The sequence below is a fragment of the Coregonus clupeaformis genome, chromosome 28 (genome assembly GCF_020615455.1).
Source record: "Coregonus clupeaformis isolate EN_2021a chromosome 28, ASM2061545v1, whole genome shotgun sequence".
Taxonomy (NCBI): Eukaryota; Metazoa; Chordata; class Actinopteri; order Salmoniformes; family Salmonidae; genus Coregonus; species Coregonus clupeaformis.
This window is the reverse complement of record NC_059219.1, coordinates 20,586,661-20,658,249: the sequence shown is the minus strand read 5'-3', so window position 1 is coordinate 20,658,249 and position 71,589 is coordinate 20,586,661. Positions and strand designations below refer to the sequence as shown.

Here is a 71,589-nt window from a genome sequence, read left to right as displayed (position 1 = left end):
CAAGAGGAATATCCTCCCTAAAAATGCCCAACGTTGCTTCCACTCCTTCAAAAAGGAGGGCGCAGCTGGCGCATAGTGGGGGATTAATGAAGCTGTCCCTGGCGTGCTGTGTCCCTCAACCCACGAAACATATGTCGGGGGGTCGACAGCCGCCAAGGGGAACAGCGACATTGAGCTCTGAAAAGAGCTTTTGTTAAATACTTACCCTATGGATAAGCTTGGTGTGCTCATTTGTAGGACGACGTCGATGATCTGGAAAATCGACGGCGTTTCTTCGCCCTGAGTCTTCTCTTCGTCTCTTCTTGGCTTCTTCAGTCTAGTCCAGTCGCTGAAGAAAAAGGGAGGCTGATTGAGGGGAGGCACCCCCTCTTATAGGGACACCTGTACTCCTATTGGCTGTAGGTGTGTGCATAATTTTGTCTCAGGCTGCTGCTGCCTTAGGGCAGAGGGTAAACCATTAGGAGCAGAGCTCCCCTATGGGGCGGAGCTCCACGATATAGAACAAGAGAAACTGCTGAGGCACACAACCAAATTTCGAACCTGCACCTTGTGTATTCTACTATATTAACTCCCAACAGTAAGTTGAAACCCCCACTGAGTTTTTGGGTTGGGGGCCCCCTAGTGACCGGGGGCCCTAAACGACCGCTTACAGTATGTTGCTTATGCCTGGATTAATAAAGTGTCACGCCCTGACTCAGGGGACTCTTATATATTGAGTCAGGGTGTGAATGTTTCTATGTTAGTAGTTCTATGTTTTCTATCTAGTATGTGTAGATCTATGTTGACCGGTGTGGTTCCCAATCAGAGGCAGCTGTCGATCGTTGTCTCTGATTGGGGATCATACTTAGGCAGCCTATTGGCACTGTTTAGTTGTTGGATCTTGTTCCATGAGTAGGCTTGTTTTGTGTTCAGCCTTAGGACGTCACGTTTCGTTTGTTTGTTGTTTTGTAGTGTGTTTATTCGGTTAATAAACATGTATGCATTTCACGCTGCGCCTTGGTCTGACCCGTCATTGAACGAACGTGACATAAAGACACTACTAAACTATAAATAATACTATTTGTTCATATGAATAAAGGGGTGAAATAGTATTAATATTGAACCTGAAATAAATAATGAAATGAACATGAAGCAGGTTCTAGCAATATTTGTGTTATGTTCTTGACTCTTCAGAATAACTTTAGACTCACTCAGGAATGGAACGAGGCGGAGAAATTGTTTTAGATGCAATGAGTGCTTTACTGAAAAGTTGTGTGTCTAACATTACTTCAGGAAGTCTTCCCTAAACAACCCACTTCAATACCCATGATACTTAGTTTTATAACTAAGGCTACGGAAACCCACATAGCCTATAAGGAGGAAAACTCAATACTCTCCTTGTCAGTGTTGTCAACACTACTAAATTGGAAACCATACTGCTATCAAATATATATTACTCTAAAATGACTTGAAACAACTGCTACACTATGAATTAAACAATGGACAAATATTTCAAGTGGCTGCAGGTTTTTTGCTTCTTACATAATTGTGGAATTAACATTACATTAAGAATTTGAAAATAATGTTATTCTATGGATGTAATACCTTGGGGGGGTATGAAACAATGGGCATAGTTTGTGTAGTGCTAGTTCAAGAGTCTCTTGCTTTTCACTGCTTGTTATAATGTTCCATGGTTATGGTCCTTGTTCCACACCTATTGGCAGCCTTGGTAGTTTGCACAGAAGGATCCTCAGAAGTTTTGAAAGGATTAAAACAACCCTGTGTGAGGTGCTCAAGAACAGCCTTATTCAATATGGGATCCTACGTTAAAAAATGCAGACGGCGAAGACGACGAGGGGGAAGGAGACTATTAAGCAAGCAAAAGTATTTTGTGTGCACTGCCAATGAGAGCAGCACGACATGTCCACCCAAGTTGGATGATAAAGGACACTGGCCAGGTCTGCAGTCTGCTCCTCAGGCAGTTGGAAACACAGTGAGACCGCTGCACACAAGGCAAATCTGAAAACGTGGAGGGGATTTCAGTGCCCTGAGACCTCTATAGAGACTTGATACGGCTACTATTCCATCTACAGCTCCCTTTAATGACCAGTCTCTCACTAAAAAATCCCTCCTGCTGCATGACCACATAGTGGACAAGAAGCTTGACATCATGTGCCTAACTGAAACCTGGCATCAGCCTGGGGTCTACTCAGCCCTAATTGAGGCCTGCCCACCTGGTTACATGTACATGGAAAAAGCCTGCAGCACTGGCCGCGGCAGTGGCTTAACCATCATGCACCAAGCTGAACTGAAACTGTTCCCCCTGCCCCTGCCTGTACTGTGCTCTTTTGAATTTCTCGCCATAAAATCCAAACCCCCCTACTCCATGACTGTGCTTCTAGTTTATCGGCCTCCTAAGTCTAACCCATCCTTTATCCCTGAAATCTCTGATCTGCTCACATCACTCTGCTCCACCTCAACCAACATTCTAGGAGATTTCAATATCCACGTTGACTCTCCCTCATGTCACTCTGCTGCTGAGTTTCTGAGTTTGATTGACCTGAAGCAACTCGTTGATGACCCCACGCACACCCGTGGGCACATACTTGACCTGGTCATCACTGACTCCGCCCTCATCAACAACATGCAGGTCTATGACCTCGGTGTGTTTCCGGAACTGGAAAATATCGACCCTGCCAGCATGTCAGAGGACATCTTGAACCTGTCTCCTCCAGCTTTTTCGTCAGTGGATGAGATTAAACTTTGGAGTTTTACAACCAATCCCTGAGCAGTGTGCTTGACCTCCATGCCCCCATAAAAACATTCGCTTGCCGCATTCGCTCACTCAGCTCCATGGTTTACTCCAGAACTGAGAAACATGAAATCCACTGGACGCATCCTGGAGCAGCGTCTCAAAAACTTGGGACTTACTGTCCACAAACTGGCCTTTCCAGAGCATCAAAGGGCCTATTCCAAGGCACTGAAAGAGGCACAGTTGACATTCTACTCCAACCTCAATAATAAAAATCCTGTAAACTCAAAGCACCTGTTTTCTACCATAAACCATCATTTGAAACCTCAGTCCCAGTCCCCCATCGAGACAATGGAAGAGCAGTGTAACAGCTTCATTTCCTTTTTTATTTCACCATCACCACCTCAGCCTCTCTCCTGCTTCCTTGAAGTCACCCAGGGAGGTATTGAGAAAAATGTATTCACAATGAAAACCTTCTCCTGTACCTTGGATCCTATTCCAACCGCCCTGCTCAAATCATGCTCCTCTGCACTCAGCCCTCTAATAACCCTGATCGTTAATCACTCACTCCAATCTGGTGTCCCACCTGCATTTAAGACCTCTGTCATCAGCCCCTTCTAAAGAAGCCCACTCAATTACAGGTGAATATCCATCCTGCCCTTCCTCTCCAAGGTGTTGGAAAAAGTGGTTGCTGTACAGCTCCAAGACCATCTTAATCAGAACAACTTATCTGAGAAGTTCCAGTCAGGTTTCCGGCAGGCCCACAGCCCTGAAACAGCCCTACTCAGGGTCACCGACGACCTGCTGTTGGCGGCTGATGTAGGCTCTCCCTGTCGCCTGATCCTCCTGGAACGCCTCTGGGACACCATTGGGCTGTCTGGACCAGCTCTGAGCTGGTTTCACTCCTACCTCTCAGACAGGACTGAGTATGTGTTGCTAGGTGGGTCCAGGTCCCGGATCCACCACGTCACCTGCAGTGTTCCACAAGGAGCTGTTCTTGGACCCATCCTGTTCGTCCTGTACATGCTCCCCATCGGTCGTGTCATTACCCTGCGTGGAATCTCATTCCACTGCTATGCTGATGACACCCAGCTGTATGTAAAAACTGCCCCAAGTCCCTCTGATGCATGTGCCCGTCTGAACACCTGCCTTGAGGAGATAAGGGCATGGATGAAGCAAAACTTACTTCAACTGAACAGCAGCAAAACCGAGGCCCTACTTGTTGACAACCCCCACCAGGTCCAGCACTCACCAATAACACACCTCACCATTGAAGGACAGAACATCCCTCTCTCCCCCTCAGTTTCCAATCTGGGTGTAAATCTTGATTCCTCTCTGACCTTTGACAGCCACATCAAACAACTGTGTAAAGCGTCATTCTATCACCTCAAGAACATTGCCCAACTTCGTCCAACCCTCACTCAGTCTGATGCAGAGAAGCTCGTCCATGCCTTTATCTCCACAAGGCTGGACTTCTGCAACGCACTCTAGTGGTGGTGACTAAATGTCCTCTGTACAATTAATTTGTAACCAAACCAGTCTTTTCTTAACTTAAAGGACACGTATGCCTTGCAGCCTGTAGCGCTTTGACTGCATTTGAAAGTCTGGCCAGACCACACGCAAGGGAACAAATAGTATCTCCCAGCTTTGTCCTTGGGACATGCAGAATTGCATGTTTTAAATTATGCAGGTGAAACTTGCCCTTTGACCAATTCAGAAATATATTTATCTTTATCATCATCAGCTTAACGTCTTATGTTGAAGAGCTGTGCAGTTTTTGCAGCAGCGCACAGCAGGTCAGTCAGATGCACATCTTGAGCATGTTGATGATCTCACAAGGCAGACGATGGTCTGATTGGTTGATGGACTTGTTGGTCCAGGGAAAATATAATAAAGACTATACAGGAACGTGTCCTACTTGGTGAAATTAAGATGTGCTATGAGCATCAGCCTTAGCCAGCTGAATGTATGTGAACGGCTAACTGGCTAACCGGCTAGGCTACTACATCCCTACTAGTGAAACAGGTACAGGTGCAATGCAGGAGAGGTATGTAGCAAGCACAACCTCTAATATAGATACTAAGATCATAGGGAACGCTGCAAATGAGAAACTATAATACTCCATTTTGATTTGAGCTCTGACTTATCATTTTCACTCTGATCATTTTTGTTCACTGTCAAAACTCAAAGCTAGGGGGCATCCTGGGTGGAGCATTGGTCTAAGGCACTGCATCGCAGTGCTAGAGGCGTCACTACAGACCCGGGCTTGATCCCAGGCTGTGTCGCAGCCGGCTGCGACCGGGAGACCCCTGAGTCGGCACACAATTGGCCCAGCGTCGTCCGGGTTAGGGGAGGGTTTGGCCGGCCGGGATGTCCTTGTCCCATCACGCTCTAGCGACTCCTTGTGGCGGGCCGGGCGCATGCACGCTGACTTCGGTCGCCAGTTGTACGGTGGTTCCTCCGACACATTGGCGGCTGGCTTCCGGGTTAAGCGAGCAGTGTGTCAAGAAGCAGTGCGGCTTGGCAGGGTCGTTTTTGGAGGACACATGGCTCTCGACTTTCGCCTCTCCCGAGTCCGTACGGGAGTTGCAGCGATGGGACAAGACTGTAACTACCAATTGGATATCGCAAGTTTGGGGACAAAAAAAAGGGGTAAAAAATAAAAGTCAAAGCTATTATAAGAATAATACTTTATATCTTTATTGTCTGCCCTTCATCCTCCCTTCATTTTCTCTCTCTACCTTGAGTTTCACCCTCGCTTCCTGTCTCAAATCCCTCTCTATTCTTATCCCCCTCTCTGCATCTCTTTCAGAGAAGGTCTTATGCAATGGGAGAGTGGTGTGTTGTAAATGTAATCTGTACTAGATGACGTTCCTGTTTGTCATCGTGAGGCAGTGAGATAGAGAGAGAGGGAGGGAGGGAGAGGAAGGAGGGAGGGTTGAGAGTGAGAACTAGTTGAATTTTCAATCCTCTTAGTGTCTCGAACTGTCTCTACCATTCATCTCTTTCTCTCTCTCTCTCTCTCTCTCTCTCTCTCTCTCTCTCTCTCATTCTATGCCTTTCTCTGAACAAGGTGTGTATTTGCATATGATCACGACTGAAGGATTACCCTCCATCTATTACCTCACTGGGTACCCTGTTGTATTATAGTGACCTCTGTAGTAGCAATGGACACTGTAGCCTAAGGATTCTCTCTCTTTCTCTCTTCGTCTCTCCTTCTTTCTAAATCTCACTATGCCCTTTCTCTTAGCCCTCGTTCTCTCCTCCCCCTCTCTTTCACCCCGCTCTTTCTCTTTCTCTCTCCATCCCCCAGCTCCCTATACGCCCTCTCTATTCTTCATCTACTCTCTTCCCCCTTCTTCCTTTCTCTATTCCCCCATATTTCTTTCTCTCTCCCTCTTCGTCTCTCTCTCTCTCACTCTCTCTCTCTCTCTATCCCTCTCTCCTTCACTGTGTTTCTCTCCCTATACCCTCTCAATTTTTCAGCCCCCCTGCAAGGTCATTCCCAAGGACAGCCTGCTCCCAGGATCTCCTCTATGATTGGCTGCTGGGACTTAAAGGGCCAGCTCCCCGCTGAGCACATGGCCTGCCTTGAGCTCGCCTATGGTCAGCCACATCACTCCCAAGGCTGCTTATTGTACAAGGCTCAGGGCACAAATGCACACACAGTACACAAATGCACGAATGCACGCACACACACGCACACACACACACACACACACACACATACTGAACAGACACACACAGCCCTGTCATTCAAATCATGTCGAAGGCTCCTGATCATACATGGCATACCATCGCACACCCAGGACATTTGTCAGCAAAACACATATACAACACACACTCAATGCATGATAGTGTTAAGGACACACTACACACACTCAAAACAGACACCAAACACTGTCTTTACAATCACTAGGAGTATCACATCACCAGCTCAACAGACCTAGCATCAGAAAGCAAACTGCTCCACACAAACTATGGCAGATCACCTGCAAAATGGCTCCCAAACAGCCAGACCCAAATTATGTTGTCGTTTGCAGAGTCATTAGCAGAAAACATGGAAGTGAAACCCTGTAGATAGAGAAATGGAGAATCCAAATTGAATCCAGAATGTTGAGTTGGCTGAAATGAATCAGGGGTTTAGCCAGCTCATTTCTCTTGAGTAGAGGCCAAAAGTTCACTTAAAAGCCATTTCTCCATTATTCATGGTATAGCTATTAGCTAACACCACATACTGTATTTGGATCCAATTGACATTAAATCAAATCAGATGTATTTATAAAGCCCTTTTTATATCAGCAGATGTCACCAAGTGCTTATACAGAAAACCCAGCCTAAAACCCCAAACAGCAAGCAATGCAGATGTAGAAGCATGGTGGCTAGGAAAAACTCCCTAGAAAGGCAGGAACCTAAGAAGAAACCTAGAGAGGAACCAGGCTCTGAGGGGTGGCCAGTCCTCTTCTGACTGTGCCTGCTTATAGATGGATTAGCTGACAACGTCACAAAAACGATGTGAGCGCTTCCATGGGGAAGAAGTCAGCGTGTTATTGTGATTCTGGATGGCCAAATAGCTATCAACAATTACAAAAAGCTGCCATGTGGGGAATCGTAGGTCGCTAATTTCAGCTAGTTTTATCTTGTTCTTGATACCATGTCTTGTTTGGAAGTGTTTTGACTGATGTCACGTCTATACTAATATGACAAAAATTCACTAGCTAGTTAACCAACAACTATAACGATGTGTTGTGCCAATTTACTTATGTTTTCAATAAACATTGGAGACTAAATATAGCTTACATGTTGTCAACAATCTAAGCCAACCATGTCTGTTTTGCCCCATCTATAGGGTTGGTGGGTTTTCCGGAATGACTTAAGCCTAAATGGCCTGGGAGACATGAAAGTGGTTTGGTGTGCTAGCAGTTATAATCGACTTTGATCAGTAGTCTTAAAGCAAGATCATTCACAGTAGATAGGCAATAGGGATTCTATGAAAAACTGTTGCAGTGTGCATGACACTAGTTATAAATGGGACAAGGGATGATCCTCATGTGTAGATAGCAAATCTGTGCACTCAATGTTCTAGTAAATAGTAATATCAGTTTTTGGTATTTAACATGTAACACTTTTTTATATGACATACTGACAATTCAGTAGAAGTATACATTTTTAATATAAAGTGATACTATAGAATCTTGTCAATTCAAAAAATATTCAAATTGATGAATTTGATGACATTTATGATTTTTTCTTCAGTGTCTCAGTAGTGTCTCGAAGCTCATGTTTCAAACATGTATGACTCTGCACCAAAAGCAAACTAAGATTATTAAACACTGTTTGACAATGAAGATACTATACTGTACTAGTCAATTCACACTAAAGTCAGTTACGTGTAAGTATTGCAGGGATTGGAGTAGAGAATATAGGCAGGGAGTGGAGGCTAGCCGGGGTGAGTGAGTACTGCTGTTGTGCTGTCTTTGCTGCAGTGGTGGTTCTGAAAGGACAGCTACAGGAGAGAGGAAGAGGGAGAGGGGGAGGGGAAGAGATGGAAGAGCAGAGAGGGAGGTGGCGAGAGTTTAGCAGTAGGAGGGAGAGAGGGGGGTTAATGTTTGGAGCTGAATTTGTCTAAATGTGTCTTTTGAATACACCGACTAGTAGGCTACTGTTGCATGTGTTTGGAGCCATGCTCTCCCTGTGAGGCTTTAGCTCATTATTAATCCGATCGGCACTTTAGATCTCTACCCCCTCCCCTTTCGTCCCTCACTCCTTCCGTCTCACAAGAGGTCATCCCTCTGTCTTTTCCCTCACATGTTCGACACTCATCCTCCACCACTCCTCCTCTTTCCTCATCCCCTTTTTTTGGCCTTTGCCCTCTCTTGTGATACTTTCGTTCCATGGCAACATTATCCCTAATCAACTGTCCTATGTCACACTTTCCATGTTACTTCATCCCCTGTATAATTCTTCGTTCACTCCTCTATTTCCATCCTTTTCTGTCTACCCCTGCTGTTGGGTCTTTTACGCTCCTCCTCTCCATCTCTTAAAAATAATAGTAATAATAATAATCATTGTCAAAAGTACGTATAGATCCTTTCATACAAACAGTTCATTCATACAAACGCTTTACGTCCCATGTATTTGATTGGTCCATCCTTTTATCTCTGTCATCGCCTTCTCTCGTTCATTCCATCATTTGGCACAATCCTTTGTACCGTATGATCTCACTCCCTTCCTCTTTTTGTCCCTTCCTCCCCTCCCCCTGTTCTGGACGCTGTGAGTGGAACATAGATTATGTCAGACATTTATAAAACCCGGATTAACAAGGATCACCTTCACACACACACAAACGTACACACACACACACACACACACAAACAAACACACACACACACTCTCTTTCTCTCATCCTCACACTCTACCTCCCACATGCTCCATGACACTCACACATCCTCCTTGCCGGCTTCACACATAGAACATAAACACACACCCTGTCCCTGACCCTCACACACACTGAATCCCATATTGACCCTCACACATGCTCCATGACACTCCCAAATGCTCCATGACAGCATCTGCATCACACATTTCCGCCCATCCTGACTGTCGCATACTGACACTCTTTCTCTCCCTCCCTCTCTCCCTCTCTCTCTCTCTCTCTCTTTCTTTCTCTCTCTCTCTCTCTCTCTCTCTCTCTCTCTCTCTCTCTCTCTCTCTCTCTCTCTCTCTCTCTCTCTCTCTCTCTCTCTCTCTCTCTCTCTTTCTCTCCCTCCCTCTCTCTCTCCCTCTCTCTCTCTCTCTTTCTCTCATGCAGCCTGACTTAAACCATTGAACAGATTAACACATTTCTATAACCTTTCTTTAAAACATATTGATTCACGCATATATTCACACACATACTTTACCTTCTCTCACACATGCAATCACACAGCTACTACATTAAACAATGCAAGACTAACATTAGGGGGTATGTAGAGATACAGTAGGCTGACATTTGCATAACCTTTCCTTAAGACACAAACACATGCACATCACGACCACACATCACAACCACTCATCACAACCACTCCTGAGACTGAGCTACTTTTAGTAACAGTTTAACAATCAGACACTGACATTTAGGGCCGGCTCTAGCCTTTTGGGGGCCTTAAGCGAGATTTGGTTGTGGAGCCCCCCCACCAAGCGGAGAGAAAATATATGTTTTAACGTTAATTTCCTGCAATTCCACACATTTTGCCATGGGGCGGAGAGAACATTTTGCAATTTTATAACAGATTCCATGCAATTCTACTTAATATATACACATCAAAGGCTTGCATAATATCCAGCATCAGAGCATCAGAGAATGACATGATGGTGGGTTCCATATAATCTATCTCTCTCTCTGTCTCTCTATATTCTGTTCTCCATCTTGTTCAATCCCTCAATTTCTCTGACTCAGCAGTATGAATCGGAGACAAGGTCACCTGACTACTGTTGCTATGGAGACTGAGAATTTGGGGGATTTTCCCCCTCCACCTCCTCCCTCTACTGCAGGGCAGCGAGAGAGAGGGAGGAGGGGGGGATGGAGAGAGTGGGGGGAATGAGAGACACGGAAGCAGGATGGCAGAGGTTAAAGAAGGATACTGCTGTTGGCCATTTTGTTTGAAAGGAGCTTGAATAACTTTATTAGTAGCGTACATGCGATGACACAGTGCTATATTGCTGTATGGAATTGTAATGCACTGTACATCTCTTACCATCCCTACATTACATTGCCTAGGGAGGAAATGTGCTTTGATAGAGAAAGATATACAATTACTTTGATAATAATCATTATGATTTATTTTCATCATTTCAAACAGAGACAGTAATAGAGGTAATAAGGTAATAATAAACAATTTGAGACTGCATTGCTCTACACTGATATGTGGCCTATTTCATGTCATCTGTGTGCACCACTGCTCCCCCTGATTCAGAGGGGTTGGGTTAAATGTGGAAGACACATTTCAGTTGAACGTTTTCAGTTGTGCAACTGACTAGGTATCCCCTTTCCCTATCCCTCAATTGAGCCTAATTTGTGGAAATCAGGGGATATTTTATCTCCTCAAAAGCAGAGCTAGTCAATGCACTGAAAGCAGTATCACCACAAGGACATTCTGATACGACATAACAACAAAGGTTATTCCACTGGTAGTTACTCTGACATAGGGCCTATGTCATGTCAAGTGCGTCCCTCATCTAAAGATCAGTGTGAATGAATTGGGAAAACACCTTGTTAAGACGTATAATCTTCATTTAACCCTTGTCAAACCTACTTATGTATGGTTATTTTTCTCTCTGGTCATCCTTTCGGCCATCTTGTGAGGGGCAGTGGAGACAGCAGTGCTGTGCATCTCCTTGGAAGGTGAACCATGACTCTGTGCTTTCCCTTGTTCAGCCGTGAGGCTGCGTGCAGCCAGTGTACTGCAGCATTCATTCTCCACTTAATACATTTAGGGGGGAAACAACACAGGGAAACTCCGTGACCAAGTCCTGCAATGGCAACTCACTTACTTCTACATGTAGGCCAGATGTCTCTTTCTCTCTGTCAGTTCCTCTCTGTCTCTCTCCTTTCCCATGGCCTCACTCATTCACTCTCTCTCCATTTCTATCAACTTCATACTGCGTACTTCATAGTGCCACACCTCTGTCTGTCTGTTTGTCTCACTCTTTCTCTGAGAGAGAGAGAGAGAGAGAGAGAGAGAGAGAGAGAGAGAGAGAGAGAGAGAGAGAGAGAGAGAGAGAGAGAGAGAGAGAGAGAGAGAGAGAGAGAGAGAGAGAGAGAGAGAGAGAGAGAGAGAGAGAGAGAGAGAGAGAGAGAGAATGCTTTTTTACTTCAACAAGAAGAGGTAGATACATGGGTGTAGTCTGCCTGATAAGCAGACATACAACATCTGCAACAGACATGCAGATAGTGGCTTGCTTAACCCATTTGCAGTTGAACACCACTGATAATCTTGTTAGTTTAGTTGTTTGTTTTGAACTCTTCTCGTCCACCTCTGTCATCTCACACACACATACCATACAGTAAATAGGCTATTTCCATGTTCCTTAAAGTGTGAGACATACACTCTCATATGGAGAAAATCTGCTTGTTTGTGCAATGGGTGTGAGACCAGTCATAGCCTATCCATGCTTACTGTCTGATATCGGAATATTATTCTGGAATCTATTCTATTCTATGCTACCCGGCACAGCCAGAAGAGGGCTGGCCTGATTCCTCTCTAGGTTTCTTCCTAGGTTCCTGCCTTTCTAGGGAGTTTTTCCTAGCCACCGTGCTTCTACATCTGCATTGCTTGCTCTTTGGGGTTTTAGGCTGGGTTTCTGTATAAGCACTTTGTGACAATCTGCTGATGTCATTTGATTGATTGATTGATTGATCTTCTAGTTTACTGTCCAATAAGAACCTTAATTATAGGACCTAGGTCTATTATATTCTATCAGTGTAGCCTATTCTCTCCATTGTCTGCTATGTAATTGCAGGCCTAGGGGAGGCATTGAAGTGCACAGTGACCAACACGACCAGAAAGACAGGGGTGATTATCACATGCAATACAGCACACAATAACATCAATTTATAAAACATAAATGAGTTACATGAATACAAGACAACCACGAGAATAGTATCTAACCTTGTACGTCTATTTACACAAAATTTCGGCCTATGGGCTCAGGATGCTGCTGGCTAACGGCCTAGGAATTCTGCAGTAAAGAAGGAGGGGCATAATAGGCCTTCTATTGGCCAGTATTACGTACTTGTGAAGATTCGCTAGATTGCCTGTCATCAAATAGTCGCTCAGAATTCCAATTGGCCAATTCCGTGGTCCGTAGGCGGGTTTACCAGGTCCATGGTTTATCAGCTTTGCTACAATGGGGCGCTGCGATCCCTCACACCCACCGGCGCTTCTTCCATAGGCGGAGTGGTAGTGTGTAGAGAAGGGAGTACTGCGGCAGCCAACAGAACCGCGGAAGGAGATCAAATCCTAAAAAACCTGAGCAGTGCGGCTTCTTAGATTCACCGGTCTTTTACCGCAACTATCAGAGAGCAAGAGAAAGACCCGCATCCTCGCGTGATGCTCTGCTTGAGACCGCAACATTTCATTTGAAACACGTTTAGGTGGAGGGGGAAAAGACTGTAACCTTTTGGAGGTTAGAGACACAATCAGTTTATTTAATCATTTAATCCATTTATTTTATAGAAATTTGCTTGACTGACGTCTTTGTCAGTTCCTTTCATTTTTACCTGAATAACTGAATACAAATATTTCTTACGTTCTTAAAAGGCAATACCATTTTGATATAATTCCACCTGAGGGGCTGACACCTCTCAAGCTTTGCATCACCTGAGGAGAGAAGCCTGACTGCGCCAACATGGGGGTAAGCCCGGCGTCTACCAACTTTATAACTGCCTTATGATGCATGAAAGTTATCAAATGCCCTGAAAACTGTTTAAAACCCCAGATGCTGACGGGGAAGGGCACCATACTGCAGTGTCATGTTTTTTCTCCTCTGGAAATATTGGAGTGACATTGACTCCAATGCGGATTTTGTTAGGCTATATAGCCTACCGTCTCATAGACTGCGACAAATTGATGTGACGAGAAGGCTAGAGCAGGCACAAAACAGCTCTCTGTAATTTCTACTGCATTTGTAATGTTTCGACTTGACAATTTGCTGCTGTTTCTTTTGTTTCTCATAAAATATGAAACGAACAAGTTAGTGATAAAATATGACTGAATCGTCTCATTCAGAGGTTTGCCATATGCATTAATATAGGCTATTGGCTATATTAGGCGTGTCGTGACACTTTGTCTATAACCATGCCATTTTAAGCGGTTTATTCTGACAGCCGGCTCTCGTGAGAGAGAGAGCGAGAGAGAGAGCGAGAGAGAGACCACTGCGTATAGGCTTCACTTGGCATGTCACTGAGGGATTTCAATGAGACACAATGTTCTGTTATTCACCTGCCGTTATTATTAGCCTGTATTTGATGATTTTAGAATATGTGGCTGTGTATTCGAATGGGTGCATGATTACAGAATCCCCTTCCCCCTATTACCCATGTAAATTATCCTCGCACCATCGCGACCCAATTGTCTACTGCTTTAAATCTGCGATAGTGCATGTAACTACTTCTTCGCAGCAGTTGATGATAGACAGCTAGTGTGACATAGGAAAACCTACCCTAGTCTACCGGGCTACTGAGGATATTGCGTATATCTGTTTGCTATGCGATGCCTGAGCGTGCTGCAGCCTCGGTGACCAATGCGTCATAATGCGGTTACCAGGAATAAGCGGTTCACCAGCTTATTTCCCCTTTAATTTGTGACAACAGGGACTCGATAATCGTTGACAGTGAACACACAAGATAGATTAAAAAGATGTCCTATGAATGCTGGGTGATGATACATTTGGGACTGGATTTGTAAGTGAATAGAATGCACACGAAGTTCTGACTCCCTCACTGCGTCAAATGGGGGATGCAGCCCGGCGCTGGCTGATATTTTGGAACACATCACGTCTCAATAACAATGTCGATTGAAATAACACAATCAGATTAATATCTAACATTAGACTCAATATGTTCACTGTATTGTAAAGCCAATAATAATTTGACTGTGAACAGTTCTGTAGGAACCTTTTTAGGTGATGCTGCGACTGTCCGTGTGGGCTGTTGCGCAATTTCTGCTTCATCATTTATCTTGCGGTATGTGAGAGTTTAAGATTTAATCCCCGACTCGGTTCTGCGGGTTGAAATAATTTGATGACATAATGCCACAAAATCCCAGTGGCTGATGAAGCTGGATCGCCCACAGTTACCGAACGTTATTGAAAATACACGGACAGAGCAGGCACAAATGACATCATCATCTCCATCTATGACCTGGGTGGGCCTTGGAGGCATTTCTCCCGGTCGAAGTCTGCTGTGGAGTGGCGAGAAATGAAGCCGTCGTTGGTGATAGGCTATTCATGAGGATGCGAGAATCATCCGTAGCAACAGGCACTGCGTCAAATGGGATGGAGTGCAAAAAGTGCTTATACACGAACCACTTCCGTGGCAAAGTTAGATCAGCCAGTGTAGCCTATGTGTGAATGAGACGGGGGTTCGTCATCCGGCGCGCATATAAAAGACGTGTATGACCTCTGATGATAATTACATTTTCATATAATTGGAAGGCATATGTTCTTTACCTTAACCCATCTCACCCCTATCATTCTTTGACAACCTACAACACATTCTGCGAAGTCGCTTGACGCGCTGTGCCATGGCACTGCCAATTGTCCATCCCCAAGGCCGCGGGGGCTGCCACGTCAAAATGGGGGCGGTGCCTGTTGAGTGGAAATTCCCTTTAAAGAGCTGTGATTGGCGGACTCGGGGATTCACGCAGAAAGGGACGCTTTAGCAAGGGATGTAAGGAAGCAAGGCGAAGTGTCATGGGCACTGAAGACAGACAGCCTATTTAATTTGACACATCAATTGTGAGCTATTGAGGTTGCTGATGTGACAAATGTGTGTATAGTTGCTCTGGTAAGGTCAGTGATGGGGTAACTTAATGATGCAGAGAGAGAGAGAGAGAGAGGGGGAAGGGAGAGAGAGAGAGAAAGAGAGAGAGAACTGGGGGAGGAGAGGACAGCAAGTGAAGATGGCTGTACACGTTTCACCTTCAGACACGTGAGCGAGGTGAGAAAAGGAGGGGGAGGACAGAGGTAGGGAGGGAAGGTGGGTACAGGGCGAAGGAGGGAGGGGGATGAGATGAGTTGTGACTGATCTGCAGGTGTAGAGAGAGAGAGTGGGGGAGGACTGTATCCTGTTGCGGGATAATGACCTGAGCTCACATTACCATGGCTCCTGTTTCCCCTGCTTGCCTCTGTTCTTGGGGATTGGTTAGCACAGAGACAGGAAGCAGATGGGATGACAGGACAGGGGGGAGGGATAGATATTCCTCCCTATGGGATACATTGAGAGGTGAGGGGGGATATCAGAGAGTGCTCACTGGACAGGGACTGAGGAGCATGGGGTAGCTCTCCCTGATATCCCCCATCACCTCTCTCATTGAAGGGAAGAAAGGGAAGGGAAGGGATATACAGAATAAATGAAGGGCATATTGGTGTAGGTGGTGTGGGGATAAATCATTGCAGTGGCACAGAGGTAGAGAGCTGTATGCTTGGCGATCTCCTTAGACTGGCCTGGTGTGTACAGGACGGGTATAGGAAAGGGGAAGGGTGTAGATATTTGGGTAAGGCTTGCTTGGTCATGATGGGACAAGGGACACTCTTAGAAAAAAAAGTTCCAAAAGGGTTCTTCGACTCTCCCCATAGGAGAACCCTTTTTGGTTCCATGTAGAACCCTTTTTGGTTTCAGGTAGAACTGTTTTGAGTTCCATGTATAACCCTCTGTGGAAAGGGTACTACATGGAACCCAAAAGGGTTCTACCTGGAACCAAAAGGGTTCAACCTGGAACCAAAAAGGATTCTTCAAAGGGTTCTCCTATGGGAACAGCCGAAGAACCCCTTTAGGTTCTAGATAGCACCTTTTTTTCTAAGAGTGTAGGTATAGCTGTGGCCCAGCCCAGTTTGGTGCAGAGTGCTAGCTCACTCCCCTCCTCACTGCATCTGCAGTCATCCATGTGCTGCTGCTGAGTCTGGAGGGTTTGCGCAGTGCACTGTATGTCGACCGAGCCATCCTGGGCATCCTACTGTCAATAATCAATATACTAGTGGGATATTCATGAGGGTTCTGTCCTTAAAGAGTCATTTGGAAGGACATGGTTTGAATGTTTGACCTACTTTAAGGGTAGGGTAATAAGGTAGGGTACTAGGGTATTATGTAAGTATTTGGGGATTTTTTTTTTTATGTTGCATTATGGTTTATTTGAGTTTTGATGACTCCCTTACCCTTCAAAGCAGATTGGGTTCCTTACTAAGGTCATGAGTTCATCAAATAACATAAACATTTGATTGATTGTAATGCAAGATAGGGCAGCCTGGTTGGTTAACGTTGCTGCAATGTTCGGGAAATGTTAAGTGGGGGTTTGCAGAGTGAGAGACAGAGGAGTGTTGGGTTCCCTGCCAACACAGTCATTACTAATTCAGAGTATACTCCCAGCTTGTTTGTGTGTGTGTGTGTTTGTTTGTGTGCGCGTGCATATATTTCCCCCCCCTTCATTATCAACTATGTAAATTGCGCTGGCAAAATATTTGTTTGAATTTGTCTCAGTTGAAAATATACAGAAATTCTTAAATGTATTTATTTTTCTAAATTCTGCCCAAATTACGTTTCCTTTCACAGACCGTGTCACAGGTAGTACAGTACTTCAGAGGCCAGAAGACAAAACAGTTTTGATGGCCACGATTAAAAATAACTACTATTTTTATTTCTCAACTGGTAATTGAAGCGCACTTCCCATTCGCCATTCAAGTGCATATAGGCAACAGTATGCAGGCTTCAGCGCGTCACACTCCACTTTGCAATGAGCTGGAGGCAGTATGCATTTTGAAAACATATAATTAATAATAATAATTGATTGGATTTATTTAGCTATTTTCTACCAACTGAGGTACTCAAAGCGCTTTACATTGTAGGGGGAAACTCACCTCATCCACCACCATTGTGCAGCACCCACCTGGGTGATGCACAGCGACCATTTTGTGCCAGAACGCTCACCACACATCAACTATCAGATGGAGAGGTGAGGAGAGATATATGCCAATTATATATCACTCCTTCATAATATGAAGTAAAATGTTTGAAACCTAAACCATTTATTTCCTATTATGAGGCATGTCTTTCCTTGCTTCAAAGTAAAATCCGACCATAAAAACGTGGAGGCAATTATTTTATAAAGACTTCCATATGCCATTGAAACCAGTAGCCTATTTCTCTCATGTTTTATTGGTTTTCAAATCAACTTTCTTTCACTGTCCACTAGCCAAAGGAACAATCCTAATCATGTTATCAACCCATGCTAGTTGTTGCATCTTTAGATCTCCCCTCTTTCTAAATTTCGAATTGATATTTTAATCTCTGTCACATGAAACCGCTTGCATGTGTAGTGCACTTTTGACAACAGTGCTTTCCTGACAACAGTGTTTTCCTGACAACAGTGTTTTCCGCTAATTGCATTATGGAACGAACATTCGAGCGTTCTAATTTGTTTCATCACCCTCATTGCTTTTAAACGTTTTTTTTTATGTAGCCTAGTCCTACTGGTTGTATGAATTTGGGATCTATTGTCACCCCCAAATTGTCCCAGAGTCTCTTTGGAATAGGCAATTTTTTTCATGCACAGAACGACAAGCTGGCCAATAGAATAGGTTAACTTTTTTACTATGGGGGATATTAGATTGACATAGGCTAGTGATTTTGCTGTTTGTTACTCGTCTTGTTGGTTGAGGAAAAGTAAATGTGGCAGTTATTCAAACATCTTCAAAGTGCGCATCGGAATTCGATAAGGACGCATGCATTTGCATCCTCGAGTTGCATGTTCTGTTAAAATGAATAATCGTAATCTAAATGTGATTTCTTTCATTCTGAGCACCGTGAGTGGATGCCCTAATCAGGTATACACCCAATGCATATGGGTCTGTTAAATTTCTCAAATGTCCGTTAAATAAAAATGCTGCCGGTTAAATGTCCGGCGCCTCATTTTCCTAAAGGAAACCCTGACATACAATCCCAATGGGCGAGTGGTATACACACTGAGAGACAAGGACACATGCAGACTCTAAACTGGAGCACAGCTGCCTGCCAGGATGAACAGATCAGGGGATGGACAGATGGGCATGGGGGAGGGATGAAGGGATGAGGGTAGGGGAGGACAGGAGAGGTAATGCCATAAGATGGGATTTTGTTTTGTTGTTTTTTAGAAGGGAACACAAACGATTTCTCAGCGAGAGCTAAATTAGGATACAGGACGTTAGGTGTGTGTGTGTTCACATGCACATAGACACACATTGTGTAATTTCTTCTATAGGCAGAGGTCATGACCTCAGGGTCTGGCTGGAATTCCATACCTCTGAACATCAAAATAATTTAATTTAATTTAATATAACTTTATTTATATTCAGTGTTGTATACTTAAGTAAAAATACTTTAAAGTACTACTTAAGTCGTTTTTTGGGATATCTGTACTTTACTATACTGAACAAAAATATAAACGCAACATGCAACAATTTCAAAGATTTCAAAGATTTTACTGAGTTATAGTTCATATAAGGAAATCAGTCAAATGAAATAAATTCATTAGGCCCTAATCTATGGATTTCACATGACTGGGCAGGGGCGCAGCCATGGGTGACAATCAGAATGAGTTTTTCCCCACAAAAGGGCTTTATTACAGACAGAAATACTCTTCAGTTTCATCAGCTGTCCAGGTGGCTGGTCTCAGACGATCCCGCAGGTGAAGAAGCCGGATGTAGAGGTCCTAGGCTGGCATGGTTACACAATGTCTGCGGTTGTGAGGCCGTTTGGATGTACTGCCAAATTCTCTAAAACAACGTTGGAGGCGGCTTATGATAGAGAAATTAACATTACATTCTCTGGCAACAGCTCTGGTGGACATTCCTGCAGTCAGCATGTCAATTGTACACTCCCTCAAAACTTGAGACATCTGTGGCATTGTGTTGTGTGACAAAACTGCACATTTTAGAGTGGCCTTTTATTGTCCACAGCACAAGGTGCACCTGTGTAATGATCATGCTGTTTAATCAGCTTCTTGATATGCCACAGCTGTCAGGTAGATGGATTATCTTGGCAAAGGAGAAATGCTCACTAACAGGGATGTAAACAAATTTGTGCACAGAATTTGACAGAAATAAGCTTTTTGTGGATATGGAAAATCTCTGGGATCTTTTATTTCAGCTCATGAAACATGGGACCAACACTTTACATGTTGCATTTATATTTTTGTTCAGTATATTTATATTTTTGACAACTTTTACTTTTACTTCACTAAAGAAAATCATGTACTTTTTACTCCATACATTTCTCTGACACCCAAAAGTACTCATTACATTTTGAATGCTTAGCAGGACAGGAAAATGGTCCAATTCACATGCTTATCAAGAGAACATCCCTGGTCATCCCTACTGCCTTTGATCTGGCAGACTCACTAAACACACATGCTTCATTTGTAAATGATGTCTGAGTCTTGGAGTGTGCTCCTGGTTTTCCGTATATATATATATAAAATAAAATAAATGGCGCCATCTGATTTGATTAATATAGGGAATTTTAAATGATTTGTACTTACTTTTGATAGTTAGTATAGTATATTTGATCAATTACTAAGTATATTTGATCAATTACATTAACTTTTGATACTTAAGTATATTTAAATCCAAATACTTTTACTCAAAGGTATCTTTACTTTTACTCAAGTATGACAATTGGGTACTTTTCCACCACTGTTTATATATTTATTCAATTAAGAAAATTACCATTTGAGAAGAAGTTGAGAATCCAGAAATTAAAGTAACTGTCATTGTGACAAAAAGCAACACCAAATATTTTACAACCAAGATGTGTCTTGATATGAAAAAAATTTTCTGAAGGTCTTAATGCACTGATTTCCCATTTGGTTTTCACTCTTTAATATGGAGAAGAAACTCCCTATTGGAAGTTAGCTAGGGATAGTTACTGTATTTGGAGAACAATAAAAGTAGGCTAATCAAGACAAGAGCAATCAGTCTAGCTAATCCTACTAGCATTAGCCCCCGGGCCCAGCCCCCTACCCAGCCCCCTACCCCCAGGCCATGCTTCCTGTGGCTACGTAGCCCTATACCCCAGGGCTGCCGTGTTGGAACCAGATGTCCCTATCCCCACCAAGGTCGGACACTCCCATATAGTATACAGATCACACAAAGGCCTAGATCAGTGGTATTCAAACTTTTTCAGCAGGGATCAAATTTCTTCAGCCAGAATTTCTGGGGATGCCATTTTCTTCCCCAATAATTTCTTATGACTCCACCCAAATCTAATAACACATTCTGAAAATCGGTAGATTTAGATTTTACATCAACAAATCACATTTAATTAATTGCATTTTCATCTCTTATCAAAACGAAAAGAAACCAATAAATACATTTACTCAATCAAATTGTATTTTTCAAATGATCTTTCTCAAAAACGTTTTGTTGTCCCATATAATAATCTGTACTCTTAATTGTTTGTTCCAATTATTATTATTTGTATTATTATAATAACAATAATAATTTTGGCGATCCCACTACAGTTCCCCCGCGCGACCCTGACTTTGAATACCACTGGCATAGACAAAAATGCAAATAAGCACAGGCAAGCACACACACGTAAGCACACGAGAGGAGGCTGGTGGTAGGAGCTATAGGAGGACGGACTCATTGTAATGGATTGAATGAAACGAATGGAACGGTATCAAACAAATCAAATGTATAAAAAACACATTTGACGCCCGTCCTCCTGTAGCTCCTCCCACCAGCCTCTTCTGACGCACCCCCACCGCCCCACAGAAGCTTGCCACAGAGCACAGCAGAACGGTATCGACATTTAACTGTCATCATCACTACCCTCCGCCCCCAAACCTTCCCCATTGACTTAGCTAGGATCCCTTCACAGCAGCCAATCAACTAGTAATGTCACATGGTTCATGGCTGGCCTGATAGGCTTACAAGAGATACTCCAACTATATTGGGAGGAGAGTGTTGTACAGCCATGGTTACAGATACTGTCACTTATAAAGTGTTGTTATTCACCACACACAGGGCACAGTACATGAGTGTTCGTCTCCAATGGCACCCTATTCCATACATAGTGCACTATCAAAAGTACTTCACTACAATGGGAAAAGTATGGGTCTAAAGTAGTGCACTACATAGGGAATAGGGTGTCATTTGGGAACCAGTCATGGTAATGAGGTTTAAATAACTTCTTTCAGGAAGTGTGTAGTATCGAGCCATCTATCTACATTTACATTTACATTTTCGTCATTTAGCAGACGCTCTTATCCAGAGCGACTTACAAATTGGTGCATTCAACTTATGATAGCAAGTGGGACAACCACTTTGTCAATGCCATCTTTGTCAATGCAAGCGTTACACACAATCCAACTGTTTTCCTGCAATAGTTACAATTTCCCCTTAATAGGTTCCCTAAAACGGAAAACCAAATGCCACAACCTCTTCACCCCTCTTGTGAAACCCCTCACATCTCGTGCCCTTGTGCGTAACAGTAGGAGAGGCTGGGGTGCCACGCCTCATGCCCACGCAGGTCCATCACCGTTAGGGGGCATGCCCAAGCCTGTGTGCCCTAGACAGACAGACTGACATGCTCCTGAGGGATGGTATTGGCTACTGGGGTTCACTAAAGGGTGGAAGTGTTCAACATATGAAGCATGCCCCATGTTCACTTCACTTCAGAACGAATGAGTCTGATTAATAACAGAGAAACCATTACATATAGGCCATTGTCTGTTTTAATATCTCTCCTAGTCTCCTATTTTTTCCCTTCTCTGTTACTATTATTTTCTGCTCCCCCCCCCTCACTCTCTCGCTCTCTCGCTCTCTCTGTCTGCCGCAGTGCGTGTTCTCGCTCCGCAGACAGACTGTAGCCACCTCGGCTTATAGCTTCCGCATATAAGAAAGCATTTATTTCTTTCTTATAAAGATACACGCACACATACGTGTTGGCTATTTCCTAGAATGTGTACAGATTCTAGTTCCCAAGGCATCAGTTATTACTGAGTGATCAGATCACAGGATCCTACAGTACTAGAACACCGCCCACCACTAAGCCTCGGTCACCATGCCAACCTCCATGGTAATGTGACCTCCTAACGAGGCGCTTAGCTCCGGCAAATGGGACAAAACCAGAACAGAACATTAGAATCAGACAAACCACAGCAGCATGACATCACTAGAACATGATGAACTCTTGCTAGTTTATTTTCAAACATAGTGTACACACACCAAATGATGTTCTACTATCCTCTGGTAGTTTAGCACACTAGTAGGTTTAGCGATCTACTCCAAAGTGAATTTGGCTGTCTTCCTTGTTCCAGAGTCTGTCTTCTACTTGAAAATATTAGAACGTGTGGAGGAGATACAGTAATATATACTGTAGTATCTGTCTGTTTTAAGTCACTGACTCCAGTTCCTCCAGTCTGTGTCTGTCAGTAGGTCCGTCTGTCTTTCTTTGTCTGTCTGTGTGAGAGCTAGTGGGTGTAATTTCAGCCTGCAGTCTCTGTTTCTTCTCTGAAATAACATCATTGCGTGACATTTCCCCTCAACAACAAATGGTAGAAACAGACAGACAGGCAAGCAGCCAGACAGACAGACAGACGATGATAGATAGATAGATAGATGACATATACCATGTTGTATTGAACAATGAGGAACAAAACCACGCTCTCTAAATATTTTGCCTTGTAACCTTGGCGATAGTCGTGACCTCATAACCGCAATCAAGAATTCTTGCCACACAGCTGGGGGGGTTGTGGGTAAAAGGAGAAGCTTGGGTTGCCCCATGCGTGTCATGACAGATTGAGTGGCATTAGCCCACACACACGTGCCTGCACGCACGTTAACACCCCCACCACACACACACACACACAGTAAGGGGCCAACACCCACTCTCTGGGTCCGCACGTTGTAAGTTCGCGACCCTGCATTTACATTTACATTTTAGTCATTTAGCAGACGCTCTTATCCAGAGCGACTTACAGTTAGTGAATGCATACATTTTTCTGCAGGTAGGGTTGTTTGTTTTACAGTGTTATAGAACAATCTATTAGAGTGTGATCCCAGTCACGCTGTCACTCACTGATACACAGCCTGAGTCAACAGACAAAGAATAGTGGTCAATATCTAATTAGTGGTGGGAGAGAAGAGCTCTTCTCTCCCTCTCACCTCCCACTGCTGTCTCTCTTTCCATCTGCCCCATCCCTGACTTTCTCTTTTTTCATCAATCGCTCTCTGTCCATCCCTCTCTTTCAGTACAAACCTCATTGTGTTTTAATGTCCGTCTCACCTGTCTCCGCTCTTCCAGTGTTGGTGTGTGTGTGTGTGTGTAAGTTTGTGTACGTGTGTGTGTGTGTGTGTGATGAGCAGGTGTGCTGTCAGACCTAACAATGTACTGTAAATACATTTCTATGGCCCACTAGCTAGAAACTCCACACCTGTGTGTGCCTAGCCCAGACCTGTTAGCTTATCTATAGCATTGCTTGCAACCGGATAATTTAATTTGCATGTTATATTGAGGTACACACACACACATATACATGCACACACACACTCACATGCACACACATACGTACGCATGCACACACACACACAGGCAGGCAAATCTCAAAGGGCATGAATAGCAGTAGTTTTCCATCAGTCTCTCCTTTGTTCTGCGTTCGGTTCGCTAGGCCTGTCTGGTCTTGCTGCAGCGAGAGTTCACTCACATTCTCAGATAACGACATCCACATGTGCACGTGTGTGTGTGTGTGTTAAGGTGTGGGAAGGTTGATTTTGTACATGATTTTGTAGTCAAATTGGGTTTTGTTTGTGAGGAGTTGTGTTTGGTTGAATGTTTGAACCAATCTTTTCAGGGTTAGTTTGTGTTCAAGGGAGACTCTAGTGTGTTCCAGTATTACTTCTGTAAATCATGGGCAGTGTGGAGACCTGCAGTGCTCACTATAAATCCTTCTCAAACCTTTCTGGCCACAATGAACCACTAAGTTTGGTCTCTTTTACAAGTGGAAGATTCTATGCATCTGACATTTCTCAACTGCACTCGCATTAAGGCACTGGGACTTTCAGTGGCAAGTTTACTCACCCATTCATGACATTATACTTAGTCAGTCAAGTGTGTTTATCAGGGTGTGGGAGCCTAGGTAACATGTGTTGAGCTCGGTATAGGCTATTTATTTGGTTTGTGATGGACAGGGCAAAAAAATTTTTTTTATTGAATGTGTATTTACCCTTTATTATTCAGAATAAATTAACAGGGAAGGGCCAATCATATCCAAAGAGGGCCAGTGTAGGTGCAGGCTTTTGTTCCAACCAAGCAGTAACACAGCTGAAACCCTGTCAAACCATGGCATGGTGTAGCTATACAGCAGTAGACCAAGTTTGTTAGAGCATGTCATCTTGCCAATAGCCACCAGCTTCCCTGTGTTTCCTTGAACACTACACCTTACAGTCACTTGATGACAAAAGTGACTATATCATCAGAATGGATGAGAAAGTGTGAGCTACATGTTCTTAATTGAGGGTGAGGGGTGTGGTATTTTTATTTTATTTTTTTATTTCACCTTTATTTAACCAGGTAAACCAGTTGAGAACAAGTTCTCATTTACAACTGCGACCTGGCCAAGATATAGCAAAGCAGTGCGATAAAAACAACAACACAGAGTTACATATGGGGTAAAACAAAACAAAGTCAAAAATACAACAGAAATACATATATATACAGTGTAAGAGACAGACAGATTACCTTTTGGATGTCTTTTGGTCCTTTAACCCTTCTGGTCCTTTATTACATTACTGCAGCAAGGTCAGTTTCCTTGAGCGGCTTTTCCACTAGGACCCATAGAACCTCCTGGAAGCCATTTTGTCTCTCTCTCTCTCATTCTGTCAACTGAGGGACTCTGGTCAGGGGCTTCTGTATTGATTTGATTTGAGCACCAGTTAGTGTAAATCGGAAATTGAGCTAATGCAACACTTTGAGCTCACTAGAAGAGAGACATTTGTCTGTCTGTCTGTGTGTGTGTGTGTGTGTGTGTGTGCGTGCGTGCGTGCGTACGTGTGTGTGGGTCTGCAAAACTGTTTCATATTCAACACATCACAGTCACATTGATGTATCCAACCTAATTGAATTGATATGAACTTAATTAGAGAGGTTTTGAAGACTGAGATAATGCACTGTCTGCACTCTGTTTCTCTTTCATCGCCTCTGTGCCCCACCAGCTAGTGTGTGTGTTGTGTGTGTGTGTGTGTACCTGTGTGTGCGTGTGCGTGTTGTGTGTGTGTGTGTGTGGAGAACATACAGTAGTCTCTGGTGACAGACAGTTAACATAAATGACAAATGGAGCAGGTGGCCAGTGGATACAAACTGTGATAGCGGGTTCCGAGATGAGACAAACACTGCAGTAAAGCCAGACGGTCGTTTGATCCTTCTGTCTGTGATCTCTGTGAAGATCAAATGGGTATCAGAGAAAATAATGAAGTCCCTCTCCCCGTCTGTTGTGTCTGGTGCTTTAACCATGTTTCTATTGAAATAATAATGAAAGTATCCCCCCCTAATCCCTTCCCCCCTCTCTGACTGTCCCCCCCCGCCCAGTATGGGCGGTCGGACAGTTACCGCGTTGCTACCACACAGGATAAAGATGGCAAATCTTCTCCCAGCAAGAAGAACAAGAAGGGGAAGGACATGGATGAACTCAAGAAAGAAGTACCGATTGTAAGTGACTGGCACACAGTGGCACACACACTGCCCTGCTCAAGGGGTGCCCCATAACTATTATTGAAATACTAACATATGCCTCTCCATAAGTGTTAAAGTATGAATATTGGCCTGATCTAATAATGTGTAACTGGAACATACACTCTCTAAATAGTTTGGAGAAAGACCTTAAAGTGAATGATAATAATTATCCTAGTTTGTTTTAAATTAATTGTTATGATATTTATGGCACATTCTCAATGTTTCTCTGTTTCTCTCTCCCACACAAATACACATACATACACTCTATCACTCTATCTACCTATCTATCTATCTATCTATCTATCTATCTATCTATCTATCTATCTATCTATCTATCTATCTATCTATCTATCTATCTATCTATCTATCTATCTATCTATCTATCTATCTATCTATCTATCTATCTATCTATCTATCTATCTATCTATCTATCTATCTATCTATCTATCTATCTATCTATCTATCTATCTATCTATCTATCTCTCTCTCTCCCTCCCCCCCCCCTCCCTCCCTCCCTCCCTCTCTACCTTTCAGACGGAACACAAGATGTCCATAGAGGAATGTTGCAGGAAGTTCAACACCGACATTGTCCAGGTGAGTCCTCCTACTGTACTGTACCATAGAGATACTAGAGTCGTCGCCAATTCCTGCTGTATCACTAACAGAGCTGCTACTAGGCCACTAGATGGTGTTATTTTACTATTTTACATTCACTCATGCCACACGGTTGGTGTTTTTGAGTGGATCAGTTTGAGCAACATTTTAATGCATTCTAATACTTCTCAAGCTCCGTATAAAGCCTTAATTATCATCTTATAATGATCCTCACTAAGTTACAGCCTTTTTGAGTCAGTTGAAAATGTTCTACGTAAAGACATAACACATTTTAAGCCTCATTATAATGTTTTAAAGACTCATACATGCTTATAAGTAGTCATAAAGCATTATACCTGCAGGCTTAAAGTTTTACCCATATAATTACATATTAGATGTAATAGGATTTTTGTGGTGTTACCCCTAATTTCAACACACTCAGTTCTAGGTTTAACCCACCCCACCCTCTCCCCACCCAGGGTCTGACCAACGCCAAGGCGGCTGAGTTTCTGATCAGGGACGGTCCCAATTGCCTCACCCCTCCCCCGACCACCCCCGAGTGGATCAAGTTCTGTCGCCAGCTATTCGGTGGCTTCTCCATCCTGCTGTGGACCGGCGCCATCCTCTGTTTCCTGGCCTACGCTATCCAGGCCGCCACTGAGGACGAGCCGGCAGGAGACAATGTGAGCCACACACAAGCACATCCACACACACATACATGCACCCAAACACGAAACGTAAACACAGCCACAGAATAAGGGACAGTTAGAGCCACACACAGCTGAATCACACATACAGTTGAAGTCGGAAGTTTACATACACCTTAGCCAAATACATTTAAACTTAGTTTTTCACAATTCCTGACATTTAATCCTAGTAAAAAAATCCCTGTCTTAGGTCAGTTAGGATCACCACTTTATTTTAAGAATGTGAAATATCAGAATAATAGTAGAGAGAATGATTTATTTAAGCTTTCAGTTCTTTCATCACATTCCTAGTGGGTCAGAAGTTTACATACGCTCAATTAGTATTTGGTAGCATTGCCTTTAAATTGTTTAACTTGGGTCAAACGTTTCGGGTAGCCTTCCACAAGCTTCCCACGATAAGTTGGGTGAATTTTGGCCCATTCCTCCTGACAGACCTGGTGTAACTGAGTCAGGTTTGTAGGCCTCCTTGCTCGCACACGCTTTTTCAGTTCTGCCCACACATTTTCTATAGGATTGAGGTCAGGGCTTGTCAGAAGCTGATGTGGATGCGGTGTTGGAGTCAGGCGCAGGACACAGAAGCTTAGTCGAAAACGACTTTAATTGTCACAAAGACAAATACAAAATAACGGGCCTCAAAACACAGGAGGCAAGCGATTACGCAGACAGTGCGTAAAACACTAACAACTAGAAAACAATAACATACACCAGCGGACAGGCGGACAACAACACACAACTGCAAACAAAACCAAAGGAAACTTATAGGTGACATAATCAATACATAATACGAAACAGGTGCACCAACAAGACAAAACCAAACAAACATAGAGAACATCAAGCGGTAGCAGCTAGTACTCCGGGGACGATGAACGCCGAAGCCTGCCCGAACAAGGAGGAGGAGCAGTCTCGGCGGAATTCGTGACAGGGCTTTGTGATGGCCACTCCAATACCTTGACTTTGTTGTCCTTAAGCCATTTTGCCACAACTTTGGAAGTATGCTTGGGGTCATTGTCAATTTGGAAGACCCATTTGCGACCAAGCTTTAACTTCTTGACTGATGTCTTGAGATGTTGCTTCAATATATCCACATCATTTTCCTTCCTCATGATGCCATCAATTTTGTGAAGTACACCAGTCCCTCCTGCAGCAAAGCACCCCCACAGCATGATGCTGCCACCCCCGTGCTTCACGGTTGGGATGGGGTTCTCCGGCTTGCAAGCACCACCGTTTTCCTCCAAACATAACGATGGTCATTATGGCCAAACAGTTCTATTTTTGTTTTATCAGACCAGAGGACATTTCTCCAAAAAGTACGATCTTTGTCCCCATGTGCAGTTGCAAACCGTAGTCTGGCTTTTTTATGGCGGTTTTGGAGCAGTGGCTTCTTCCTTGCTGAGTGGCCTTTTAGGTTATGTCGATATAGGACTTGTTTTACTGTGGATATAGATACTTTTGTACCTGTTTCCTCCAGCATCTTCCCAAGGTCCTTTGCTGTTGTTCTGGGATTGATTTGCACTTTTCACACCAAAGTACGTTCATCTCTAGGAGACAGAACGCGTCTCCTTCCTGAGCGGTATGACAGCTGCGTGGTCCCATGGTGTTTATACTTGCGTACTGTTGTTTGTACAGATGAACGTGGTACCTTCAGGTGTTTGGAAATTGCTCCCAAGGATGAACCAGACTTGTGGAGGTCTAACATTTCTTTCTGAGGTCTTGGCTGATTTCTTTTGATTTTCCCATGATGTCAAGAAAAGAGGCACTGAGTTTGAAGGTAGGCCTTGAAATACATCCACAGGTACACCTCCAATTGACTCAAATGATGTCAATTAGCCTATCAGAAGCTTCTAAAGCCATGACATCATTTTCTGTTTAAAGTCACAGTCAACTTAGTGTATGTAAACTTCTGACCCACTGGAATTGTGATACAGTGAATTATAAGTGAAATAATCTGTCTGTAAACAATTGTTGGAAAAATGACTTGTGTCATGCACAAAGTAGATGTCCTAACTGACTTGCTAAAACTATAGTTTGTTAACAAGACATTTGTGGAGTGGTTGAAAAAACGAGTTTTAATGACTCCAACCTAAGTGTATGTAAACTTCCGACTTCAACTGTACCTAAATTTACCAAACCTCACACACACTGCCAGCAGTGCCAGTCCCTAACCTTAATTGTAAAATACACCCAAATGGCTAATGTACTTGGTCATTGCCACTTTTTTCTGTTTTTGCATGATCATCTAGCATAGTGACTACTACCACGGTGGTCTGTGTTCAGTTTGAAGCTAAATACTCCTAATATGCATTGACCTGCAATGTACACAGTATAACAATGGGCTTTCCTTTCTCTCTCTCTCTCTCCTCAGTTGTACCTGGGTATCGTGCTCTCTGTTGTCGTCGTGGTCACCGGCTGTTTCTCCTACTTCCAGGAGGCCAAGAGCTCCAAAATCATGGAGTCCTTCAAGAACATGGTGCCCCAGGTAAACATGTGTGTGTGTGTGTGTGTGTGTGTGGGGGGGGGGGTATATATATATGAATGTGGTGTGGACTATCTAACCCTCCCTCTGTGTTCTCCCTGTAGCAAGCGCTGGTGATCCGTGAGGGCGAGAAGATGACAATCAATGCTGAGGAGGTGGTGGCTGGAGACCTGGTGGAGGTGAAGGGAGGAGACAGGATCCCCGCCGACCTCAGAGTCGTCTCTGCTCACGGCTGCAAGGTACCATACACACACAATCACACTCGCACATAGTTCATATAACACACACTCACACAGCTACACATTTTATATATCAAATGTTCAACAAGTTCGCTGGGTTTTGTCCTTCTCTTATAGGTGGATAACTCCTCCCTGACTGGCGAATCAGAACCCCAGAGCAGGTCACCTGACTGTACCCATGACAACCCCCTGGAGACCCGCAACGTCGCTTTCTTCTCTACCAACTGCGTTGAAGGTAACCATAGAAACTGCTAACTCACAGACAGACAGACAGACACATCACCTGTTCTGTCCCTGACAATTCTCCTATCCTCTTCTCTCTATTCCTGCGTGTCAGACTCGACCTACCAAATTCAGTCAACAGGGTCCTACTGCAGTATTGGATGCTGCACCCCAGCAGCACTAAGGCTTGCTAGGCTTTTGACTGGTTCAACTAAGCTGATTCAAACGTAATATTATACCACAGAGCTGTTGTTGACACAGAAGTTCCCCACATACTAGCATAAAAGAGTTCCCACTTTACTTCTCTTCTCTCATGTCAACCTCTCTTTTACTGAATTAATATATGCCCTCTATTTCCCCCCTCTCTCTCTCCCTCTCTCTCTCTCAGGTACAGCGCGTGGCATCGTGGTGTGTACCGGCGACCGTACCGTCATGGGCCGTATCGCCACTCTCACCTCCGGTCTGGAGTCGGGCAAGACCCCCATCGCCAAAGAAATTGAGCACTTCATCCACCTGATCACAGGCGTGGCCGTGTTCCTGGGCATCACCTTCTTCATCCTGGCCGTCTGCCTGGGATACAGCTGGCTGGAGGCTGTCATCTTCCTCATTGGCATCATTGTGGCCAATGTCCCTGAGGGCCTGCTGGCTACTGTCACTGTGAGTGGCCCTGGCCCCCTCTCCGTCTGACCCTTCCTCTCTATTGCTGTTTGTCTCTGAATCCCATCTCTATTGAACCTCATACCTGACCTCTAGACTGTATATTCTAGTGGTCCTCCTCAGTTTAGTTGGTAGAGCATGGCGTTTGTAACGCAAGGATACTGGGTTCGATTCCTGGGACCACTCGTACGTAGAATCTATCCACTCATGGCTGTAAGTCGCTTTGGATAAAAGTGTCTGCTAAATATCATATATTATATAAATGAGATTCATTCTAGATCAACTAGACTGTAGATCTAGACCAATTAGACCAACTAGACAGCTAACTACACAGTTAATATAGACCTACTAGACATCGAATGAGACTAGATCCAGACCAACTATAACTTCGACAGAAATACATTATATATCTCTAGACCAATTAGACAGCTGAAGCAAGCACACACATTTTCTCCAGAAAATGTAGTACCAGTACCCTCCTTCATTCTGGTTCCTGGATAACCCCCGTCTTTCCCCTGTCACTGTGCTGTAGGTATGTCTGACTCTGACTGCCAAGCGTATGGCTAAGAAGAACTGCCTGGTCAAGAATCTGGAAGCTGTGGAGACCCTAGGCTCCACCTCCACCATCTGCTCCGACAAGACTGGCACCCTGACCCAGAACAGGATGACCGTGGCCCACATGTGGTTCGACAACCAGATCCACGAGGCTGACACCACAGAGGACCAGTCTGGTAAGAGGAGATCAGGAGGGTTAGGGTTGGAGTTAGTGTTAGATATAATGTTAGAGTTAGGGCTCAGACACACCAATAGCATTTTCTGGCCGAGAGTACTTAGCACCTCTGAACGTAATTTGCAAACCAAGTGCACACCGATTTTACATGTAGAACCGCGTGACAAATGTTGGCGTACTGAAAGATTGGCTGGCGAATGCTAGATCCACATTCAGTGTGATGTGAGCTGAATGTTAATGTTAGAGTTTGCGTTAGGGTTAGAGTTTGGGTTACAGTCAGGTTTAGAGACAGGTTTAAGTTTAGGAATCCCTCTTGATTTTAAGTAGTTCTATAACCTATGTATTCACATGGTAGTTACACAGACAAGTACAGTTTAATTACAGGTTAGTGATTGATATTGTTTTATCATCTCTAATCGGCCACCTCTCTCTCCAGGTGCCTCCTTTGACAAGACCTCAGCCTCATGGGCTGCCCTGGCTCGCGTCGCAGCTCTCTGCAACCGTGCCGTGTTCAAAGCTGGCCAGGACCAACTGCCCATCCTGAAGAGGGACACCGCTGGTGATGCCTCCGAGTCTGCCCTGCTCAAGTGTATCGAGCTGTCCTGTGGCTCTGTCAAACAAATAAGGGAGAAGAACAAGAAGGTGGCCGAGATCCCATTCAACTCCACCAACAAGTACCAGGTACGTAACACACATGTACATATACACACACACACACACACAACACAACACTCAAATGGATTGGTTTATAACACCCTGACCATGTCTGATCTCCCTCTCCCCCTTCTTCCCCCTATTTCTCGCTCTCTCCCTTCCATCCTCAACCACCCCCATAGCTCTCAGTTCACGAGACAGAGGATCCCAATGACAACCGCTACCTGCTGGTGATGAAGGGAGCCCCAGAGAGGATCCTGGACCGCTGCACCACCATCATCATCCAGGGCAAAGAGCAGCCCATGGACGAGGAGATGAAGGAATCCTTCCAGAACGCCTACATGGAGCTTGGAGGACTGGGAGAGAGAGTACTCGGTGAGACAGGGAGAATGAAAGAGGGAGAGGGGGGAGATAGAGTGAGAGGGATGTGGAGGGACGGATGAGAACAAGGAAGATAAATAAATGGGAAGAGTAAGAAATGGGCCTTCCAGAACACATAAGAGGAGTAGAGAGGGTTGTTAGAGCGAGGGGAGGGGGAGAGAGAGAAAGAGGCAGGATGAGGAGGGAAGGTCAGGATGTTGGTTCTTGGAGAATGGGTCAAATGCACAGTATCCAATGATGAATAGAAATAAGAACTGAAGGATTGACTGACTTAGTAGAGAATGAGTAGGAAAGGTAAATCAAGCTAACACCTCCTGTCACTCCCCAGGTTTCTGCCACCTGCTAATGCCAGAGGATCAGTACCCCAAGGGCTTTGCCTTCGACTGTGACGACGTCAACTTCACCACAGAGGGCCTGTGCTTCGTGGGCCTCATGTCCATGATTGACCCACCCCGTGCCGCTGTGCCCGACGCTGTGGGTAAATGCCGTTCGGCTGGCATCAAAGTCATCATGGTGACCGGTGATCATCCAATCACTGCCAAGGCCATCGCTAAGGGCGTGGGCATCATCTCCGAGGGCAACGAGACAGTGGAGGACATCGCCTCTCGCCTCAATATCCCCGTCAGCCAGGTTAACCCAAGGTGAGAAACATGAGACACATACACATACACACACAAGCACAGTACATAATTTTACAATGAAGGCGAGACCACATGGGATCTTGTTCTGCTCCTTCATTGTTCTTATACATTTTCACTCTCATGTCACTTTCGCCCTGTCTCTGTGGATCCAAGCTAACTATTTGAATATGTGTGTGTCTCAGGGACGCCAAGGCTTGTGTGATCCATGGTACAGACCTGAAGGAATTGTCTCAGGACCAGATGGATGACATCCTCAGAAACCACACTGAGATCGTGTTTGCCAGGACCTCCCCCCAGCAGAAACTCATCATCGTAGAGGGCTGCCAGCGACTGGTGAGACATACACACAGACAGAAACAGAAAGACACACACACACCACCTGAATCCATCACCCAATCAACAAAAGTGAACTTGCTTTCCACAACTACACTAACATAAGTCTGGAAACAGGGTTGGGGTTCATTCCATTTTCAGTTCGGGGAGATTGTTGACAATTTATTCATGCATTTAAATATACAAATTGAAAATAATGGGCAATTGGAAATGAATTGATTGAATTGAACAGGGAATTGACCACACATCACTTCCCCCTAGTTTTGGTACAATAGTGACTGTCTATGAGCCATGGTCAAAAGTACTACTAAAGTGCACTATAAAGGGAATAGGGTGCCATTTGGGACACAACCTAACTCTTTTGTCCCTCCCAGGGTGCCATCGTGGCTGTGACAGGTGACGGTGTGAATGACTCTCCTGCCCTGAAGAAGGCTGACATCGGCGTTGCCATGGGAATCTCCGGCTCTGACGTATCCAAGCAGGCCGCTGACATGATCCTGCTGGACGACAACTTTGCCTCCATCGTCACCGGAGTGGAAGAGGGTGAGAAATAGGGAGAGAGAGGAGAATCGATGGAAAGAGTAGAAGGGGGTGTGAGAGGGTGAGAGGGAGAAGTGGAAGAAAGGTAAAAGAGGGCAGAAAAGGAGAAAAGGGGAGGGACAGGTAATATGAGCCTGTATTCTTAAAGCATCTCAGAGTAGGTGCTGATCTCGAATCAGTTTTGACTTTTTAGATCAGAGTGAATAAGATCACATGAACAAGGGAGACCTGATCCTAGATCAGCCCGCCTACTCTGAGACACTTTATGAATAAGGGCGGGCCCTGATCCAACCTTGAGTGACCTTTGCTCAATTCTACAGAGGTTAGAGGTCAGAGTTCAGTTTGTGAACTCTATGTGTGTCCTCCTGTCTCCTTGCAGGTCGTCTGATCTTTGATAATCTGAAGAAGTCCATTGCCTACACCCTGACCAGTAACATCCCTGAGATCACACCCTTCCTCCTCTTCATCATTGTCAACATCCCCCTACCCCTGGGAACCATCACCATCCTCTGTATTGACCTGGGAACTGACATGGTAAGGCACACACACACACACATAACACACACACACGGCACACAGACACATGGCAGAGAGCTAAAGAAATACGATATTGTGCATCATTGAAAACATGTTCACATGGAAACTTGATATGCCCTATCTCACAAAGGAGCAATCAATCAAATATACATCAATGTGAAATATTTGGTTCTCATACAAACTCACACCCCAGGTGCCCGCCATCTCCCTGGCCTATGAGGCAGCCGAGAGTGACATCATGAAGCGTCAGCCCAGGAACCCCACCAGGGACAAGCTCGTGAACGAGAGGCTCATCAGCATCGCCTACGGACAAATCGGTGGGTTCCCATTAGCTCCCCCACCTGGTTGGGGGGATAAAGACAGTACATATGTAGCTGGACATGTTATCATAGCCCACAGCCAGATCAATGATCATTACTTGAAGTCCTTGAGCACTAGTCGTGAGGACATTGTGACAAATCTGGTCAGGCAGTAGTTGGGGCCTACTCTATGGACAGTATGGTTGATTAGTATTTTACCACCCTGTGGTAGAATCTGACAGACTGATGCTTATAGATCACAAATCTATGGTCAATGGTTTTTCCTTGTGGGATCCGGTAACATCATTTCCAGAGTGAACGTGTGTTAACGCTTTATGTCTATGTCTCTGTGTGAAGGTATGATCCAGGCTCTGGGAGGCTTCTTCTCCTACTTTGTGATCTTGGCTGAGAATGGCTTCCTACCCTCAATTCTTGTGGGCATCAGGCTCAACTGGGACGACCGCGCTTGCAACGACCTGGAAGATAGCTATGGCCAGCAATGGGTAGGTACACGCTACAATTCCGAGCCAAAATAAGTATTCAAATCATAGCGATACAGTAGATTACAAGTATATCTGCAAATTCATTGTTTACACTATTTCACCATATTTTATCAGTTTCTATAAATAAATATTCCCTGACCAAGATGGCCATCCTTTTAGTCACATTGCCGGGATGCCGATGTCCATTCTATTGTTCTATTTCATTCTATGATTCAAATACTGTGTCTCACTCCCTCTCTCCTCTCTGTGTGTAGACATATGAACAGAGGAAGATCGTGGAGTTCACCTGTCACACAGCCTTCTTCGTCAGTATCGTGGTGGTACAGTGGGCTGATGTCATTGTCTGCAAGACCAGGCGTAACTCTGTCTTCCAGCAGGGCATGAAGTGAGTCTGTCTGTCTGTCTGTCTGCCTGTCTGTTTCTGTGTCTCTTTTCCTGTCTGTCTGTCTGTCTGTCTGTTTCTGTCTCTCTTTTCCTGTCTGTCTGTCTGTCTGTCTGTCTGTCTGTCTGTCTGTCTGTCTGTCTGTCTGTCTGTCTGTCTGTCTGTCTGTCTGTCTGTCTGTCTGTCTGTCTGTCTGTCTGTCTGTCTGTCTGTCTGTCTGTCTGCCTGCCTGCCTGCCTGCCTGCCTGCCTGCCTGCCTGCCTGCCTGCCTGCCTGCCTGCCTGCCTGCCTGCCTGCCTGCCTGCCTGCCTGTCTGCCTGTCTGTCTGTCTGTCTGTCTGTCTGTCTGTCTGTCTGTCTCTACATTTGTTAATATACAGTATGCTTGGTCTCTATGTATATTACTCTCTCTCACCCTCTATCTCCTCGGCACTACTCTCCTCTTAGGAACAAGATCCTGATATTTGGCCTGTTTGAGGAGACAGCTCTGGCTGCCTTCCTGTCCTACACCCCAGGCATGGATGTGGCACTCAGGATGTTCCCCCTAAAGTGAGTGGAGTAAATCCAGAAATATACAGGAATACATCTACACATACTGTGGACATACACCTACACAAACAGATAGACATAGACATACACCTACACATTAGCATACACATACACCTAAATATAATACAGCTACATACACACATACTGTACATACACCTACACTGACAGCTTGTGGGGTCCTCTTATTGACCTTCTATCTGCCATGTTGTGAGGTTGTGTTTATTAACCTCTGCCCCCCTCCTCTCTCTCTCTCTCTCTCTCTCTCTCTCTCTCTCTCTCTCTCTCTCTCTCTCTCTCTCTCTCTCTCTCTCTCTCTCTCTCTCCTCCAGACCAAGCTGGTGGTTCTGTGCGGTCCCCTACAGTGTCCTCATCTTTGTGTATGATGAGATCCGAAAACTGCTCATCCGTAGGAACCCAGGAGGTAAATGGCTGTCTCTCTCTCTTTCTCTATGTATAACATTTAGGCCTGAATCCTAACATGAGATTTGCATTTGTAACTTCACGCAAATCTTTAATTGACACAAAAACAAGAAAACTCTCTAACGCCTCTCTTTCTCTTCCCCTCCCCTCTCCTCCTACAGGTTGGGTGGAAAGGGAGACATACTATTGAGCGATGGAAACCGTCTTTACTCACACCCCTACATCTTCCATTTGTTTCTCCCCCCTTCATTCCATCCCTGGCAAGACACGTCTTCAGATGCCCCACCCCGTAAAAGACAACAACCGCTTCAAAGCAATTTTCATCACAACAGCCCCAAAGATTAAAAACAGCAAAGCACCTTCACGACTTTCTACATCAACCTCCCTCCTCTCCATCTCCTATGATACTCTTTGCATGTGTTCTCTCACTGCTGTGTACATAAACCAATATATCTACCAAACGGCAGCTGCATATTGTGTATGTAGATTTGAATGAGCTATGATCTAAAGGGAGTGTCTACGCTCGGCAAAAAAGGGCCATACCGCTCCTTCCTGCTTCCTCCCTTCCCTTTCTTTCCCCCCTCTATCTCTATACCTCTGTTCCTCCCTCTCTTCCTCCTCCTGCAACCCTTTGCTTGTCCTCTGATCACACACAGATATACAGATCACAAGCGAGATCCCACAGCTGACACCAATCGAGCCGTCCCCTCTCGCCCTCTCCTGTCTCCAGGAGGAAGAGCGGATGTCTTTCTCACTCCGACCATTTCCTTTTTCTTCAACAGTGTTGTTGTTTTTTGATAATATGGGGTGGGGGTTCAATGGTTTTACTTGTTTTTTTATTTATATAAAGGGAGGGGGGTATGTGAGAGCTGCTTTCCCTCATTTAGGTATAACAAAGCACACCCCGCCATGGCGTCACCAGTCCCCCTTCCCTTCCTGTCTCTCACACCCTCCTCTCCCCGCTACTCCCTGTTTGTCTATGTTTGTGTGCACTGTGTGAACCATTGTCCTTGTTAAATACTACAGTACACCCCCAGTTGGAAAATACAACTCAATCTTTCTGTGTGTTCTAGGAAAACTATATAATTCTATACCGGTTTAAAGAAATAAAAATGATATGTTGAAAATAAAACATCTCAAGATATGCATTCAATGAAAAAGAACATCGGCTGCATTGTTGAACCCGTTATGGAAAAAGAGGAAAGATCACTCTGTTTCCTTTTTTTGTATGGTTTCCTTCTCTTTTTTGCCAGGTTTTCAGAAAGCCGATGCAAAAATTAAAAAGCGACAAGGTTTTCGGTTGTGTTTTATTATTAAAACATGTGAGACAGAAACTACGGCGTCCATATTCCTACTACCACTTCTGACGTGCCGGTGAAATGTGGTGTGATGATTTGGTGTGAGATTACAAGTCCATGTTCCTGGAGTCCGGTCCAGTCTAGGTGACCCAGTCCAGGTATTGAGTTCTGTGTGAATGTCTGTATTGGAGACCAGCAGAGGAACAGCCATTTCAGGCTGGGTCTTACTCAGAGGGCTGTGGGGGGTTGAGACTACAGAAAATAAAATAAAAACAGTAGTAGAACATGTGTGTGAAAGAAAATGAAACCAACACCAATAAAACATCTAGAACATTTAATACAACTTAGCACTGTCTGTGTGTCTTTATCTCTCCCTGCCTTTGACTCGCTGCACTGACTTTCAGCCTCCTTTCTCCCTGTTCTCTTATGTCAGTCTGATACTACATGGCCTGAATTTATGAAATCTTGTAGGATAAAACTGACCAGTAATTTCTATTTTTGTCTTCACCTGGACAACATTTGGCATTGTATATACACAATATCTATAAGAGAATAAGGGATTTCCAAGTGAATCTTTAGACCGGCGAGATCTACTGTATCTAGTGTTTTACTGTGTTCCAGTGTTGTAACTATAGTGTTGAGGTACAAATTGGCAGAGCGCTAGGATGCCATCTAGTGATGAGAATCACATCAGGTTACACTGCAAAATGTACAACTGATAGAAGACTGAGTTGGCAAGAGCCCAGGATAATGCAACAAACGGCCAAATCAAGTAAATGTTTCGGCTTTGATGTTGAAACCTACAAACAGTTGCAAACAGAAGAAAGGCAGGATATATGACCACGTGTGAAGCAGAAAAACAAAACACAATAATTCTACAAAGCTCCCTGGTCTAATGCTTCATGGGAAAAATCACACAGCATCGACAGTAGTCCATCTTGCCAGACAACTGATATTCCGCATTAGTGAAACAGATGAATACAATTTTCTGGGAGTAAAGAATATCATCATGTCATCAGCATTTTACATGTCTGAAGCTTTGTTAGTCTTGCTTTGTATTCTGTACCTACTGATAACAAGAGTAGAGACACAGTATGGGCCAGTTTCCCAGACTGAGATTAAGCCTAATCCTAGACTAAAAAAGCACTCTAGTTCTCCCCAAAACATAGTTTTTAATCCTGGAGTAGGATTAATCTGGGCTAAATTGCTGTGTTCAGTGGCTCAAATCTGCTATAGATATTACTGTAGGTAAAAAAACCCTGTCATGGGGGTATGACAGAGCCTGTGCCTGTACCGACACCTACCGATTTAAATACACTCCCTCCTCCCTCTGTTCCTCACACATATAAGGTTAGTCCGTAATAGCACCCTATTCCCTATATAGTGCACTACAGGGAATACAGCAGTTGCCATTTCTGATGCAGCTTTCCACAACAGGGATTGAAGGGGGGGGGGAATGTGAGAAAACGCTTAGCATTGATCGAGTTGACGAGGTAGGCGTAAAGGGGGTGGGGTAAATGCTATTCACAAAAGGTGTATAAACTGCGTTGATACTCTACATCACTGACACTCGCTCTCTCTCACACACACACACCCCTCCCCCTAAATTCCCACATCCATGCAGTGAGCTCACTGCAGTGTGACTCCTCTCTCCCCCTCAGCATAATAGAATATCGATCGCCCGGCTTTGCCGCAGTGTGCAGTATGCCAGTGAGTGAAGTGTGTGTGTGGATGGGAGAACCTCCAAAGTCATCTCCATGGCAACCTGTGCATGGGGTTGTCTTGATGAGCAGTGTACAGGGGTCATGTGCAAAGGGGGAAAAGAGGGGGGGCGGTGAGCACTGCGGTATCTGAAGAGTCAGACTGAGAGGGTGGGAAGGACAGGGAGGAGGACACGGAGAGAAAGAGAAAAGTAGGGGAAACGACATCCTCTTGGGGGGCGGTACATCCGGGACACAAAAGGGCCTACAAAGTATTGCAATTTTGGCACATATACTGTACATACAGAATATACATACAACCTTTAATACCCTTTAATGTAATGTTTTAAATCCCCACAAATAAATATTATGCGCAAAAGGGACCCAAATATTTCAGAGGTCATGCTTGGACTTGAGTCCTCACACACACAAAATCGGACGCAACACAATATCTTACAGGTAGGAGAGTTTATTGCACTTCCCAATTGTCATAAAAAATACCAAGAAATACCAAAAAGATAACATGACCTTTAAAAATAATATATTGACCTTTAAATGTCAAAGCCATAATGCAGAGCTAATAAATTATGAAAAGTTAACAATCAACACTGCACCACATGCCTGCATATGACTAAAAGTAGATTGAGTATGTACAATACAGAGTATGATTTAAACATAATGCTTGAACACCATTAGGTATCTGGAATATCCAATAAGCATTGCTTTAAAGTAAATGCAATTTGTCAAAAAAAAACATTACTTTAGTTTGGCTAAATACATTGTAAAGCTGCAAATGGCACTTCTTCCCCAGTCAGAGAGGTGTTGGCGATGTGATGCTATTTCCCTCATGCAGTTTAATAGTGCACAATGAGGACTTATTTAACATCAGCTATATAGGATAAAAACCAATCTGTCTTATTACTGTGGTGATGTTAAAGCTCTTTGTAACATGTCAGGTCTTGAGTTGACCGAGTTACATTTTTTATTATTAGATATCCACGAGGTAATATTAAACAGAAAGAACAGACATTAAACAAAAGGCTGACACTGACATTTCACGGGACGAAATTTGTATTAAACACAAATGAGAGGTATCACTAACATTTGGAAAAGGCCTACAGTATGAAGCAGGCATAGAGATGAAGTATGTGCTGAGGTATATGAACGGCTCAGTCACTCTTTGTGCGTATGACAGTCTATCCATATATTCTTCTAAATTGAGTATTATTATGGTCTTAAAGAGTTTTAGAGGGTCATAAACAGCAAATTACTTCAGATGCAAGGCAAGGTGCATTCTATGTTATATTATGAAAGGTCAAAGGTGAGTGTTGAGGGTTCACACATAGAGAATGATAGAGGCCTCTAGTGGCCAAAAGGCTGTTTTAGCATGAGCAGCACCATTGAGGGCTTCCACCATTTTAAAGTAGTCAAAGTGGTCAACTGGGTGGGGATTCCTGTGGGTTGTAGCCTCAAATGGCACTGCCCATGCTGTCACAGATGCTATAATGGCACAGATATAAAGATGAGTCCTCTATCTCTAACCCTTCACACAGGCTCCATGAAGAGCTCCTCCATTTCCGATCCTCCCTCCAGCTCTCGGAAGGCAGCGTGAGAGCCAATTACAAACATCGTCGCCCCTGAGTGACAAGAGAGACAGTCAATCAAATGGAAGAGATAGGAGAGGCTGGGGAAAAGGAGAGTACAAGCCTAGGTTACAGTTAGGGCTCCATCTTGAGAAGCCAAACACAATGGTTAAACGTAGCAAATGATACGAAAAACACATTCTAAACAAACATGTTACTGAATAAGGTTATCTGATCCTAAATGTACACATTGCTAGTTTAGGAAGCGTGGATGTTGCGAAGAAAGAAGGTGCCGTAGAGAACTATCTGTACAAGTAAATTGTTTTGCCCCAACAGTTAGCAAGCTACTGCTCCTACGACACTGCTTCCTGCCACCAAAAAGTATGAGGTGGCCCCAGTTATGTTTACATTTTGTGACGTATCCACTTTCATAGTTTGTTTTTAGCATATTAACGTTATTCACTATCATAATTGGTAGGAACGTGCATCTTTCCCTTTCAAGTCGATACGTATCTAGATACATGGGCTCCGATACGATACAGCAACAGTACGTTTTAATTTGAAACGATTCGGTTTGATTAGAGAATGAATTGAAGCGATACACTAACATTTGTTGCATAAACACATTCATTTTCCATTCTAAATTAAAACCTGCTGCTGATGGACCCCATGAGGGGGGTGGGTGGGTGGGGTGGTATGTGTGAATGATGTATGTCTATGGTGTAGACCCAAGGCTGCCCAACCCTCTTCCTGGAGATCTACTGTCCTGTAGGTTCTCAGTCCAACCCTAATTTAGCATATCTGATTCAGCTAGTTAAGGTGTTGTTGAGCAGCTAATAAGTAGAATCAGGTGTGTTAAATTAGGGTTGGACTGAAAACTCACAGGACGGTAGATCTCCAGGAAGAGGGTTGGGCAGCCCTGGTGTATACTATGTAGGCACCTGATCTGAGCCATAAGGGAGACTAGGCATCTACCACCCCACTATCAGATTAGTAACCCATATTCTCTGTACCCCCACCCTCACCATCATCCAATAACTCACTTGTAATTTTTGCAGATTAAGTGTTTGAGCTAGTAATGTATCAATATGTATTGTTTACAATTTAGCCATGACATAGCCAATGAATATACACTAAGTATACCAAACATTAGGAACATCATCCTAATATTGAGTTGCACCCCCCCGTTTTTCCCTCAGAACAGCCTCAATTCGTCAGGGCATGGACTCTACAAGGTGTCAAAAGCATTCCACAGGGATGCTGGCCCATGTTGACTCCAATGCTTCCCACAGTTGTGTCAGGTTGGCTGGATGTCCTTTGGGTGGTGGACCATTCTTGATACACATGGGAAACTGTTGAGCGTCAAAAACCCAGCAGTGTTGCAGTTCTTGACACAACTCTGTGCACCTGGCACCCCGTTTTATACCATACCCCGTTCAAAGGCTCTTCATTTTTTTGTCTTGTCCATTCACCCTGTGAATGGCACACATACACAAACTATGTCTCAATTGTCCCCATCTCAAAGTCTAATGGTTTTGACCGTTTGGAAGTTATTAAGTGAGCTTCTTTTCTCCTCCCGCTTTGGCCATGCAGTGCGCCTCGCAAAAGTGATTCCTTGCTATGAAACTATCAACTTCACCCTATATATGTAAAAATGACCATATACACTGATTGTTTAAAGCAAAACTAACAAAAACTATTGCTGATGGTGAACTTGAACAATCTAAATAAAATATATTGTAACCCCTGTTCAGCAGGTATAGCCAGATGAGTTGTGTCTCCGGTAGTTTACTTTTATTCTGGTAAAACACCATTTTCAACAGCGCATAGATAACAATCTAGCCCGTAGATGTGCAAGATCAGGAACAGGCCGCGTACCTCGCGTTGGTCAGCGCGCGAAGCTGGGCACAGTGCACAGTTTGACAAGGCTACTGATATTCCCTGAGATTGTTCAGCATGGAAAATTACTTGTAGATCAATGACTATCAACACAGTTACATGCTTATTAATTCGACACTGAAGGAGAGGACGCATCATTTGTCTCAAAATATGAAGAACTTTCAGAAGGTAGAAAGAACGTAATATGTGCAAAATATGTTAGTGAATCTGCAATTCGTAACGTTTGAATCGATTTTCTAACTGATTCAAACTACATTGGATCGATTTGGGGTCCGCGGACCGATGCAGTGGTATTTTAAACATTTGAATCGGGGACCGATGCATATCGGTGAATCGTTACATCCCTAATAATTGGTCTCCTTCAAAGAAAGATTAATTTGAAATATATTCCACAAAGTATATCTAGGCCTAAGTCTACAGTTATCCCAGGTCTGATGTGTACAGTAAAGAGTGAGATGGGGTTGTAACTTACCCAGGATCCAAAACACTGCAGCTCCTGCACCAGCCAACCAAAACACAGGGAAAGAGACAGCCCCCGCCAGACCCAATTGGTGAGGTCCGGTCACCTCTTTTCCTGTGGGAAAATTAAATCACTCAGATTTCAAGTACTATTCACCCAATTTATGGAGCAATTTCAGTGCCAACAGAAATTGTATTTGAATTCCATAATTTTGAATTTGAATATTGCATTTCGTTTTTAAATTCTATTCAAATTTAATTGAATATTCAATTAGAATATTTCCATTTCAATATGGTAGATAGTGCATTCATTGTCTGTGTATCAAGTTTACAAACTATTATTTCAAGTTGATCAGTTTCATATATTCAACTTCTAGGATGCATTCAGATTCAGTTTTCAAATTAAGTTCTCTAAATTCAGATTCAAAATCAGAGACAACATCCTGGTACTTTGCCAGGCAGGAAAGGTAGAGGAGAACAGATTGAATCAAACGCTCTCTGTGGTAAACAGAAGCTTCTGGTGGTTTCTGAAGCCAATGGGGCATTGTGATGAGGCAGCCTTAAACTGGCCTCATCACCATTTTAAAGGGTCTTAAAATGTATTTCATTAAGTTAATATTATCTCAAATGCTTAACTATATACATGTGTGGTTTGGATAATAGTCCATCAGCATGCATAGCTATCTACCAGTTTAGGTGTGCTCGACCTTAATTGTTTGCTACAGAGTTGGTTGCTCAGGTTTAAGTTACTGTAGGTGTGGTGAGTTAAATAATTAGCGTGTAGTTCACCCATGCTTTCAGTCTCCCTGAGTAGTAGTTCTAATCATGTTCTATTTCATGTAGCTCTGTCTTGTACATGACTAAATATGGTAATTTAAACTAATGAATGCAATTAACTTAAATAATGTGTTCCATAGTGTTACCTGGTCTAATTAACAAAGTAAAGTTATTCTAATTAAATGCTCATTCTCATTGGTTAATAAGTGTGGGCGGAGTTGAGGCGCAAAGGGATAAGTGCCGACCTTTTCTCTCAGCTCAGGGTTGAACACCATTTTACAATGTGCTCCACAGCAGTTTGTTGAGTCCTGTATGTACAGGCAGTTGATTTAGGCTGTTCTGGTATACTCTCTTTAGTCCCAGTAAGGCACGAGTTAGGCTCTCTTTAGATCTGGAAAAGGGTTAATGCCTTGTTATGCTGTTTAGCATTTAGGCCTAGTCTTCGCTGCAGTAGGAACCCTATTGAGGGGCTGAGCTTTAGACTCGCTGTCATCCGTCATTTTTGTGAGTTTTCGTATCCTGAATGGTGGGGATATGGACAACTGTTTGAGACAAGCCATGTATCCTGAAACCCTGCATCTGTAATAAATTCAAGTATTGTTTTTGTACAATCATAGGTCCTCCTCATTCCCACCTATCACCTCCCTTGGATACTCTGGGTCCGCTATTCTACAGGCATGTTGAATTTATTTCCTTTCTATGAATTTGGCTCTAGCGTTTGAACCGTTTTGGCCATAAGCTATTATGACCCCATTCCTGAAATCTTAGGAACATGAACGTGCCTTCTGTCCCCTCTATGATGATCACAGGCCGCGCAAGACATGTTAGAAGGGAATGCCACAAAAAGCACAATTTGGCAACCATAGGAATAGCCTTTCCACTCCCTATTTAATATTGCGCTTGAGACTGACTGGGTTCGAACCAGGTCTCCTGCACATCGCAAGCCCACTTTGCTAAAGCCTATAGGGATAAGTTCCAGAAATTCATGTAAACCGCTTGCTTAACGAGTACCACCTTTCCCTGATTCAGCTCATAACGAGACTCACTCAGGACCTCTGCCTAGCAAACATGTGACCGCCCTCCTGAAGCATTCCAACCCAATGCGTTATTTACTGAAAAAGGGGCTTCTTCAATTGTGACAGAAATGGTAATCTACCTTCATTAGATATATTTAGATTTCTAAACTATAAGTCCTACAAACACATGCTTAGTACTGTTAGAAAGGTATGAACTGTGGGATTCTGATACAGATGAACAACAACGTGACTATTACAGAGCAACAGCAGGCAAAGAAAAGCACAAACAATATATATATATATACACTGAACAAAAATATTGAACAACATGCAACAATCTTTTTGATTTTATTGAGCAACAGTTTATATAAGGAATTCAGTCAACTTTAATAAATAAATTAGGCCCTAATCTATGGATTTCACATGATTGGGAATACAGATATGCATCTGTTGGTCACAGATAACTATTTTTTTAAAGGTAGGGGCGTGGATCAGAAAATCAATCAGTATCTGGTGTGACCACCATTTGCCTCATGCAGCACGACACATATCCTTCACATAGAGTTGATCAGGCTGTTGATTGTGGCCTGTGGAATATTTTCCCACTCCTCTTCAATGGCTGTGCGAAGTTGCTGGATATTGGCGGGAACTGGAACACGTTGTCGTATACGTCGATCCAGAGCATCCCAATGCTCAATGGGTGACATGTCGGTCTGGTGAGTATGCAGGCCATGGAAGAACTGGGACATTTTCAGCTTCCAGGAATTGTGTACAGATCCTTACGACATGGGGCCGTGCATTATCATGCTGAAACATGAGGTGATTGCGGCGGATGAATGGCACAACAATGGGCCTCAGGATTTCGTCACAGTATCTCTGTGGATTCAAATTGCCATCGATAAAATGCAATTGTGTTCGTTGTCAGTAGCTTATGCCTGCCCATACCATAACCTCACAGCCACCATGGGGCACTCTGTTCACAACGTTGAGATCAGAAAACCACACAACGCCATTTACGCTGTCTGCCATCTGTCTGGTACAGTTGAAACCGGGATTCATATTATATTGGTGCTGTGATCTCTCAGTATGAGGTCAAAGTGGGGTTAAATGTAACCATGGTGGTTCGATGAACCACGCTCTTTTGATGAGTAACCTTGCTGGAGACATGTTAGCTTCCTGAACTCATCCCTATGGGCTTTAGCTAAGTGTGCTAACACAGTCTTGTGACATGCAGGAGGCCTGGTTCGAACCCAGTCAGCCATAAGAGCAAGATTAAATAGGGAGTGAAAAGGCTATCCTTAGAAGGGCTATGACCGGGCTATTAAACTATATTCTTATGGGGGACACATTTTTGTGACACTCCCTTCTAACGTCTCCTGCGCGGCCTGTGATCATCATATTGGGGAACAGAAGGCATGTACATGTTTCAGAGAGTCTAACCTTTCAGGAATGGGGTCATAATAGCGTATAGCTAAAACGGTTCAGACACTACAGCCAAATTCATAGGAAGACAATACATTAAAACATGCCACATTGGCTTCAGAAACTGCCAGAAGCTTCTGTTTACCATAGAGAGCGTTTGATTCAAACCTCTACCTTTCCTGGCTGGCAAAGTACCAGGATGTTGTCTCTGGTTTTGAATCTGAATTTAGAGAACTGAATCTGAATGCATCTGAGAAGTTGAATATATGAAACTTTGATCAACTTCAAAGCTTGTAAACTTGGTACACAGACAATGAATGCAATATCTACCATATTGAAACTGAATATATAAATATTGAATTTGAACAATCAATTCAATTTAAAACAATGCAATACTCATTAAAGTCAGTGTCAAATCATGAAATACAATAATTTGTTACAAATTTAAAAAATATTAAATTCAAATTCAATATCTTAATACAAAATGTACAATTATGGAATTCAAATAAAATGTATGTTGTTACTGAAATCGCTCCATATCAATCATCTTACAGATCCTGACTCCTTTACTCACCAAAGACGACCAATTTAGACTCCTGGGACTTGAGGTGGATGATGTAGAAGGCACCAAAAAACACTGCCAAAGCAATCAGCAGCATGGGAGAGCTGATACTGAGGTAAAGAGGGGGAGATTGGAAGAGGGAAAGAGTTATTCTTTGATAATCACAGATTCTAAATCAACTCAATCCAGCATAGATCTAGGCCTATTCGAACCACTGAGATTTTGAATTTGAAAATAAAATAGGCTGCTGGCAGCCGTCTATCTAGAAACAATATGTAATTACTGTGTTTTTATATTCACTGACTACCACAGTGTCTTTAAACTCCTGTCCCGCAGCTCTTACATGCAGTAGAGGATGAGGCCAAGGAAGATGAAGGTGTAGTTGCTGTTGTAGGTATCCAAGTTGCGCACCACCCTCTGGCACAGTTCGCCAAAGTTGCGGGGCTTGGTGAACTTCCTGTGATCCACGAAGCCAGCCCAGGGACGGATGGACGCACGGCGACGGTCAAACCACTCCTTGGCCACACCGGCCGAGAGGCCTTTGGGCAGCCACAGCCTGTGAGGCAAGGCAGAAAGCCAAGGTGGTAAACTAAACAAGAGGTATGGGGAGATGGAAAAAATGTATAGCATCAATCCAAGAGACTGATGACACAGAATGAACAACAACACACCATAGCCAGGCATAATACAGGGAAAGGACAAACTGACCCATCTAGCTCCTTTAGTGGTAGGCTAGATTAAGAAAAATATGAGACAAATTCAGATCACAATTGATTGTCCTACAGACACAATAATAGCCACAGAAGAATGACTACACATGAAATGAGGACTGTATATAAAATGTTTTTGGACCAAAACCCATCACCAACAATGGTCCCAGAGAGCTACATGGTGCTACAACTCATCAAGTTGAATCAGGTGTGATAGTGCTGGGCTGGAACAAAAGCTTGCCCGCCCTGTAGCTTTCCAGGACCAGGTTTAGTGACTGTTGGCACTAGACCAGGGCTCTCCAAACCTGTTCCTGGAGAGCCGTCCTGTAGGTTCACTCCAACCCTAATCCAGCTCACCTGATTCTAATATTTAGCTGGTTGACAAGCTGAATCAGAGAGGTTACAACTGGGGTTGGAGCAAAAACCTGCTGGTGGGTAGCTCTCCAGGAACAGGATTGGCGAGCACTGCACTAGACAGATTAACTAACAGATAGACAGAACTAGAAAAACAACAGCACACACTTTCCCATGACACCTCCGGCTCCAGCAGCATCAGCTGGCTCAGCGCTGAAGAGATCCCCTGCCTTGGAGTCCATATCTACAAGGCAGTTCTCACCCTTTGGGACACCAGATTTCATTAGAGTAACTGACGCCGAGGTAGGAAAGATGTAGGCTAAAATACAACATGGGACATAGCAGTGACAGAAAATAGACATAAAAGGTTAATGGCACTGTTTCACAAGTGACAACAAATCCTCTCACATAATGCAAAACTAGGCTTTCGATTGTTGTAACAAATTAATAACGCACAGTGACAAAGCTACAGACTGTAGGGAGAGTCTGGGGTTATGGAATGGAAAATGTTTGTCATCATGGATGGGCTTGCCCACAGACCGTTCAATTGCCACATCATTTAGCTAGATAGTTAAATTTAATATAAATGTCTGAATCACAGAAACTAACACACAAGTTGTTCACTGTCATTACTCGAAACCTTGAATATCTCCGTTTTAGACAACTTTTCTACACTAAATAACGATTCCTGTCGAAGAAGCTTTAACAGCCACATCACCATTCCTTCATGTCAATTATTGCTAAATTTAGCCACTATTCTAGCAACCCGCATTGTCTCAGCTCACTGCCATGGAATTGCATATGAATACGAATAGCTTTCGCTACATACAAAATAGTTACATAAATCATATAATTGAAGCCATACTCACAGTAGTTCAAAATGTTTACGGTGCTCAGAAATACTACTTACGCTGTGCTCAGCGGATGTGATGTGGAATAAAATTGAACGCAGGGTCTAACTTCCGGTATAATTTTTTCATGAATTTCAAAATAAAAGTCCAAAATAGGACAGAATACTTTTTAGTGTGAACTTCGTCAAGATCATGTATTGTTATTAATTTATTACTGGAAAAATAGTATAGCCATTTAACTGGAGTAGAAAATGAGATAAATACCTGATAGCTATTTATGAATTATGAGTTATCAATGAACATTATGTAACAGGAATGTCCAGGTGAACAAAAAGGAGAGCAATCGTTGATGAAGTCAAATCAAAATCAATCCGGTTTAATACAATTCAGGGAAACACCTCCAGAACAGAAGCATAGAAAATGTCTAAAGGTCCTTATATATTAATCGCACAGCACCGAATGTTCTGTAAACACAAGCCAGAGGCTTGTAGGAAGTCACATCAGCTGCTACAGAATCACAGTGTCACAGATACATTATCAGTGTGTCCTCAAATCCAGTCTTGCGTCAAACTTTAACCATAACATTCAACATTGGCAGACATTTGATACTGGCAGTTAAACATGTAAAAAATAATAACATCAGTAGTTAGTTACAATAGATAATTATATACTAACAGGCGCAAAACGACTTAATTAAATATAGACAGATACGTTACCAAAGGGAATGCATCTGTCTGTGTCTCCCCACACAATCATGTTTATTACAGTGGGAGAACAAGTATTTGATACACTGCCGATTTTGCAGGTTTTCCTACTTACAAAGCATGTAGAGGTCTGTAATTTTTATCATAGGTACACTCCAACTGCGAGAGACGGAATCTAAAACAAAAATCCAGAAAATCACATTGTATGATTTTTAAGTAATTAATTTGCATTTTATTGCATGACATAAGTATTTGATCACCTACCAACCAGTAAGAATTCCGGCTCTCACAGACCTGTTAGTTTTTCTTTAAGAAGCCCTCCTGTTCTCCACTCATTACCTGTATTTGAACTCGTAACCTGTATAAAAGACACCTGTCCACACACTCAATCAAACAGACTCCAACCTCTCCACAATGGCCAAGACCAGAGAGCTGTGTAAGGACATCAGGGATACAATTGCAGACCTGCACAAGGCTGGGATGGGCTACAGTACAATAGGCAAGCAGCTTGGTGAGAAGGCAACAACTGTTGGCGCAATTATTAGAAAATGGAAGAAGTTCAAGATGACGGTCAATCACCCTCGGTCTGGGGCTCCATGCAAGATCTCACCTCGTGGGGCATCAATGATCATGAGGAAGGTGAGGAATCAGCCCAGAACTACACGGCAGGACCTGGTCAATGACCTGAAGAGAGCTGGGACCACAGTCTCAAAGAAAACCATTAGTAACACACTACGCCGTCATGGATTAAAATCCTGCAGCGCACGCAAGGTCCCCCTGCTCAAGCCAGCACATGTCCAGGCCCGTCTGAAGTTTGCCAATGACCATCTGGATGATCCAGAGGAGGAATGGGAGAAGGTCATGTGGTCTGATGAGACAAAAATATAGCTTTTTGGTCTAAACTCCACTCGCCGTGTTGGGAGGGAGAAGAAGGATGAGTACAACCCCAAGAACACCATCCCAACCGTGAAGCATGGAGGTGGAAACATCATTCTTTGGGGATGCTTTTCTGCAAAGGGGACAGGACGACTGCACCGTATTGAGGGGAGGATGGATGGGGCCATGTATCGCGAGATCTTGGCCAACAACCTCCTTCCCTCAGTAAGAGCATTGAAGATGGGTCGTGGCTGGGTCAACCAGCATGACAACGACCCGAAACACACAGCCAGGGCAACTAAGGAGTGGCTCCGTAAGAAGCATCTCAAGGTCCTGGAGTGGCCTAGCCAGTCTCCAGACCTGAACCCAATAGAAAATCTTTGGAGGGAGCTGAAAGTCCGTATTGCCCAGCGACAGCCCCGAAACCTGAAGGATCTGGAGAAGGTCTGTATGGAGGAGTGGGCCAAAATCCCTGCTGCAGTGTGTGCAAACCTGGTCAAGACCTACAGGAAACGTATGATCTCTGTAATTGCAAACAAAGGTTTCTGTACCAAATATTAAGCTCTGCTTTTCTGATGTATCAAATACTTATGTCATACAATAAAATGCAAATTAATTACTTAAAAATCATACAATGTGATTTTCTGGATTTTTGTTTTAGATTCCGTCTCTCACAGTTGAAGTGTACCTATGATAAAAATTACTGACCCCTACATGCTTTGTAAGTAGGAAAACCTGCAAAATCGGCAGTGTATCAAATAATTGTTCTCCCCACTGTACATTTCAACAGTAAATCAAATACAGGGAAAGAATTACCCAAATAATTTCCCATTACAGCATATCTGCTATTTATTCTGTGCCACGTTCTGGATGTCTGAAAAATGTATGATATAAAAATATGATATTTAAGTTTCTGGTTGAAATAAGAACCACACATTTCAGATGGTAGCCCATGCACATTTAATAGTTCACCTGGAACATAGCATACTAATTATTTATACCTGTCAATACATATACAATGAAATAGACAAGTATTTGCGAGCAAATTGTCATCAAACTCAGAGGTATGACAATAGTTTTGGTATGAAAGGCATGAAGTAACAAACACTTTAAAAAGTAGGACAACATCACAACAGTGTTCAAAACAGATCTGATGTATTACTGGAGAACACATTTTACTTTCAAGACAAAAAATGCAACGTTTTGTTTTCAAGATACAGGACAGCAGCTCAAATGTGTGTCCTGTGTCATACTAATGAGCAGGGACTACTGCTGCTCAGAAATCTGATGTGCAATGTTCATGTGGACCTCTAACAATGTTCTGTAAGTTCAAGCTAGTCCGGTCATATCTTGTTGACCCAAGAGCCGGGTTCTTGGGGGTATGTACTAGACCCCATCTCCTCTTTCTGGTGGAAGTGACAATATGCCTCTCAATCCTGTCTGATGCCCTTCCCCCCGAAGGCCATGCCATGTTTTCTCCCTGTTGTGAATGTGCCTTCCTAGTCCAATTGAAGCACTTGCAGCAGGGATTGCATGTAAGCCTACAATTTTTCCTCAATGTGACTTGTTTGAAGCCTAGTTAACCTCTACGGGACAGTTGAGCTAACATGCGCTAATTTGATTAGCATGACTGTTGTAAGTAACAGCAAACTTTCCAGGACGTAGACATGTCTTATATGGGCAGAAAGCTTAAATTCTTGTTAATCTAACAGCACTGTCCAATTTACAGTAGCTATTACAGTGAGAAAAGACCATGCTATTGTTTGAGGAGAGTGCACAACAACAAAAAACGTATCACGGCAACTGGTTTGATACATTCACCTCTGAAGGTAAATAATGTACTTGCATTCAGTAATCTTGCTCTGATTTGTCATCCTAAGGGTCTCAGAGATAAAAATGTACCATAGTTCTGTTTGATAAAATCAATTTTTATATTCAAATGTAGGAATAGGGTTCTACAGTTTGAACCCCTGCTGTCTCTGGCTCCACACCCACCCCGCCCAGCCATCTAGATGTGTATAATTTTTGTATGTTCATTTATGTACTTGAAAATGTATCAATTGACCAATTCGGCACATTTGGGCAAACTTGATACAAAATAGTCCAGTATTGCAATGCTTCACTGGATCAATCTGAAACTTTGTGTGCACCCTGCTGCCATGCTCGCATCTGCTACAAGACTATGGTGCTTGCCTACGGAGCTGTGAGGGGAACGGCACCTCCGTACCTTCAGGCTCTGATCAGTCCCTACACCCAAACGAGGGCATTGCGTTCATCCACTTCTGGCCTGCTGGCCCCCCTACCTCTGCGGAAGCACAGTTCCCGCTCAGCCCAGTCAAAACTGTTCGCTGCTCTGGCACCCCAATGGTGGAAAAAGCTCCCTCACGACGCCAGGACAGCGGAGTCACTCACCACCTTCCGGAGACACTTGAAACCCCACCTCTTTAAGGAATACCTGGGATTGGATAAAGTAATCCTTCTACCCCCCCTTACCCCACCCCAAAGAAAGAAAGAAAAAAAACATATTGTAAAGTGGTTATCCCACTGGCTATAAGGTGAATGCACCAATTTGTAAGTCGCTCTGGATAAGAGCGTCTGCTAAATGACGTAAATGTAAATGTAATCTAGTGGCCAAAATCTAAATTGCGCCTAAACTGCAATATTATATTGTGGCCTTTCTCTTGTATTTCAAAGATGACGGAACAAAAAAATATATAGAAAACGCATGTTTTTTTTGGTATTATCTTTTACCAGATCTAATGTGTTATACTCCTACATTAATTTCACATTACCACAAACTTCAAAGTGTTTCCTTTCAAATGGTATCAAGAATATGCATCTACTTGCTTCAGGTCCTAAGCTACAGGCAGTTAGATTTGGGTATGTCATTTTAGGTGAAAATTGAAAAAAAGGGTCAGATTCTTAAGAGGTTCATGCACTTGTGATAAAGCATTTTCTATAGGACACTTGTATAGTCTCTCACCACTTTGTGTGAATCCTCATAAGCACTGTCAGATGAGCCAGATCACAGTTCTCTCCAGTGTAAACAAACTGTTGACATTTTGTTGTGCATGCTGAATTAAGATATTTTATACATTTTGTGCATTCTCATTATGCCTTGCCAAATGTCCACTGTGCAAAGGCTTTGCCACAGTCATGAAAGAGACGTGTTTCTCTTCTGTGTGGATTCTCAAGTTGGGTGGGTGTCAGTGCTGAGATATTTCTCACAAACACAGCAATTGGCCTATAAGATTTATTTCCTGTGGGTCTTCATGTGCATTTTAAGATTTCCATTCTGAGCAAATCCTTTGCCACAATAATCACAACAATATGGTTTCTCCCCTGTATGAATCCTCCTGTGCGCGCTCAGATTTGCAGTATTGCTGAAACATTTGCTACAATCATGGCAGCAGTATGGTTTCTCCCCTGTGTGAACTCTCATGTGTCCTGTATAATTTGATCTGGTGCTGAAACTTTTGCCACAAACAGAACAGAGATATGGCTTCTCCCCAGTATGTCTCCTCCTGTGCAAAACCAGATGTCCACTTTGAGTGAATCCTTGGCCACATTCCTGGCAGCAATATGGTTTCTCGCCGGTGTGAGTCCTTTTGTGTCCAATCAAATTGGCTGCATCGCTGAAACACCTGCCACAATCATCGCAGCGGTATGGTTTCTCTCCTGTGTGAACCCTCATGTGCTTTTTCAGCCTAAGCTTTGTGGTGAACATTTTACCACAAACATGACAAAACTCAGGCTCAGCTACGATGTGAGTTTGGAGGTGGTCTTTCATACTCTCTTTAGAATCTAGGTGCTTTCCACACACACCACAGAGACGTTCTTTATCCTCAATATGTGCATGACTTTGCACATGATTCAAAAAGGGACGCTTGTACCGAAAAGACCTCCCACAAACCTTACAAGAACATGGAGTACATTTCATGCCATTTGCACTGCTATAAGTTTGTTTTCTTTTTTGTTTTCTTGTAGTCTTTGGTTTGTGTGACTTTAAAACAGACTGCACTCCTTTGCTTTCCATCCCATTGACATGTTCACTATTTTTACTCTGAGCTGAAGAACAGGTTGGTTCTGATATTCTGTAGTCCTCTCCATCAGGTTCTGTTTTGATCTGTCCAGTTACAATGTTTGGTTGAGAGTCTCTCTCCCTATTTTCCTCACTTTGGATTTGCGAGGACTGAGTTGGGTCCTGATCATAATCACTTACACAGAAAGGATCAAATATGAACTCTCTGGTGTCAGACTCCAGCCACTGAAGTTGCTTTTTGAGTTCCTCCTGCTCCTTTTTTATCCTTATGGGCTCGCTGTCCACCTGTCCAAGACTAAGGCTCCAATCCTGCTCACAGGGCTGCTGCTCAGGGGGAACCTCCTCTTCCAATACAGTGAGCTGCTGGAGGTCTGGAGGGAGAGAAAGGGATGAAATGAGAAACTCAAGTCTACTAACCTTACAATGCAACGGACGTTAAAATTGATAAAAGGTCAAAAATGCAGTTCTGATAATTGTAACAGCTGCATACTCAACGCTTTTCAAATAAATACAAAACCATCAAATATTGACGGAATTATAGAACATCAACAAAAAGTCTAAAACTGATTTAAAAAACGTTAGGTTATGTGGCAAGTGAAATTACACCCTACAGAAACAGGGAAATAATGGCTGAAACGGGAGGAATCCTGATGGCGGGCATGCGCGTTGCCTCTTCAAGAATGTCTAGCCATAATGTTACTTTTGTGGACACTGACTCTCAAAATGAAATAACTAACACTGTCAATTTGTATTAAATATAGGTTGAATAATGTAAGAAACCTGCTCTTTGTAACTTTATCTCAGGTTTAATAACGATGTCAAGAATATTCTGTAGACGGTTGTTCTCCTCTTTCGAACGGGAAATCTCTTCCTGGTACTCCGCTATCGTTTTTTCAACTGCCCCAAATATCTCCTCAGCAGCCGCAGTTAACCGCTGGTTGAGAAACACTCTCAACAACTGTATTTTAGACATTTTTACAGAATGCTAGTGCTAGCTAGCTAACAATCAGTGACAACGCTCTTCTTTTACAACAACTTCGTTCATCAATGACTGATTTTCATGGAACTTCTGTGCCAAACGCTTGCGTAGTCTGCACCACGGCTTAACGCATTTTGCAATGTCGCTACCTACTGGAGTGGAGTGGACACGGTCAGTTCGGATTTCTATGAACATTCTCCATTTCATACATAGACGATAAGGAACATTCATTTCGCTCCTTATGTGTACCACTCAGGGTTGGACCAAGTCACTATTGTTCGAGTCACAAACAAGTCTCAAGTCACATGGTTCCGAATCTCAATATTTTATAATACCACACAAACTACCGAAATTACAGGCTAAGAATGTTCATCTTATCATATTTCTTCAATGCCAAATCAGTTTGTCTTGTTTGCAACGAAACTGTCCCTGTTTGCAAACAAATACATTTGAGACGTCATTAGGAATCTGAGCATGGTACTTTCAAAAGTTAGGCCTACCTTTCCACCATTAGACAGAGTAGGCCTACCGACGCAGAAAAATGTAAGCTTTAACTGCTGGCTACTCTTCTTCCATGGCTTAACCCAACGTGAGAAGGTCACAAGTATTTCCCTAAAAGCTGTCTGGGTTTAAACATATTCTATTGTACAGAAAGTGAATAGCTTAATCAATTAATTTAGTCTCCTAGGCTATAGAAGGTTGAATCTCAGCCTCAATGTCAAAGAAACTAAACAATGATATCATCATTTGCATCTGAGTCTTTCCCGGGTATTTTACAGCTTTCTTTTTAGCATCACTTTAAATAATCGGATCTGTTGTATTTTCTTCAAAATCTTAAAATAACAATGGGTAGGCCTGCGCAGTTATAGATCACTTTAAATAATTGGATATGTTTTTGTTTTTTTTCAACATTTTAAGCTAACAATGGGTAGGCCTGTGCTTTTTGGCATTTTCTTTAATTAAAGGTAGGCCTATGGCATACCCTCTCATACCCCCTCAATTCGAGTCCTGGTTTAAACTTAACAGCCCTTCAGAAATAAGAGTTAGGCTATTTAAAGAGTGCATAATGGATGGAGGAATTGGCCTACAAATCAATGATTATAGCAGCCTATAGCCTAATTTCTGTCAAACAGGTAGGCCTACCTCTTATTTCTTAAATATGAAGAAATAGGCTCCAACACAAAGCCCTCTTGTTGTTAGTAAAGTCTAACTAAAATGAAGACGATTGAAATGAATTACTAGAATGTGCCTACTTTCAGCAAAATGAGCACTCCATTTCCGATTGATTGTGCCACGGCTGCTGCTTCAAGCTTCAGCACCACAAAAGTTACTTGAATCGGGCTTATTGTGAGGTATTTTTCCACATTTTGTTACGTTACTGCCTTATTCTAAAATTTATTAAATACTTTTTTCCCTCATCAATCTAGACACAATACCCCATAATGACAAAGCAAAAACAGGTTTTTAGACAATTTTGCAAATTTATATAAAATAGAAAACAGAAATTCCTTATTTACATAAGTATTCAGACCCTTTGCTATGAGACTCGAAATTGGGCTCAGGTGCATCCTGTTTCCATTGATCATCCTTGAGATGTTTCTACAACTGGATTGGAGTCCACCTGTGGTAAATTCAATTGACTGGACATGATTTGGAAAGGCACACACCTGTCTATATAAGGTCCCACAGTTGACAGTGCATGTCAGAGCAAAAACCAAGCCATGAGGTTGAAGGAATTGTCCGTAGAGCTCCGAGACAGGATTGTGTTGAGGCACAGATCTGGGGAAGGGTACCAAATAATTTCTGCATTCTTAAATGGAAGAAGTTTGGAACCACCAAGACTCTTCCTAGGGCTGGCCGCCCAGCCAAACCTCGCAATCGGGGGAGAAGAGCCTTGGTTAGGGAGGTGACCAAGAACCCGATAGTCACTCTGACAGAGCTCCAGAGTTCCTTTGTGGAGATGGGAGAACCTTCCAGAAGAACAACCAGAAGAAGAAACAAGATTCTCTGGTCTGATGAAACCAAGGTTGAACTCTTTGGCCTGAATGCCAAGCGTCACATCTGGAGGAAACCTGGCACCATCCCTACGGTGAAGCATGGTGGTGGCAGCATCATGCTGTGAGGATGTTTTTCAGCGGCAGGGACTGGTAGACTAGTCAGGATCGAGGGAAAGATGAATGGAGCAAAGTACAGAGAGATCCTTGATGAAAACCTGCTCCAGAGCACTCAGGACCTCAGACTGGAGCGAAGGTTCACATTCCAACAGGACAACAACCCTAAACACACAGCCAAGATAACGCAGGAGTGGCTTCGGGACAAGTCTCTGAATGTCCTTGAGTGGCCCAGCCAGAGCCCGGACTTGAACCCATTCTAACATCTCTGGAGAGACCTGAAAATAGCTGTGCAGCGATGCTCCCCATCCAACCTGACAAAGCTTGAGAGGATCTGCAGAGAAGAATGGGAGAAACTCTCCAAATACAGGTGTGCCAAGCTTGTAGTGTCATACCCAAGAAGACTCGAGGCTGTAGTCACTGCCAAATGTGCTTCAACAAAGTATTGAGTTATCTGAATACTTATGTAAATGTGATATTTCCATTATTTATGTTTAATACATTTGCAAAAATGTCTAAAAACCTGTTTTTGCTTTGTCATTATGGGGTATTGTGTTTAGATTGATGAGGGGAACAAACAATTTAATCAATTTTAGAATAAGGCTGTAACATAACAAAATGTGGAAAAAGTCAAGGGGTCTGAATAATTTCTGAATGCACTGTAACTCTGATAAATACATCAAGGGCAAGAAACATATAGTTTTTTATTAAAATCCATTATATTTGTAGCAAGCTATCAAAGTTGACCTCTGGTCCTTCTCATTTTCGCGCTCTCCTCAAACTGAACAGAACATAGGCTATAGGCGCAGTGTGTAATGCAGCCTAGATTTATTTAGCTGTACAGCAGATCAGCAATCTCTTCGCTGGCTCAGTTGTTGTCAAACCTTTTGACCAGCGACCCCCCAAAAAGGAGTGGTTCAAAGCTTGCGACCCCCGCGCACGCAAATGCTCGCGCGCACAGGTGATGCATTTTCAAAACGCCAGATACAGAAATAAACTGCTTTTTATACCTGCATTTCGAGCTGAAAGTCATTCATGTTAGCAGTCAATACGAACTATGGATATCACGTCACATTTTCACTTCTCTGGAGCGGGGGTTGCAGGATCGGATGGAAGGAATGATCTGTCTGTCGCCTTTTTCTTCCTCACAAATATCCTCATTAATTCGCCAGAATATGTCACATTTTCATCCCATAAGTATTTAAGGTAGTGCAATGTTACAGCTATCTTTAGACATATAGCCAGTACCACCACTGAGGTATGTAATTATAACCCGACCAAACTAGGCCTATCTGAAATATAAAAATGATCAATGAAATCACCAGGTAGCCTATTGTTCTGGCAAAGATGCGTCTGTAGCAGATTGCTAAACTGAATTTTATATGGATAATTTTAACGTCGGTAGGCTACTCTGTTTTTGCCAGGCAGAAAATTAAACAAGTGCTTTCTGGTCACTAATCTGGATATGTGCGCCCGCTTTTGCGCGCCAATGCTGATGACTGGTTTGGTCAACAGTCAAGACACGCAATGTTTTGGTTCTGAAACACAGATTATAATAATTTGGTGCAATGTTAGTGACCAGATCGAATAAGAAAAGGCATAAATATAAAATACAAATGTGTATGCATTGTTTATCAGTGGTGTAAAGTACTTAGATAAAAATACTTTAAAGTACTACTTAAGTCGTTTTTTGGGGTATCTGTACTTTACTTTACTATTTATATTTTTTGCCAACTTTTACATCACTACATTCCTAAAGAAAATAATGTACTTTTTACTCCATACATTTTCACTGACACCCAAAAGTACTCGTTACATTTTGACAGGAAAATGGTCCAATTCACACATTTATTAAGAGAATATCCCTGGTCATCCCTACTGCCTCTGATCTGGCGGACTCACTAAACACAAATGCTTTGTTTGTAAATTATGGCCCTGGCTATCTGTCAATTTAAAAAAAACAAAAAAAATTGTGCCATCTGGTTTGCTTAATATAAGGAAGTTGAAATGATTTATACTTTTACTTTTACTTTTGATACTTAAGTACATTTTAGCAATTTCATTTACTTTTGATACTTAAGTATATTTAAAACCAAGTACTTTTAGACTTTTACTTAAGTAGTATTTTACTGGGTGACTTTCACTTTTACTTGAGTCATTTTCTATTAAGGTATATTTACTTTTACTCAAGTATGACAATTGAGTACTCTTTCCAACACTTTTTCCCATTCAGTTTCAAACTCGCGACCCCAAAGCCTTCTCACTGCGCTACTGTACCGCACCCGACCTATGTTGAATGACAGTTTGCTGGTCCAATCAGAGGATCGAGTGTCCGTTTCACTAGCCAATCAGTTTTTTTGTAAGTGCGATACTTTCTCTGGCTGCGTGGAGAGTAGCCTAAACCACGGAGACTCTGTGCCATAAAATTAGCAGCCAGTGACAAAACGTTACAAAACCTGGCCAGATAATTTCAAGTCATCAGTCTCAAGTCTAAGTCACGTGACTTAGTTCTCGGACTGAATTATTTAAATGCTTTAATTATTTTAAATGGTTCTTCAATGGTATCAAACTCAGAAACATAGCTAAGTAGGGATAAGACTATGACAACAGATTTGGTGAGTTGATTGTGAATTGTTTTGCCTTCAGGTGTCCACATTAGAAAGGTCACTGAGGTAAACAAATGACAATAATGTAGGCATATGGAAAATGTTTAAGCTCTTGTGATCACTGGAGGAAAAGGACAAAACAGAAGTAAAAACAGATGTGATGTGACATTACACCAAATGAACAAGACAAAAACGATCTTTATGCACAGACAGGTGTAAGATATGCCTCTAAATCGTTACCTTAATTTGACAAATACAACTCACATTGATCAAGACTTATGTATATTTCCATTTGTAGGACCTGGGAAAGTGGTTACAAACATGTAAAAAGACAACACACACAAAATTGCCATAGAGATCCTATAATTAACTATAATATAGTGTTCTATTTTGTTATAGTGTAATTATATGGCAAGAGCATATGGCATATTATAATATTATATGGCAACAGTATATAAAAAGCATCAGGATGTAACTTTTTCATAGCAACTGTTGCCCTTTCCCCACACAAGGTACTGTCATATATTCTCCCTCTCGTGGGTAATCCTTATGTGCCTTCCAAGGGAGTTCATCCATTTGAAGGATTTGCCGCAATAATTACACCTAAACGGTTTTCCATCAGTGTGAATTGTCTGATGCCTATTCAATGCACTTGTTGTCATAAAGCATTTTCTACATATAGGACACTTATATGGTCTCTCCCCTGTGTGACTCCTCACATGCGCTTTCAGATGATGAATATTGCTGAAACATTTGTCACAGACACGGCATTGCCATGGTTTCTCTCGGTTTTCCTCACTTTGTATTTGGTAGAGATATGAGGACTGAGCTGCCGGGTTCTCTCCGTCTTCCTCACTTTCTATTTGGTGAAGGTATGAGGACTGACTTGGGTTCTCACTGTTTGTCTCACTTTGTATTTGGTGAAGATGTGATGAATGAGTTGGGTTCGCTCTGCTTTCCTCACTTTGTACTTGGTGAAGATGTGATGAATGAGTTGGGTTCTGATTCGGATCATAGTTACTTTTCAAACAGGCAGGACTGAATGTGAAGTCTTTGGTACCAGATTCTAGCCATTGAAGTTGCTCTTCCCTCCGACTGGTCCGGAGTTCATCCTGCTCCTTTTTAATCTGTGTGGCCTCTGGATCCTCCTGTCCCAGACTTGGGCTCCACTCCTGCTCACAGTGCAGCTGCTCAGGGGGAAGATCCTCGTCAGAGACAGTCAGCGGCTGGGGGTCTGAGGGAGGGAGAATGGATTTAAAAATAAACCTAATGACATGAAGAAAGCAATAAATATAAGTAGCAATAAGTAGAAAACAAAGACACGCCAAGTCTGGATTCAAACCACTGCCGCAATTCAAACACCTGCCACTCATGGCTTATGAGTCCACCCACCCCATGCACAAGATTGTCTTTGGATTCTTACTTTTGTAAAACCTACAGCATAGTAGTGAACCTGCAGAGTTGAAACAGGCCAGGCAAACCTGCTGTCTCCAGCATGTTTTTGTGGTCTGACAAAACGTGTAGAATGCAGGTAGTTAGCAACAGACTTAGTTCTCGAGAATCCAAGGGGCTATGCTGGCAATGCAATTTGAGTCAGATGGGCAAATATTGATGAGCTTCACATGAATCAGTACTAGCTAAATGCAGTAATATCAAAGCAGTAGCAGATAGCTCGTAAAACTGACTATCCTACCGATCCTTGACTTCGGCGATGTCATTTATAAAATAGCCTCCAACACTCTACTCAGCAAATTGGATGTAGTCTATCACAGTGCCATCCGTTTTGTCTCCAAAGCCCCATACACTACCCACCACTGTGACCTGTACGCTCTTGTTGGCTGGTCCTCACTACATGTTCGTCGTCAAACCCACTGGCTCCAGGCCATCTATAAATCACTGCTAGGCAAATCCCCGCCTTATCTTAGCTCATTGGTCACCATAGCAGCACCCACCCGTAGTCTGCGCTCCAGCAGGTATATCTCACTGGTCATTCCCAAAGCCAACACCTCCTTTGGCCGCCATTCCTTCCAGTTCTCTGCTGCCAATGACTGGAACGAATTGCAAAAATCTCTGAAGCTGGAGACTCTTATCTCCCTCAATAACTTTAAGCATCAGTTGTCAGAGCACCTTACCAATCACTGCACCTGTACACAGCCCATCTGAAATTAGCCCACCCAACTACCTCATCCCTATATTGTTATTTAATTTGCTCTTTTGCACCCAAGTATCTCTATTTGCACATAATCTCTTGCACATCTAGCATTCCAGTGTTAATACTATTGTAATTATTCTGCACTATAGCCTATTTATTGCCTTACCTCCATAACTTGCTACATTTGCACACACTGTATATATATTTTCTGTTGTATTTCTGACTTTATGTTTTTTTTTTCCCCATATGTAACTCTGTGTTGTTTTTGTTGCACTACTTTGCTTTGTCTTGGCCAGGTCGCAGTTGTAAATGAGAACCTGTTCTCAACTGGCTTACCTGGTTAAATAAAGGTGAAATAAATAAAAATATATAAAAAAAAATAGCTAGCTAGTGCCCATAAGCGTTTTAAAATGTCCCAAACCTGTTTTTTGTAACCTTAGCAGCCTCCGTAGACGGTTGTTCTCCTCTTTCGTGCGGGAAACTTCTTCCTGGTACTCTACAATTGTCTTTTCAATTGTCCCAAATATCTCATCAGCAGCAGCTGTCAATCTTTCGTTGAGAAACAATCTCAGCAACTCTATTTTTGACATTTTGAGGAATGCTAGTCGAGTAGCTACCACAAGTAACGTAAACAAAGCAGTGAGGTTCTTACTTCCGGTCACCTTTTTCTTCTCACAATTTTCCAAATAAAAGTCCTGTCGAGCATTCTGAAATGGGATAAACTGAAATAAGATATGAAAATTTGATAATTAAATAGAAATTGGATTGAGTAAAAATGTATGCATCCAGAATTTTTTTAAAGAGAAAAACAAAACTATTAAAAAACGATATAACTATAAATGTTTATAATTATATAGGCTCTGTTATGTAAAATAGTTTGAGAAAACCTGTAAACTATTAACAATACTTAACAGGAGATTAAAGTGCACCAGAGTATAGATTGGTTAAATTGCCAAGTCTCACACAAACACACAAAATTCTAAATCCTTTGATACCTGCTTGGCAGTCACTGTGTCATAAAATATGATTATGTTTTCAGTTCAGTGTCGAGGTAAATATAGCAGGCAAAGACCCCTTCCACTGTTCGCCGCATGAATATCATGGGTTGCATGTTTCGTCATAATATTGTTTTGAACTTTCGTTTTGGACTGATGCCCGACAGCATTCTACTTTGTACGTCGTCAATGAGCGCTGATGAAGATTTAATCAAAAGTGCATTATGGTGGCTTGGAAATACAATGACATTCAAAAGGAGGCAAATAATCATTTTGATGTCGCCATATTGACTTTAGATGCAACATAACGTTAACTAGCTAAGATTGAGGGGAGGCCACCTGATTTGAGCTAGCTAACGTTAGCATTGCTAGCTATTTTTGACGAACTTTGCTAGCTAATGACAACAATGCCATCTGTCTAAAGTAAATTTCACGACATGATAATGCTGGCAAAGTTGTTTCCTAATAAACATTTCACTACTTTAGCAATGTCATAGTATTTCCAGGCACTATAGTGTAATTTAGAGGAAACAGTAGTTAGTTGTCACCACTTTAGGGCACCACTATGGCGCCGCCGGTAGAGGGCGGCTTGAAGAACGTTCATAACAATGGCATGACGCGACCGAGTGACAAACTATGAATAGACATTACATTTTACCATGCAAATATACATTTACATTTTAGTCATTTAGCAGACGCTCTTATCCAGAGCGACTTACAGTTAGTGAATACATTTTAATTTTTTTCATACTGGCCCCCCGTGGGAATCGAACACACAACCCTGGCGTTGCAAGCGCCATGCTCTTCCAACTGAGTTACACAGGACATCTCTGCTCAGTAGGTAGGTCTTCGAGGCTACGGGGTGTAGCGAGGAAATCTCTGTGTAATGGGTGGGAGTAAGGAGCCAAATATGTCATTATAAAACAGTTTTATGCAGCGACAGTGCGCAATGCTAGTAATAGATGAAAGGATATAAAACTATATAGCTATCTGTATCCATATTTCCTTCTCTCTGAGTTACTCCTCTTCCCCTAGGTGTAAATGTAACACTTGGGAATAACATACCTTCTGGAACTACAGAAATAAACCTGTCTGGAGGGCTGATTCAAGTTGTCCGACAGCGAAGACGGCTCAAAACAAAAGTGACGTAGGTTAAGCACGTGGAGTAATGAGTAGGATTCTGTGTTCACAGTGATTGTTTTTGATAAAATGCTTGATTTGTATTCCCAATGAAAATTAGTTTGAAAATATGGACATATTTTCAGTGGTGTAAAGTACTTGAGTAAAAACACTTTAAAAGTACTACTTAAGTAGTTTTTTGGGGTATCTGTACATTACTATTTATATTTTTGGACAACTTTTACTTCACTACATTCCTAAAGAAAATAAATCGCTGACACGCAAAAGTACTCTTTACATTGAATGCTAAGCAGGACAGGAAAATGGTTCAATTCACGCACTTATCAAGAGAACATCCCTGGGCATCCCTACTGCCTCTGTTCTGGCGGACTCACTGTGCGTGTTGTGTGCCCCGGCTATCCGTAAATTAAAAAATACAAGAAAATGGTGCTGTCTGGTTTGCTTAATATAAGCAATTTGTAATGATTTATACTTTTACTTTTGATACTTACGTATATTTAGTATCACAACATGACCGAGCGACGCAGATTACTGTTCGATTTGAGAAGGGCTTTTGCCCGTTCGCGTCACGGGCCATAGAATGGTGCACCCTGGTTCAGTTTAAACTAACCCTGCCAGTATTCCCTTGTGAAGTGCTGGAGGCAGCATTCCAACAAATAGGCGCTCGTGAGCAGATCCCTCCTCCAATGAAAACATCTGATAGTGGCGTGTAGCACGTCCAAACTTCTTTCCCACATGATCACAATCAAACATAATTTACATATACAATACATATACAATGCGTTATTTAAGCAATAAGGCCCGAGGAAGTGTGGTATATGGCCAATATACCATGGCTAAGTGCTGTTCTTAAGCACGACGCAATGTGGAGTGCCTGGACACAGTCGTTAGCCGTGGTATATTGGCCATATATCACAAACCCCTGAGGTGCCTTATTGCTATTATAAACTGGTTATCGACTTATTTAGAGCAGTAAAAATACATGTTTTGTCATAATCGTGGTATATGGTCTGATATACCACGGCTGTCAGCCAATCAGCATTCAGGGCTTGAACCACCCAATTTATAAAGGGAATTATACAACGGGTGGGTCTAATCCTGAATGCTGATTGGTTAAAACCGCATTCCAGACGGTGTCTATTCCACAAGTTACCACCGGCTAAATCTATGAAGTTAAAATGCCTATTTACTCTGTTCCATCTAACTGCTCAATCTACTGTCTCATCAGCCCAGCCAGGCAAATTATAAACTTGATCTCCACTATAAAAAGCATCTAGACATTATCTCACATTTCTTTTACACAAAAATTTAGTTTTCAACAGCAGAGATTTGTATAAACATTGCTGTCTCTCTCTCTCACATTGTTTCAATATTCAAATTCCATCTCCAGCTGTCCCGTAGTCAGTGGCGACCTGTCATTCAGGGCATTTGAGCCCACATGTTTAGCTGGATAATTTTTTTTACATATACACCGCTCAAAAAGATAAAGGGAACACTAAAATAACACATCCTAGATCTGAATGAATGAAATAATCTTATTAAATACTTTTTTCTTTACATAGTTGAATGTGCTGACAACAAAATCACACAAAAATTATCAATGGAAATCAAATTTATCAACCCATGGAGGTCTGGATTTGGAGTCACCCTCAAAATTAAAGTGGAAAACCACACTACAGGCTGATCCAACTTTGATGTAATGTCCTTAAAACAAGTCAAAATGAGGCTCAGTAGGTGTGTGGCCTCCACGTGCCTGTATGACCTCCCTACAACGCCTGGGCATGCTCCTGATGAGGTGGCAGATGGTCTCCTGAGGGATCTCCTCCCAGACCTGGACTAAAGCATCCGCCAACTCCTGGACAGTCTGTGGTGCAACGTGGCGTTGGTGGATGGAGCGAGACATGATGTCCCAGATGTGCTCAATTGGATTCAGGTCTGGGGAACGGGCGGTCCATAGCATCAATGCCTTCCTCTTGCAGGAACTGCTGACACATTCCAGCCACATGAGGTCTAGCATTGTCTTGCATTAGGAGGAACCCAGGGCCAACCGCACCAGCATATGGTCTCACAAGGGGTCTGAGGATCTCATCTCGGTACCTAATGGCAGTCAGGCTACCTCTGGCGAGCACATGGAGGGCTGTGCGGCCCCCCAAAGAAATGTCACCCCACACCAGACTGACCCACCGCCAAACCGGTCATGCTGGAGGATGTTGCAGGCAGCAGAACGTTCTCCATGCCGCGTCTCCAGACTCTGTCACGTCTGTCACATGTGCTCAGTGTGAACCTGCTTTCATCTGTGAAGAGCACAGGGTGCCAGTGGCGAATGCCAATCTTGGTGTTCTCTGGCAAATGCCAAACGTCCTGCACGGTGTTGGGCTGTAAGCACAACCCCCACCTGTGGACGTCGGGCCCTCATACCACCCTCATGGAGTCTGTTTCTGACCGTTTGAGCAGACACATGCACATTTGTGGCCTGCTGGAGGTCATTTTGCAGGGCTCTGGCAGTGCTCCTCCTGCTCCTCCTTGCACAAAGGCAGAGGTAGCAGTCCTGCTGCTGGGTTGTTGCCCTCCTACGGCCCTCCTCCACGCCTCCTGATGTACTGGCCTGTCTCCTGGTAGCGCCTCCATGCTCTGGACACTACGCTGACAGACACAGCAAACCTTCTTGCCACAGCTCGCATTGATGTGCCATCCTGGATGAGCTGCACTACCTGAGCCACTTGTGTGGGTTGTAGACTCCATCTCATGCTACCACTAGAGTGAAAGCACCGCCAGCATTCAAAAGTGACCAAAACATCAGCCAGGAAGCATAGGAACTGAGAAGTGGTCTGTGGTCACCACCTGCAAAACCAGTCCTTAATTTGGGGTGTCTTGCTAATTGCCTATAATTTCCACCTGTTGTCTATTCCATTTGCACAACAGCATGTGAAATGTATTGTCAATCAGTGTTGCTTCCTAAGTGGACAGTTTGATTTCACAGAAGTGTCATTGACTTGGAGTTACATTGTGTTGTTTAAGTGTTCCCTTTATTTTTTTGAGCAGTGTATAATTGTTATGTTTTTTTGCCATTATTACATGTCACATATCAGTTTGCAAACAATGTAATGGTTGGTAATGTTCTCTAGTTGCGCCGTGATTGGCTCAGTGTTCTGTCATTCATGGGGACACTACGTCACCGCAAAATCTACGGGGAGAGCTCGAAAATTCAAGCCCCTTGAGTGCTGCCATAGAGTTACATTAGAAGTGCCCATCCAAGAAGGCTCAAGGTCATTGGCCACAGATAAAATGACATCAAATCACGTTATATCTACCGTAGCTTTGATTGGACTGATCATGTCAACATCATACTTTCAAAATCTTAGCTAGCAAGCTAGCAGTCAACCTCATGAAACAAGTCAACAATCTATTGGCAAATCCTTTTCAGTCCTTGTCATATCAAGAGAAATGATGAAGAGAAATTATAGCTAAATGTATCGGTGCTCATCATTGGACATCAACATTACACAACAAGTTGGAAATCGCAAATTCAACAATGAGTGGTTTGGAAAGAATCAGTGGCTAACTGCAAGCATGGCAAAGCAATCACTAGCCTGCTGTTCAGTGGAGTGGGTGTGTGGTCCAAATGTGGGTTTAAAGGTCTCTTTTCCAAGCTTAAAAGGATAAACATTCAACATTGGCCATGCTGTCCATTCAGCATGACTTCTGCCGCATTCAAAACAACTGGAAACTCAGAACGGAGAAATCTCAGACTTCAGTGAGTTCAAGACAACTGGGAACTCTGGAAAAAACGAGCTCCGACTGGGAGAATACGTTTTGAACAGTCATCCAACTTGGAATTCCAAGTCGGGAACTCAGGCCTCTTTCTAGAGCTCTGACCTGAAGATCACTGACATCATGATTCAACCTTGTTTTTTTTTCAGAGTTCCCGGTTGTCTTGAAAGCACCATAAATCCAGAGAATGCCAGACTTTGATGACAAAATCTGCCCACGAAGGACCGCCGCGCCACCTACCTGTTCAAGTGAGCACAACAAGGTGAGTCCAAACATGTCTTGTATGCTGCTGCATAAATGATGTAATATGTATTTTGTAGCTAAGAAAGTAATACTAAGTGTATGTTGTGTAGTAAGCTGTTAGTAGCCCATGTGCCTCACCCGTAAATGTAAATGTAAAATAACTTAGCCTACTGTTCTGACTTGGTGGTGCACATATAGGCTATAAATGTCATCATCAAATATTTTAAGAGCTTTCATTGTCTGCTTATATGCCCACTTTATGTATCCTACGGTTCTGACTTGGTGTACAGGGAGAATACTGTAAGAATGGCCCACGTTCTGAATTATGTCGCTGTACATTTAAAAAGTGCTGAACAAATAGTTATATTGACTACGTCCGTCCTAGCTCGCTCATTAATGTCTTAATCGAAATTACGGATTGCCTCTTATCCGCTCGTTGTTCCCTTATGCCATAGTTTGTACATGTCAATTGTCAGTAGAAATCACATTTGTTTAAGCAAGTCAGTCATATCAGCTATGTTTTTTAAAAAGGCAGGTAATGAGGCTGAATGAACTGTTTCGCTGCCAGACAAGGCTCTGCTGAAAGCCAGGTGTAGCAGTGGTAAGGTGTTAGGACTGCTGTTGTGACTCTGCTGTTGGGACAGCTTTATGTAGGCCCTAACAGTTTGTGGGCACTGTTTATCACCATTATAGTGCAAATAATGTATTGTTTAGTGTTGTGTTGTGTAGTGGCTTTGCTGGCATGCATAAAACAAATATTTTTTGAGTTTGCCCCACCAAGATTTACTTTGTCTCGGGCCTAACAAAACCTGTGCCAATATATCCTCCAAACACCGGCTTCTCGGGCATTATCACTTAATTATATAACGGGTGGGTCTAATCCTGAATGCTGATTGGTTTAAAGCGCATTCCAGATGGTGTCTATTCCACAAGTTACCACCGGCTAAATCTATGACGTTAAAATGCCTATTTACTCTGTTCAATCTGACTGCGCAATCCACTGTCTCATCAGCCCAGCCTGGACATTTATGAACTTGATCTCCACTATAAAAAGCATATAGACATTATGTCACATTTCTTTTAGACTAACATTTAGTTTTCTGCAGTGTAGATGGAGATTTGTATAAACCTTGCTGTCAGTCTCTCCGACATTTGCAACATTGTTTCAATATTCACATTTATTCTCCAGCTGTCCCATAGTAATGAACGTGTCGGGATGAGACAGACAGGCAGGCAGCTTTCCTCAGCCAGTCGAAATCATGAATCAGCATCATTTTTATAGATATACAATACCGTTCAAAAGTTTGGGGTCACATAGAAATGTCCTTGTTTTCGAAAGAAAATAAAAAATTTGTCCATTAAAATAACATCAAATTGATCAGAAATACAGTGTAGACATTGTTAATGTTGTAAATTGCTATTGAAGCTGGAATCGGCTGATTTTTTATGGAATATCTACATAGGCGTACAGAGGCCCATTATCAGCAACCATCAGTCCTATGTTCCAATGGCACGTTGTGTTTGCTAATCCAAGTTTATCATTTTAAAAGACTAATTGATCATTAGAAAACCCTTTTGCAATTATGTTAGCACAGCTGAAAACTGTTTTGCTGATTAAAGAAGCAAAAAAATTGGCCTTCTTGAGACTAGTTGAGTATCTGGAGCATCAGCAATTGTGGGTTCGATTACAGGCTAAAAATGGCCAGAACCAAAATAACTTTATTCTGAAACTCATCAGTCTATTCTTGTTCTGAGAAATGAAGGCTATTCCATGCGAGAAATTGCCAAGAAACTGAAGATCTCGTACAACGCTGTGTACTACTCCCTTCACAGAACAGCGCAAACTGGCTCTAACCAGAATTGAAAGAGGAGTGGGAGGCCCCGGTGCACAACTGAGCAAGAGGACAAATACATTAGAGTGTCTAGTTTGAGAAACAGGCGCCTCCCAGGTCCTCAACTGGCAGCTTCATTAAATAGTACCCGCAAAACACCAGTCTCAACGTCAACAGCGAAGAGGCGACTTTCTAGGCAGAGTTGCAAAGAAAAAGCCATATCTCAGACTGCCCATCTTAATCTTTTATTTGTATTGGCCAGTCTGAGATATGGCTTTCTCTTTGCAACTCTGCCTAGAAGGTCAGAAGGCCATTTTGATTATGTAATCGAACCCACAATTGCTGATGCTCCAGATGCTCAACTAGTCTCAAGAAGGCCAGTTTTATTTATTCTTTAATCAGCACAACAGTTTTCAGCTGTGCTAACATAATTGAATGATAAACTTGGATTA

The 71,589-nt window shown here is 43.0% G+C and overlaps 3 protein-coding genes, 1 long non-coding RNA gene and 1 other non-coding gene across 12 annotated transcripts in view; 2 read left to right on the top strand and 3 right to left on the bottom strand.

Annotated features, from left to right (window-relative positions):
- Positions 1 to 12,659: 12,659 nt before the first annotated feature.
- On the top strand, positions 12,660 to 38,700 carry LOC123481327 (sodium/potassium-transporting ATPase subunit alpha-3-like). Of its 3 annotated transcripts, none has more exons than XM_045208711.1 (22): positions 12,660 to 12,898; positions 13,033 to 13,126; positions 26,091 to 26,171; positions 26,730 to 26,789; positions 27,269 to 27,472; positions 29,859 to 29,972; positions 30,074 to 30,208; positions 30,326 to 30,443; positions 30,819 to 31,087; positions 31,620 to 31,818; positions 32,254 to 32,498; positions 32,654 to 32,846; positions 33,181 to 33,493; positions 33,676 to 33,826; positions 34,201 to 34,369; positions 34,746 to 34,900; positions 35,097 to 35,220; positions 35,560 to 35,705; positions 35,960 to 36,090; positions 36,534 to 36,635; positions 36,965 to 37,056; positions 37,217 to 38,700. In XM_045208711.1, the coding sequence occupies exons 2-22, from the start codon at positions 13,121 to 13,123 to the stop codon at positions 37,243 to 37,245; spliced, it is 3,036 nt and encodes a 1,011-aa protein (XP_045064646.1). In that variant the 5' UTR covers positions 12,660 to 12,898; positions 13,033 to 13,120; the 3' UTR covers positions 37,246 to 38,700. The 3 variants fall into 3 exon arrangements, with proteins under 3 accessions (XP_045064646.1, XP_045064644.1, XP_045064645.1); XM_045208709.1 differs by having other exon boundaries at positions 26,052 to 26,171; XM_045208710.1 differs by having other exon boundaries at positions 12,660 to 13,126; positions 26,052 to 26,171.
- A 2,816-nt stretch (positions 38,701 to 41,516) lies between these two features.
- Positions 41,517 to 49,780, bottom strand: LOC123480952 (prenylated Rab acceptor protein 1-like). Of its 6 annotated transcripts, none has more exons than XM_045208712.1 (7): positions 49,705 to 49,780; positions 49,004 to 49,154; positions 48,480 to 48,503; positions 48,115 to 48,360; positions 47,784 to 47,881; positions 44,008 to 44,109; positions 41,517 to 41,690 (listed from the first exon to the last, which is right to left on the bottom strand). In XM_045208712.1, exons 2-7 carry the CDS (start codon positions 49,117 to 49,119, stop codon positions 41,599 to 41,601), a joined length of 678 nt encoding a protein of 225 aa, XP_045064647.1. In that variant the 5' UTR covers positions 49,120 to 49,154; positions 49,705 to 49,780; the 3' UTR covers positions 41,517 to 41,598. The 6 variants fall into 6 exon arrangements, with proteins under 6 accessions (XP_045064647.1, XP_045064650.1, XP_045064651.1 ...); XM_045208715.1 differs by having other exon boundaries at positions 48,115 to 48,327; XM_045208716.1 differs by having other exon boundaries at positions 49,004 to 49,098; positions 49,705 to 49,778.
- Positions 49,781 to 54,122: 4,342 nt separating this feature from the next.
- LOC123482108 (zinc finger and SCAN domain-containing protein 2-like) lies at positions 54,123 to 56,352 on the bottom strand. The gene is made up of 2 exons (XM_045208421.1): positions 56,089 to 56,352; positions 54,123 to 55,679 (listed from the first exon to the last, which is right to left on the bottom strand). The coding sequence occupies exons 1-2, from the start codon at positions 56,279 to 56,281 to the stop codon at positions 54,520 to 54,522; spliced, it is 1,353 nt and encodes a 450-aa protein (XP_045064356.1). The 5' UTR covers positions 56,282 to 56,352; the 3' UTR covers positions 54,123 to 54,519.
- A 4,832-nt stretch (positions 56,353 to 61,184) lies between these two features.
- Positions 61,185 to 63,853, bottom strand: LOC121566457. Its single transcript, XR_006657542.1, has 2 exons — positions 63,578 to 63,853; positions 61,185 to 62,238 (listed from the first exon to the last, which is right to left on the bottom strand). It is a non-coding gene; the product is annotated as an uncharacterized LOC121566457 (transcript).
- A 5,434-nt stretch (positions 63,854 to 69,287) lies between these two features.
- Positions 69,288 to 71,589, top strand: part of LOC121562189 — a 5,803-nt gene continuing 3,501 nt past the window's right edge. Inside the window, exon 1 of the long non-coding RNA XR_006657541.1 lies at positions 69,288 to 69,324. This is a non-coding gene — a long non-coding RNA (uncharacterized LOC121562189). The remainder of the gene's footprint in view (positions 69,325 to 71,589) is intronic.

Coding starts and splice junctions, on each gene's coding strand:
- LOC123481327 (XM_045208709.1), top strand. Junction 32,847..33,180: donor ACTGGGAGAGAGAGTACTCG/GTGAGACAGGGA, acceptor GTCACTCCCCAG/GTTTCTGCCACCTGCTAATG. Junction 37,057..37,216: donor CATCCGTAGGAACCCAGGAG/GTAAATGGCTGT, acceptor CTCCTCCTACAG/GTTGGGTGGAAAGGGAGACA.
- LOC123480952 (XM_045208712.1), bottom strand. CDS start 49,119: ATGAAATCTGGTGTCCCAAAGGGTGAGAACTGCCTTGTAGATATGGAC. Junction 48,361..48,479: donor CCACTAAAGGAGCTAGATGG/GTCAGTTTGTCC, acceptor CCTCTTGTTTAG/TTTACCACCTTGGCTTTCTG. Junction 44,110..47,783: donor GTCTAAATTGGTCGTCTTTG/GTGAGTAAAGGA, acceptor ATTTTCCCACAG/GAAAAGAGGTGACCGGACCT.
- LOC123482108 (XM_045208421.1), bottom strand. CDS start 56,281: ATGTCTAAAATACAGTTGTTGAGAGTGTTTCTCAACCAGCGGTTAACT. Junction 55,680..56,088: donor GATAAAGTTACAAAGAGCAG/GTTTCTTACATT, acceptor CTCTCCCTCCAG/ACCTCCAGCAGCTCACTGTA.